Genomic DNA, 62,315 nt, shown 5'->3' with positions numbered 1-62,315 from the left:
TTCAAAGATGGACATTTCTGGTTTGCCCTCATTATTATCCCCTTTTGATCTCTCAGGTAGGCAGTGCTGGAGGGGTGAGAAGAAGTCTGAGGGCAATGAAGAAAGATTTCAGGGCCTTGGGACAACTGGTGAAGGCATTAGGAGCACAAGTTGTTTTCTCCTCTATCCCTCCAGTTGCAGGGAATCATGGAATCATGGAATGGTCTGGATTGGAAGGGACCTCCAAAGGTCATTAGTCCAACCCTCTCTGCAGTCAGCAGGGACATCCTCAACTAGATCAGGTTGCCCTGTAGAGAGTCACCTTGAATATCTCCAGGGAAGAGGCCTCAACTACCTCCCCAGACAACCTGTGCCAGTGTTCCACCACCCTCATAGTGAAGACCTTCTTCCTGATATCCAATCTAAATCTGCCAATCTAAATCTGCCCTTCTCTAGTTTGAAGCCATTGCCCCTTGTCCTGTCCCTGCAGGCCTTTGCAAATAGTCTCTCTCCATCCTTCCTGTAGCTCCCTTCAGGTACTGGCAGGCTGCTATCAGGTCTCCCCAGAGCCTCCTCTTCTCCAGACTGAACACCCACAGCTCCCTCAGCCTGTCCTTGAGGCAGAGCTGCTCCAACCCCCTCATCATTTTCATGGCCCTCCTCTGGACCTGCTCCATCAGGTCCATGTCCTTCCTGTATTGAGGGCACTAGACCTGCACGCAGTACTCCAGGTGAGGTGTCACCAGAGCAGAGCAAAGTGGCAGAATCCCCTCACTTGAATGCTGGGGTGTTAAACAGGAAGAGCCAGCAAGCCTGGCTTCAACCCTGGTGTTAGCAGAAGGAATGTGGGTTCTTTGGCCATGGACAGATTTACAAGACACCAAGCCTGCTGGTAATGGATGGGAAAATCTCCATAGGGGCAAGAGGGCTCTAGGACAAGAGTTAGCAGGGCTCATTGAGAGCACTTTAAACGGGATGTAACTAGGCTTACCAGAGAGGTGCTTGGGTGTACCAGCTTGGTACTTGTGGGGCGGTGTGCTGGTGTTTTTTGAGAACCAGGAGGTGTGCCACTCCTCAAAGGTGGAAACTGCACACAACTCCCTCCTGAAATGCTCATACACCAGTGCATGCAGCGTGGGCAACAACTGGGAGGAACTGGAGATCTGTGGACTCTCTGTTGGACTCTCTCCAGCAGATCCCTGTCCCTCTTGAACTGGGGAGCCCAGAACTGGATGCAGTGTTCCAGGCATGGCCTCACCAGGGCAGAGTAGAGGGGGAGGAGAACCTCCCTGGATCTGCGGGACACACTGTGCTGAATACACCCCAGGGTGCCATTGGCCTTCTTGGCCACAAGGGCACATTTCTGCCCCATGCAGAACTTTGGTCCTGTGTTTAAATCACGCTTCTCTTTCAAGTGGCTGCTTCCAGAACTGGTATCATTAAGGTTGGAAGAGACCTCAAAGATCGTTGAGTCCAACCTGTCACCACAGACCTCATGACTAGACCATGGCACCAAGTGCCACATCCAATCCCCTCTTGAACACCTCCAGGGACGGCAACTCCACCACCTCCCTGGGCAGCACATTCCAATGACGAACGACTCGCTCGGTGAAGAACTTTCTCCTCACCTCCAGCCTAAACTTCCCCTGGCGCAGCTTGAGACTGTGTCCTCTTGTTCTGGTGCTGGTTGCCTGGGAGAAGAGACCAACCCCTTCCTGGCTACAGCCACCTTTCAGGCAGTTGTAGAGAGCAAGAAGGTCTCCCCTGAGCCTCCTCTTCTCCAAGCTAAACAGCCTCAGCTCCCTCAGCCTCTCCTCACAGGGCTGTGCTCAAGGCCTCTCCCCAGCCTTGTTGCCCTTCTCTGGACACCTTCAAGTCTCTCAATGTCCTTCTTAAACTGAGGGGCCCAGAACTGGACACAGGACTCAATGCAGAGTACAGGGCACAATGACTTCCCTGCTTCTGCTGGCCACACTATTCCTAATGCAGGCCAGGATGCCATTGGCCTTCTTGGCCACCTGGGCACACTGCTGGCTCATGTTTAGGCAGCTGTCAATCAGTACCCCCAGGTCCCTCTCTGTTTGGCAGCTCTCAGCCACTCTGACCCCAGCCTGTAGCTCTGCATGGGGTTGCCGTGGCCAAAGTGCAGCCCCTGGCACTTGGACTTGTTCAATGCCATCCCATTGGACTCTGCCCATCTGTGCAGTCGGTCAAGGTCCCTCTGCAGAGCCCTTCTGCCCTCTAACTGACCAACATCTGCTCCCAGCTTGGTGTCATCTGCAAACTTGCTGATGAGTGACTCAACCCCCTCATCCATATCATCAATGAAGATGTTAAAGAGGATGGGGCCCAGCACTGATCCCTGCGGGATGCCACTGGTGCCTGGCTGCCAGGTGGCTGTGGCACCATTCACCACCACTCTCTGGGCTCAGCCTCCAGCCAGTTCCTAACCCAGCTCAGAGTGTTGCTGTCCAAGCCAGGGGCTGACAGCTTAGCCAGCAGTTTGCTGTGGGGGATGGTGTCAAAGGCCTTGCTGAAGTCCAGGCAGACCACATCCACAGGCCTCCCCACGTCCACCAGGCAGTCACCTGATCACAGAAGGAGATCAGGTTGGAGAGGCAGGACCTGCCCTTCCTAAATCCATGCTGGCTGGGCCTGAGCCCTTGGCCCTCCTTCAGGTGCGCAGTTATTGCCGCCAGAATGATCTGCTCCATCACTTTCCCTGGCACTGAGGTCAGTCATCAAACAACTCTTCAGTATCTCCAAGGGAAGAATCCGCTCCGGTGGGCGGTGTCCCTGGCCACGGCAGGTGGGGGCTTTCCGAGCCAAACCGTTCCCTGGTTGTGCTTTCCTCTGCTGTTAGGCAGCAGGCTGCGTTTCAGCCAGCAGGTGGCGCTGTCTGCAGCGGTTTGCCGCGGTCTCGCCTCCCGTGTGCCGTGCCGAGAGCTGCCGGGTTGCGCGCAGGGCCCCCACAGCTTGGCACAGCCCGTTCAGCTACCTCACACCAGCACTGGCTTCAATTTCTGGGCAAATTAGAACTCATTATGAGATAGCTTGCTGGCCGAATGCGAACAGTTAGTCCTTAGAAACAGGCAGATCCTCTCAGGCAACTCATCAGTGACTCCCATGGTCATTTTATTCCACAGAACTAATGAAAGCAAGACCCAAACTGGAAAACCCTCATCGCCTGGGGGCTTAAAGTCTCCAGGTCTGGAGAACAGCATACTTCTTTTTCTGCTGTTTCCCCAGATACAGACTTTTCTTCTTGCTGCAGCCTCTCCAAGGAACAGCAAGCAGGGCAGTGAAGTTTGCCACCAGAGCTGGATACCAGCATTTTGATCGTGGCCACCTCTGCCAGCATGGCAGTGAGATTGGGGATGCACTGCAAGTTTAGAGGTGGTTTGGATGTGGTACTTGGGGATATGGTTTAGGGGTGAACCTCCTCAATTTAAGGAGGACATTGAGACACTAGAACATGTCCAGAGAAGGACAACAAAGCTGGGGAGAGGTCTGGAGCACAGCCCTGTGAGGAGAGGCTGAGGGAGCTGGGATTGTTTAGCCTGGAGAAGAGGAGGCTCAGAGAAGCCTTACTGCTGTCTACAACTACCTGAAGGGAGGTTGTAGCCAGGTGGGGGTTGGTCTCTTCTCCCAGGCAACCAGCACCAGAACAAGAGGACACAGTCTCAAGCTGTACCAGGGAAAGTTTAGACTGGAGGTGAGGAGAAAGTTCTTCACAGAGAGAGTTGTTAGCCATTGGAATGTGCTGCCCAGGGAGGTGGTGGAGTCACCATCCCTGGACATGGCACTTGGTGCCATGGTTTAGTAGTCAGGAGGTGTTGGGTGATAGGTTGGACTGGATGATCCTTGAGTTCTTTTCCAACCATATTGATTCTAACCTATCACCCAACACCATCTAATCAGCTAAACCATGGCACCAAGTGCCTCATCCAGTCTCTTTTTAAACATCTCCAGGGATGGTGACTCCACCACCTCCCTGGGCAGCACATCCCAATAGCCAATCTCTCTTTCTGTGAAGAATTTCTACCTACCATCCAGCCTAACTCCCCCTGGCACAGCTTTAGACTGTGTCCTCTTGTTCTGTTGGTGTTTGCCTGGGAGAAGAGCCCAACCCCCAGCTGGCTCCAACCTCCCTTCAGGGAGTTGTAGGCAGCAAGAAGGTCTCCCCTGAGCCTCCTCTTCTGCAGGCTAAGCAACCCCAGCTCCCTCAGCCTCTCCTCACAGGGCTGTGCTCCAGACCCCTCCCCAGCCTCGTTGCCCTTTCTGTGATACTGTGAATAATCAAGGAGAGGGTTGTGAGGCAAAAGAACTTTTTTCTTGTCAGTAAGGAGTGTCCTTGGATAACTTGTCTCATGTGAGGCCATCTCTGGAGAAGACTGACAAGGTCACAACCTACAAAGTGCCAGGGGATGAAGCTGGTCTAGGAATTAACTCCTCTCTGTCAGGGCAAAGTGTTTCTCAGATGGAGGGAAGGAAGAGGTCAGCTCTTAGATTAAAAAAAAAGGGGGGGAAAAGAAGAAAAGAAGGGGAAAAAAGTGAAAAAATAAAAAGGTCTTGATTTAAGAGGGATTTTTTTATAGTCCATATCCATTGTCAGCCATGGAGACAGGAACTGAGGCCGTGCTCTCAGTTGCCTCTGGGACAGGAAGCAGAGCTATTGTATTCGTGGTCACTCCTGCTGAGCTGCCGGCCTGAGCCTGCTAACTCCTCTGTGTTGTGTTTTGTTTTGTTTTTTCCCTCAGCAACAATGGTAGGAAAAATAAAGTAACTTCTATCTGCTGGAAGCTGGCAGGTCGATTTTCACAAGTTTGGCTTTTTTTCCCTTCATTAATTGTTGTGTGAAGTGTTGGAGATTTAGAGAATCTCATTCTCTGCTATTTGTGACTCAACTTGTGGTCTTAAGCTCTCTTTTTGTGCTGATAGGCAGGAAGGGAACCGTGTCCTGCAGATGGAAATGGCATGATCATTCCCAGTGATGCAGATTCTCTGGATACATGGGAGGTATGTGGACGGAATCACAGAAACATTCAGGTTGGAAAAGAGCCTCGGGACCACCAAGTCCAACCCAGAGCCCTACTCTACAAGGCTCACCCCTAAACCATAGCCCCAAGCACCACATCCAAAACACCTTGAAACACAGCCAGGCTTGGGGACTCCACCACCTCCCTGGGCAGCACATTCCAATGCCTGACCACTCTGCATGGGAAAATATCTTTCTAAACCTACCCAGCTGTAGCTTGAGGCCATTCCCTCTTGTTCTGTCACTAATTACCTGTGAGAAGAGACCAGCACCAACCTCTCCACAATGTCCTTTCAGGTAGTTGTAGACAGCAGTGAGGTCTTCCTGCAGCCTCCTCATTTCCAAACTGAGCAGCCCCAGCTCCTTCAGTCACTCTGCATAGGATTTATTCTCCACTGTTCATTGACAGGCCAAAACAATTTTTGACTGGTTTGAAATAACAGCCTGAAAACGGTGAGGTTTCCACTTTAGGAATCATTCAGAGTGTCCAATCTGAAGTGTTCCTGACTTGTTTCAAAATGGAGGTATTTTTGTCTGCTGCTTAATAAACTGGCCGAGTGGGCATGGCAAAAGGAAATCTGACTCTGTGTGTACCCTGCAGCTGCCATGTGCTGTTGCTTCAGGCCCCACAACACTCTTTGGGCACTTACCAGTGGCATTGGCTGTAAGCCATGATCAGCCTTAGTTGCATGTGAGCTGTCCAGACCTCAGGAAAGCCAATGTGCTTGTGCCAGTGAACATTCAAATTTGTCCCTCTGGAAAGCACTGGAGGTTGCCCCAAGTCCTTTGCTAAAGCAGTGTGTGCAACATAAAGGTGAGCACTGGCTGCCTATGAGACGGGACTTGGGCATTTCTCCCTGGGTGATGGCTTGGGGTTCCTTTCCCTTCCACCACCCCCCTGTGCAAAGCATGAGTCAAAAGAAGACAAGAGGCTCACCAGAGTCAGAAGTATTCATTGAGGCTTTCCCCTCTTCTGTTAGATGGAGAATAAAGTCCATTTTTGTTACTCATTTGAAGGAGAAAAGGTCAGGAAAGGACATTTCAGGCAGCTGCTTATGACAGCAACTTCAAATCAAAATGATTTCTGCTTTGTCAAAGCTCTTTTTGCTCTAAAGGCTGCTAGCAGATTGTTTTCTCATGTTTCTTTTCTGCTGGAGGTGCCAATCTAGCTCTAAGGCACTCTAGCTGATTTATTGTTTGCTAGTGTGAAACAAAATAGGTGGTGGTGGTAGGAAGACAGCACTGCCACTGCTAAATGGTACATCTGCCTTGGGAAAACAATCAGCATTGATGGCCAAGTATCCTGCTCTAGGCTCTTCCAGAGCAGACCCTTGTCAAGCTGCTCTGTTCCAAATGACAGGCTTTCCAATACTGGAGAATCATTGGGTTAGTTGAGTAATTATCCTAAAAGATCTTCTTCCATCTGTGAGCAGAAGGACTACCTGGGGATAATATTTATTCTACTGAAATACTAATACAGCAAAGTACAGCCATTAGTCCACCATTCATAAATTGGGATCAGGTGTTGATCTGTTAGAGAGTAGAAGGGCTCTCCAGAGGGACCTTGACAGGCTGGACAGATGGGCAGAGTCCAACAGGATGGCATTCAACAAGTCCAAGGGCCAAGTGCTGCATTTTGGCCACAACAACCCCAAGCAGTGCTACAGGCTGGGGTCAGAGTGGCTGGAGAGCAGCCACGCAGAGAGGGACCTGGGGGTACAGGTTGATAGTAGGCTGAACATGAGCCAGCAGTGTGCCCAGGTGGCCAAGAAGGCCAAGGGCATCCTGGCCTGCATCAGGAACAGTGTGGCCAGCAGGAGCAGGGAAGTCATTCTGCCCCTGTACACTGCACTGGTTAGGCCGCACCTTGAGTCCTGTGTCCAGTTCTGGGCTCCTCAATTTAAGAAGGACATTGAGAGACTTGAAGGTGTCCAGAGAAGGGCAACAAGGCTGGGGAGAGGCCTTGAGCACAGCCCTGTGAGGAGAGGCTGAGGGAGCTGGGGTTGCTTAGCCTGGAGAAGAGGAGGCTCAGGGGAGACCTTCTTGCTCTCTGCAACTCCCTGAAGGGAGGTTGTAGCCAGGTGGGGGTTGGTCTCTTTTCCTAGGCAAGCAGCACCAGAACAAGAGGACACAGTATCAAGCTGTGACAGGGGAAGTTTAGGCTGGAGGTGAGGATAAAGTTCTTCACAGAGAGAGTTGTTGGCCATTGGGATGTGCTGCCCAGGGAGGTGGTGGAGTCACCATCCCTGGAGGTGTTCAGGAGGGGATTGGATGTGGCGCTTGGGGCCATAGTTCAGTAGTCAGGAGGTGCTGGGTGACAGGTTGGACTTGATGATCTCTGAGGTCTCTTCCAACTTTATTGATTCTATGATTCTATGAAAATACCAATATAGCAAAATACTAATACAACAAACCAGTTGTATTCTACTGAAGTACTAATAATGTATTACTAGTTAATCTTGAATGATGCTGTTACTGATTTATGTGGTGATACATGATGTGAGAGTCTGAGTCCTTGAGCAGGGTCCCATCATTCAGTGTGCTGTACAGATCAGAAGAGGATCCCAGCCATGATGATTTTTACCACTGTCATCTTTTCACAGGCATTTCTTTTTATTCATATGAAGAATAAAAAGTAGAAAAGAAAAGAAGATCTTAGTTCAATAGGAAGTCTGATTCTATAATGTTTCTAGGCTGTGGAAGAGCTGGTGGACATGGGAATGGTGAAGGCCATTGGAGTCTCTAACTTCTACCACAAAACAAGATAGATCCTGAGCAAACCAGGCTTAAGACACAAATCTGCAAGTAATTATAGAATCAAAGAATCATAGAATTGTTAGGGTTGGAAGGGGCCTCAAAGATCATCCAGTTCCAACCCCCCTGCCATGGCCAGGGACACCTCACACTACATCAGGTTGCTCAGAGCCACATCCAGCCTGGCCTTAAAAACACCAGGGATGAGGCTTCCACCACCTCCCTGGGCAACCTGTGCCAGTCTCTCACCACCCTCATGACAAACAACTTCTTCCTAACATCCAATCTGAATCTACCAATTTCTAGGTTTTTTTTCCCATCCCCCCCAGTCCTATCACTCCCTGATACCCTAAAAAGTCCCTCCCCAGCTTTCTTGTAGCCCCCTTCAGGTACTGGAAGGCCAGAGTTAGTCTCCTCAGAGCCTTCTCTTCCAAAATGAACAGCCCCAACTCCCTCAGTCTGTCTTCATAGGAGAGGAGCTCCACCCCCGCTAATCATCCTCCTGGCCTCTCTGGACACCTTCCAGCACCTCCGGATCCTTCCTGTAATAGAGGCTCCAGAACTTGACACAGTGCCCAGGTGGGATCTCACCAGAGGGATGTAGAGGGGGAGAATCACCTTCCTCGACCTGCTGGCTGTGCTTCTCTTGCTGCAGCCCAGGCTCTGGTTGGCTCTCTGGGCTGCAAGTGCTCACTGCTGGCTCCTGTTGAGCTTCTCATCTACCAGCACCCCCAAGTACTTTTCTTCAGGGCTGCTCTCAAGCCAATCTCTGCCCAGTCTATATGAAGCTTGGGCCATGTTGGAGACACATCTGGGAAGGAAGGGAAATGATTTTAAACAGTAGCTGAGCCTTAGAAACTCCATAGCTGCAAAAAGAATGACTAATTCAAAGCTGATGGAGGGCTTAAGTCAACGCAGCAATGCTAATCCTCAAAGTACCTTCTACTTCTGAAGGAACCTGAGGGTTTTTGTTAGATTGAGAGCCACCTCTACCCTCTCAGGAAGAGCTGATTAAGTTTGACCCATCCAAAGGGATCCTTGTCACTGCATTTTGTCCCGTTGGAGTGCCCAACTGGCCATGGTAAGAATGCTTTGTGAGACTTCTTTCTTAGACATAAACTGGGGCCAATGGAGCAAACCTGTCTTAGGATGTGTGTAAACTTCACAGAGTAATACTGATGTAATTAGAAAAGTGTTTACTAATGGGTTAAAAATGACACAGACAGGGAAATCTCTCTCACATTTGTTGTGCTATTTAGCGCACTGATGCATTCCTGTGCTGTTCCTGCATCGCCATACTTAGGGGGGAAAAAAGGATCAACTGGTTGGTGAAAGTAGTGAGGATAGTTCTTAAATGAGCTTAGTTGAGGTTACTAAACCTTTATGAGATCTTCTGAACTAAAACCAAACCCCAACCAAATACCAAAGCACCCCATGCTTATGAAAACAGCAGCTTTGCAGTCCTGCTGAGACAAAGAGAAGAGGTTTTTAAACAGATGACTTGAAGAGATTTGGCTTCTTCTGAAGTCGTCATGGCTTTCTCTGACCTGGGACAAGGCCTTTACAGAGCAGCTGTGCTTGTGAAGGACATGACAGCTGCCCCTTCTGGAGATGAAATGTTTGGGATCTGGACCAGAGAAATTCCTGGCCTGATCCCAGGCTGGACGGAAATGTGTTACAGTTGTACTGGAAATTACAGGCTCGCTTCTCGTGTGCCAGCTTGAGATGGGCAAGGACTGGAGCCACAAGATGGTGAATTGAAGTGTGAAAGATGCTGATTTTTTTATGCTTTAAATAATATTCTTACACTGCAGTGCTGGAGGGAGCAGAGAGTGAGCCATACAGCTGCAGAAGGTTGCTTTTTATTTTCACGGGGCCAAGCCTGAGCATAATTCCCTTTCTGAGGATCCTCAAATAAAGGAAATTGTACTCAAGTTCAACAAGCCCCCACCTTAGGTGAATTCTGGTCACAGTATTTTCCCTGGTGATGTGCATTTCTCTTGTGATAAAGTAGCTATTTACAGAGGTATCATGGAAAGCTGACTTCGAGCTGTGTCTCACACACATTGTAAAGCTTTAGCAAATATTTTCTCTGACAGAAGTTTTCATGACAGAATGACCTTGGACTTGAATTGGCACACCAGCTGCTTCAACACACAGCATCCCTTGGCCAGTCCTGAACTCTTGTTCAATGCACTCCCATGCTGTCATCAGAACCTCAGAGACAAACAATGATTAAATGAGCTCATGTCAGAGCTAGGAAAGGTTTACTACAGTGCTTTACCTATGTGAGCTCCCTCTGATCGGGTTGGTTAGCCAGGAGAAGAGGAGGCTCAGGGGAGACCTTATTGCTCTCCACAACTACCTGAAAGGAAGTTGTAGCCAGGTGGGGGTTGGTCTCTTCTCCCAGGCAACCAACACCAGAACAAGAGGACACAGCCTCAAGTTGCACCAGGGGAGGTTTAGGCTGGATGGTAGGTAGAAATTCTTCACAGAGAGAGAGATTGGCCATTGGAATGTGCTGCCCAGGGAGGTGGTGGAGTCTCCATCACCAGAAGTGTTTAAGAAGAGACTGGATGGGGCACCTGGTGCCATGGTCTAGTTGATTAGATGGTGTTGAGTAATAGGACTTGATGATCTCAAAGTTCTTTTCCAACCTGGTCGATTCTGTGATTATCAGCAGAGCTGTTCTGTGGAACCATATAGGCACATGTAGTTTCTGGCTCTCAGAAGACAGGCAGAGCTTCTCAGCTGTAGTTCTTCATCTGCTCCTGCAGGTGTTTATCCAGCTCCAGATTCAAAGTGAGTGTAATTCCCATGTCTGTCACTCCACTCTGTACTGAGGAAAATTTTAAGGCAAGAGGGTACCTTACAAAATTACTAACCTTACACAGGGGAATAAAGTGCCCCCTTCACACTGAGAACTGGCAAAGCCTTTTGCCTTTCAGGTACCATTGAGGTTATTTCTTTATGGTTACTGTAAAAGGAAGGAGCCAAGTCCCCTTCATTAGAACACATCAAGTGAGAGAGATTAATGCTTGCAACATGTCACCATAAATAGGATGCAGTTAGGACCTACTAGCACTGTAATGTTATGACATTCATCCTTCACCACCGATGTGCCTCGGTTGCACACTTGCTGGTGCTTCAGCAGAGACAATGCATTTCTGCTGCTGGTTTTGACATTCCTTCTGCACGGGAACTTACACTTGTCCTTTTGCAAACTAAAGGAACCCAGCTCTTGGGGACCTTTATTTAGGTGTTTGAGTTTGACTTGGCTAAAGAGGAGTTGGAAACCTTCCCTGCTTTCAAGCAGTGGTTTCACATCTGTGCCCTGAGCGAGCACCTCCTCCTCTGTGCTTTATCAAGATTGGATTGTCATTGGAGATCCTTGTAACAGACAGTATTTGATGGCCCCACTTCAAAATAAAAGGAGAGAGAACGTCAGCCAACACCTGGGGACATCTCTCTCTGCTGGATTCCAGCACTTAGGGTTTATTAGGGCACTGCCCACCTGGTACAGGTTGGAAGTACTGAGATATTTGCAGAAATGCTGTGTGATATCTTCCACTGGATGCACACCAAACAGCTGTCTGAAAACCCAAACCAGCTGGAAACCTCAAAATAAAGAGGCAGCTTTGCTTTCTTCTTTTTTTTTTCCTCCCCTCCCCCCATTTTCTTTTCTGTTTGCTTTGGCTCCTTTATCTGAGAGCCACTCAGTGTAAATAAACTCCATTTTAAGAATGAGAGTTGTAAAGGGTTTTGAACTGAAAAGCTGTGTCTATGGATTTATGCCCAGGCAGCACCTAGAGAATAGTACTGTTAGATGCAGACTTAGTGAGATCTGCAATTTTCTCTTTTCCCAGGTTACCTACTCAGCTAACAGCGTCCTGCAGACTTGGGAGTTGGCAAGAGAGCAGTTTAGCACTGCAGGGAAGTTTGGAGATTTCAGCTGAGCTCTCTTCTTGTGGACAAGCACTGCTGCGTGTGAAGGTTACAGAGCCTTAACTTCACTGCTCTGGGTAAACTAAGCAGATGTTGGTGCTTGCACTGCAGCTCAGTTTTAGTTGTGTGAAGCTTTTGTCAGGGGGAAAATCACAAGGCTGTGAGCATCATCTTCAGTTCTTCAGAAGAAAAGATTATCAGGAATGGTCGGCATGGATTCACCAAGGGGAAAGCTTGGGTGAGCAATCCAATAGCCTTCTATGCTACTGTGACCAGTTGGGCAGATGGAGAGCAGTGCATGCTGTCTACCTCTGCTTCAGCAAGGCTTTTCCCACCATCTCCCATAACATCCTCCTAGGGAAGCTTAGAGTGTAGGTTGGATGAATCAGCAGTGAGGTGGATTGAGAACTTGCTGAATGAGAGAGCTCAGAGGGTTGTGATCAATGGTGCAGGGTCTAGTTGGAGGCCTGTGGCTCCTGGTGCTCCCCAGGGGTCAGTACTGGGTCCAGTCTTGTTCAACACCTTCATCAGTGAGCTGGGGGAAGGCACAGAGAGTGCTCTCAGCACCTCTGCTGGTGACACAAAGCTGGGAGGAGAGGCTGACACCCCCTCAGGCTGGGGGGTGTCACAGTGAGACCTGCACAGGCTGGGGAGTTGGCCAGAGGGGAGCCTCTTGAAGTTCAACAAGGGCAAGTGTAGAGTCCTGCACCTGGGGAGGTGTAACCCCAGGCACCAGCACAGGGTAGCAGCTGACCTGCTGGAAAGCAGCTCTGAGGAGAAGGAGCTTGGAGTGCTGGTGGCCAAGTTCACCATGAGCCAACAATGTGTCCTTGTGGCCAAGAAGGCCAATGGTGTTCTGGGGTGCGTTACAAAGAGTGTGGTCAGCAGGCTGAGGGATGTTCACCTCCCCCTCTGCCCTGGTGAGGCCACACCTGGAGTATTGTGTCCAGTTCTGGGCTCAGGTTCGAAGGACAGAGAACTACTGGAGGGCCAAAGCTGATTACAGGACTGGAGCATCTCTCTTACAAGGAGAGACCTAGGGCTCTTTAGCCTGGAAAAGAGAAGACTGAGAGAGGAGTTTATAAAAGGATAGAAATGCCCAGAGAAGGGCAGCGAGGCTGGGGAGAGGTCTCAAGCACAAGCCCTATAGGAGAGGCTGAAGGAGCTGGGGTTGTTTAGCCTGGAGGAGACTCAGGGGAGACCACCTTGCTGTCTACAACTACCTGAAGGGAGGTTGTAGCCAGGTGGGGGTTGGTCTCTTCTCCTAGGCAACCAGTGGCAGAACAAGAGGACACAGTCTCAAGCTGTGCCAGGGGAAGTTTAGGCTGGAGGTGAGGAGAAAGTTCTTCCCAAAAAGAGTTATTGGCCATTGGGATGTGCTGCCCAGGGAGGTGGTGGAGTCACCATCACTGGAGGTGTTCTAAAAAGGCTTGGATGTGGCACTTGGAGCCATGGTTTAGTTGTCAGGATGTGTTAGGCATTAGGTAATAGGTTGGACTTGATGATCTCTGAGGTCTTTTCCAACCTGGCTGATTCTACGATTCTATGAAATATCCAAAGGGTGGAGGTCATGAGGATGGGGCTGGGCTCCTCTCAATGGTGCCCAGTGGTAGGCCAAGGGGTAATGGGTACAAACTAGAATACATCTATTACAGTGTAATTCATGTGGAATCTCTATTACAGCATAAGAGAAGGCAGTGCACAGGCATCCTGCAGAGTCATCTTTCAGCTCACGTTTGCTTCCCTTAGTATCAGCCGCAGGTATCAATCCTGTTATCTCCTTGCTTTGCTCTTGTTGTAGCATCATTTAGTAATGATAAAGAAGTTAAGTTTAATGAAGCTGAATCTTTGAGATTTGTGAAAAGCAGCATCTGCCCTAAACATAAATCCTGACACATTTTAGAGAGACCTGGATTCTCCCAGTGGTAGCACTTTTGCACAAGAAGTCACAAGAGACAGGATCTTTTACTTGCTAATAGAAGTCACTCCCTTCCACATCACCAGATCCTTATGAGATTAGGCAATATGCTGCTTGAGAGCCCCAGCTCAGTCCCTTCAGCACAACAGACTGGAAGCTCTTCAGAGGACACTGCTGAGTGATGTTTCAGGAGCTGTTTTCTTAATGAGGTTTCCTATTTATGAACTGCTAAAAACGAATAAACCGGTAGGAGATTTGTATGTTTGGTTTATCACACCTAGAGGAGTGTATAAGGACTGCTTTTATCAGGAGAAGGGCTGCAGTGAAGACTGTGACTCTCTCCAGCAAACCCAAAGTCTGAGAACAGGAGACAGAAAGGAATTATTTTGTTTGGCAGCTGCCTTATTTTAACAAGCAAGAGAAGCTGGGCAACTTCATAAGATGCCAACAGTAGATTTTTGCTCTTGTGCTGCTCCCCAGGTATTGTCTGTTTGTGTTTTGACTCAAAGGATGTCACTGCATGGTGTAAAAAACCCAAAACCCTAAAGCCATGCACCTGCTGGAGCTTTAATGAGGTGTCTGTTAATTGAGATTCTTGCTCTTGAACTCAAGAACTGCAATTGCTTTAGGCTCTTCCAGGGCAGTAGGAGAACAATGCAGAGAGGAAGGATGGTTGTGTAATTGAGGTTCAGGGCTAGGATACACACTTCATGGACATCCTTTCCCAACTGATCTTCTTTGTAGTTCAGGTTTTTAAGTCCATAAAGGAAGTGATGACATATCTTTGAGCTACTTCAGACTTGGTGAGAGGCTTGAACAACAGGTGCCCAGAAAACAGCAAAGCACTTTGTCCAACTGGGGTAGCCACAGCAACTCTTCTAAAGAAAGAGGTCTGAAAAGCCCAGCAACAAATGACAGTGCAGCTGTATGGACAGGAAGGTGTCTGCAGCAGGTACTCTCTTTCCTCACCCCTGAAAAGGTCAGTTACAGGCTATCACCATAGCCACTGTTACAAAATGAGATGCAGGGGAGGTGCTCTGCTTCCAGGCATTCAGACTGTGGTCAGGCTGTGTCATCCCCCAGCAGCAGGAGCAAGACCCACTGAGGGCTGTGGCTTACAGCCTATCTTGACATATTCTCTCCTGGGTAGGAATTTTGTAACAACATTCCAATTTAATCACAGCTATCAGACTTGAAGTTATTTACAGGATGTTTATAGACTGTGTTAGGCAGGAAGTCAGACTGGATGAGCACAGTGGCCATATAAGAGTAAAAAATTCAAAACAACTCAGAAGCCAGAGATTGTGCATTTGTTTTAGAGACAATAGATCTTTTCCAGCTGCAAAGAGTTCAGCAGAGGGAAAGAGAAGAATCTTGAGTGATATCAGCTACTGGGGAATAAAACACCTTCCACCTTGCAGCTGGTCTGCAGATGTAGGACTTACAGCAGCCTATGATGGCAGTAAGCCTGCAGCACACTTCTTATCTTCCCCACTCTGCCACAAGGGCACTGCTCTAATTGCATTTACTATCTGTAGAGATGAAACTGTAAAGCATGACCCCCAAAATCTTCCAGCCTCTCGTTGTGAGTTCAGGTTTGGCTTTACACAGAACTGAAGAAAATTAGAATTGCCATGATTTTCTAAGGTGGAGGTAAGGGCTTGTTTGGCTGATATTGTAAATGCAGTTGAGTTGTTTTTCTGTCAGATCACTGCAGGAGAAGAGTAGAAGGGACCAGCTACAGCTGTCTTCTAAACAGTATTATTTGTCCTGTCAGTGCAGAGACCTGCAATGGAAATATTGCCACACACTGACACGTGCCAGAAACCTTCTAGTCTCCATCTTAAGATTCAGCTGCATGCTGCTGTCTAGGTAGCCTCAAGGAACCTACAGTGACAGTCTGTTCCTGCATACTTTTCAGTGGTCCATGCAGCATTTCTTAGTTATCAAGCCCCAAGCTGGATCAACTTTCAACCAGAGGAGCAGTTCTGTAAGAGGCCACAGGTTTAGCACTCAGAATGTTAGGGGATGGAGAGGACCTCAAAAGCTCATCCAGTTCAACCCCCCTGCCAGAGCAGAAGCACCTAGAGTAGATCACAGAAGAAGACAGCCCAGTGGGTTTTGAGTATCTCCAGAGAAGGAGACTCCACAACCCACCCTGAGCAGCCTGTTCCAGTGCTCTGTCACCCTCATAGTGAAAATTTTTTTCCTCCTGTTTCCATGGAACTTCCTCTGCCTCAGCTTCTGCCATTGCCTCTTGAGCTTGCATTGGGCATCCCCCAGCAGAGCCTGGCTCCAGCCTCTGGGCACTCACCCTGCACATATTTACAAACATGAATGAGGTCACCCTCAGGCTCCTCCTCTCCAAGCTACAGAGCCCTCAGCCCCCTCAGGCTCTCCTCATAAGGAAGATGTTCCACTCCATCATCTTTGTGGCTCTGGACTGGACTCTTTCAAGCAGTTCCCTGAGGTCCTTCTTGAACTGAGGGGCCCAGAACTGGACACAATATTCCAGATGTGGCCTCAGCAGGGCAGAGTAGAGTGGGAGGAGAACCTCTCTCGACCTACTAACCACAGCCCTTCTCATCCACCCCAGGATGCCATTGGCCTTCTTGGCCACCAGTGCACATTGCTGGCTCATGGCCAACCTCCCATCCACCAGGAGCCCCAGGTCCTTTTCCCCTTCACTGCTCTCCCACAGGTCAGTCCCCAGAGATCTGAAAATGCCAAGCTGTTGTAGGAAATGCTGACAGAATGACTTTGCCATTTCTAGGCCCTGTGATACTTACAGCCAGGAGAGAATAGGTCATGCTAGCAAAAAATGCTTCAGGAGAAGAACACTGAGGGTTCTCCCAGAGTCAGATTGTCCTGCTTCCAGCTGGGAGAGAGTTAATTTTTATCTTGGGAGCTGGTAGAGTGCTGTTTTTACCTTGTGAGAATAAGGTTGGTAACATGCTGATGTTGTAACTGTTGCTAAGTAGCACTTAAGGATTCTTCAGTTTCCCATGCTCTGCCAGGGTGCAGTCGCACAAGAAGCCAGGAGAGCTGACCTGAACTAGCCAAAGAGATAGTCCCTTCCAGAGGGCATTATGCTCAGCATATAAACTGGGGGGAGATCACTGCTGGGGCACTGGGTGGTGTGCAATTGTGTCGTGCATCACTTCTCTCTTGGGTTTGATTTCTTTTTCCATTATATTCAATTACTATTACTGTAATACTGTACCATTGTATTTTAGTTATCAAACTGCTCTTATCTAATAGAGAGGTTTTAACTTCCCCTCCCCATCCCACTGCAAAAGGGAAAGACTAAACAAACAGCTTCATGGGGTTAAACCATGATACAGATCCAGCATGGCGAGCTTGAGTCACTGTGACTCTAGGGAGGGGAGTAAGGTTCTTAAGGACTAGCAGCTTCCCTTTCCATGTGCCTGCCTCCTCAGGAGCATAATCATCAGCTTTCTGTTGGAACAACAGCAAGAGGTTCTTCTTATCCCCAGATAATTTTCAGTTTCCAACAGCTACCTAACAGTGCTCCTAGACCAAACCTGCAGCTACATCTTTCCTAGTCAGCAGCGAGATTATCTGTGCCACTGGACTGAACCCAGCAAACACCTTAGCTTAGCATTTTGCCTTTGTATCACAACATGCTGTCCCATGACTTGAGCTTTTATTCTGCAGTTCAGCCAGTCTGGTATAGTAGAGCCTTCATTAAAAGTTCCAGAGGGGCTGGGTGATAAAAAAAAGAGAAAACATTTATGTTTTAGAGGGGAAAAGAGGATAATGCAAGCAATGAGCAACAGGCAAAATGCAACTCTCTGCTGATCACTGATGCTCAGGTTTTCCATCTATTACAACTCCAAGCTCTGTCAGTATCATAATGAGGAAGAAAAAGAAGCAAGAAGAGAGACCCATTCCATTGAGTTTTTGCATTCAAAGCTGCACAAAAAGTTCTGGACCTGGCCTTCTTCTATAGCTTACAAAAGGACATCTAGCAGACTGACTGGGATAATCAATGGCCAAGCAGTCATTTGTACAGATGACAACTAAGTCATGAGGGTGGGGAGACACTGGCACAGGTTGCCCAGGGAGGTGGTGGAAGCCTCCTCCCTGGAGGTTTTTAAGGCCAGGCTGAATGTGGCTGTGAGCAACCTGAGGTAGCATGAGGTGTCCCTGCCCATGGCAGGGAGGTCAGAACTGGATGGTCCTTGAGGTCCCTTCCAACCCTAACAATTCTATGATTCTAAGTGGACTAAGACTTTCCTTGACCTAACACTAGTGCAGGGACCTATGCCAGAATTTTACCCTATCTGGGGCAGCTTGTAAAGTGTGAGTGGAAACAGGCTGACTGCTCTCTCCTCCAGTGTATGAAAACTGGCTGCATCGGATGAATCCAGCAGAAGCCAAGCCCACAACAAGTGAGAGACAGCAATTCTTCACAAGATGTGTGGGGATGAAGAGCCATCCCCTTGGAACACAACAGACTGACTGCATAACTGAACCAGAAAGTTAACTGACAGCTCTGAAACACTAAAGATCTTAAACTGCTGTCAGAATATTTAAAGACTGCCACTGCAGCTAAGGTGTTTTGGCCGCAGCTGGAGCAGGATGCTGCAGTAAATAGCTTCAGCCTGATTTGGTTCAGCTGTTCTTATGAGCAGCTATCAAGCAGCTTGTGAGCCTTTCAGTTCAGAAAAACCTAGGTTGCATACTCAACTATCTTCTTTCTTCCCCCTCCTCAGTTTAGAAGAAAGGTGTAGTTTTGCAGATGCTTGTACTAGTGGACCTGTACCACGCACTTCAAGTTAAAATGCAAGAGTAACATGGCCTATGAAAAGCTTTTGAGTTGCCTCTCATCTTAAATGAGCAAGGTCCTACCAGAATAAAGGCATGGCTCTGGATTTAAGTGACAAGGACAAGGCAGAGGAAAGGATGACAAACTACTTAAAGAACTTACAGATGAAAAACTAGGGGAGTATAAAGCATTAAGATGCTAAACCCTTTTGTTCTGAGTCAGCTGTTTTCTGCTCCAACCAAGCAAAGGCTCCAGATTTCTAGTCCTATCTTCACCACAGTGAATAGTCACTGAAACCAAAAAATCCAAACACAGGACTTTCTTTTCCTGTTTAGAATAATGCAGTTTCCTGTGCCCCAGGTTTCACAACTCTGCACAAGTGTTGCAGCATGTACTTGTGTCAGTCTGTGTGAGAGATTCCACCTCCCCTTTCCCAGAGAGAGACAGAGCATTGCATAAAAACAGCGACTCCAGCCAGGCAGGTTTGTATATTTATGGTCCAATATTAGAAGCAAATCCATTTTCTCTCAAAGGAACATCAACTGCAGCCTGAAACACTATGCCTGTAAGATTATCTCTAGTGTCCTACCTCTAAGCAAGATGCCAATTTCAAGCTGCTTCTTGTATTCTCCTCTCCAGAGAGCCCTGAGAAAGCCCAGTAAGAGAGGCCAACAAGGTGGAGCTGAACTACAAGTTCCTATACTAAAAACAAACCAAGAAACAACTTCTCCTTGGAAGAGCCACCAGAGTGTATTTGTCCTTAAAAATTTCTTTGATCAGAAACCCAGAGATCTGTCAAATCACAAAACAAAAACAAATGCTGTGAACAGCTACAGCAGGAAGAGCTCACTTAGCAGGAATGCTAGGCTCCGGATATCTAATTCTTTGATCTTTCCACTTTACCTTGTAGGAGATGAAAGGAAATCTCTACCCTTGCAGGCAGAGAGCAGCACCAGTATGGGGGTACAACAGCCATTTATTTTACTGTAACAATCTACAGATCAACCTGGATTAAACAGACCTGGCTGCAGCCTAGAAGATTGGTTCTTCCTCTGTCTTCACCATATTCAATTCTATCTGGCCTTGAAGCAGCAATCCAAGCTATGGCTGACAGTTTTCCATCCCTGCCTTCCCACTTCTCATCCTTCCAGGCAACTATCTGCTTTCTGTTCAAGCCTATGGATCATTGTGCCTTCACTCAGACGCTTCTGTTTTTCTCTGTTTCCACTCTTGTATTTCTCCAAGCATCCAAGCTCTCTGCCAGAGTCGAGTGCAGCACTGTGTCCTGGGCTGACCCTTTCCAAATTCTTTCCTACTAAGTCATCCCACAAAACACAGAGAGAGCCTGTTACAATGCCCCTCCACCCCGAGTACTAGCTCCTCTTCCATACCTTCTGCTGTGGAGCAGTCTGAAAGCCTTCTCCAGTAAAATTCCTACTCCTGAGAGTGGAAAATTTTAGGCACAGACTTTTCATGAATTTACAGCAAAGTGAAAAGAGATGAACAGAACCTGCTGTACTATTTTGGAAACACTTACCTTCTAAATGTAACTTTCTGCCAGAACACAGTTGTCACAGAGATCTCATTTCCAAGGAAGTAAAATTTGCCCCAAACAGTCTTCTGTCACACCTCAGACTAATCTAAGAACATTAACTTGCCTGCTCTTTTAGATGCCTCTGGGCTTTTCATTTATCACATTACAGACAAAAAACCAAACCCCACACACTTGCAGAGCTGAAGCTTTGTGTATTTGCTTTTAAGACCAGAACTGAAAGTTTAGAAGAGAAGAGAATTAACCAGGTTGGAAAAGACCTTTCAGATCAAGTCCAACCTAACACCCAACACCATCTAATCAACTAAACCATGGCACCAAGTGCCTCATCCAGGCTCTTCCTAAACACCTCCAGTGATGGTGACTCCACCACCTCCCTGGGCAGCGCATTCCAGTGGCCAAACTTCTTTCTGTGAAGAACTTCTTCCTAACATCCAGCCTAAACCTCCCCTGGTGCAGCTTGAGACTGTGTCCTCTTGTTCTGGTGCTGGGTGCCTGGGAGAAGAGACCAACCCCCACCTGGCTACAGCCTCCCTTCAGGTAGTTGTAGACAGCAAGAAGGTCTCCCCTGAGCCTCCTTCAGGCTAAGCAACCCCAGCTCCCTCAGGCTCTCCTCACAGGGCTTGTATTATAATCAATCTGTTAGGAGAACAAAGAAGAATACTTCTAAGAGTCAGACATTGGTTCTCTCCTCCCTCCTCGTGTTTTTTCACTCAATCTTGTCTGGTCAGCCTACTGCAAGTTACTCTGACAAAAAAATAGATTTAAGAGAAGCATTTGATGATAAAACTCTGTTTCCTCAATATAATGCTTAGCATTTATCAGACAGGAGGCAATAAAAAAATAATCTTTGTTTGTCAGTACCTTTTTATCTGTACCAGGAAACAAACCACCTGCTTTGCAAGTAGTACAAGAACAGCTGCACTCATGGTTCATTGCACCCTGGCTCAGCTCCCTTTAAGGTATGCTTTGCTATGCAGCTGTGGGCTCAGAATCCCACCTTACGCTTACACTTCTGCTGTCTCCCTACTGTCACTTGTTCAGAAAGAGCCCCCTTTTCCCCAGGCTTACACAGCCTCCTGCAGAGGACATTTCCCACTCAACATCTACTCAGACCTTGGGAAAAAATAATTACAAGAACACACATGAAGAGTCACCCAACCAACAGCTCTAAGGCAAGTGCTGTGAAAACTATACCCCCCCCGCCAAAGGGATAAACACATCCCATGTGTCAGAATTTAGGTATAAGCTCATTTTTCTGTCCTCCCAGGCTAAGTAGCAAGTTTGTGATCTTCTCATGACAGGGTTTTTCTTGGAAACCCTTTTTTCTGATGTTTATTTGTCCAAGCACAGATTTCCTTCCTGCATCACGTGCTGCCTCTCCAGAAAGGGCAAGTTTTCTGTTTTAGTGAGCAGCAATCTCATAGGATGCTCTGTAGGCCTCATGTCTTCAGGGGAATGAGCTTTCTGCTAACCAAAGTACACCATTAGTGGCAAGAGAGACTGGTTTAAACACCAGCCCGTTAGCTGTCAAGACAAACTCCTCTGTTTAAAGAGAGACTCAAGCTCCGTGGGCACAGGGATGTTGCAGTGCACATCCATGGCCACAGGCCAGCACACTCAGGTGTGCACTAGCATGAGAACAGCAAATAGCTAGCAGGCCACACACAAGAAGCTAACATCAACAGCAGATGATTTTTTTGGGGGGGCAGTACTTTTCCTTGCTTTTGTGTAACCTGCAGAGACAGCCAACACCATGCAGCTACTGCTCCAGCTTTACTACCATTAGAGCACTGCTGAAATAACCATCTCATTACACACAGTACTGAAACTATTTTATTGTAAGCAAACCCAGTTTTCATAAGGCCAAGAAACCAGGACCTATACACTTTTTCAAAGAGCTACCCAAGTAGAAACTGCTGTACTTGGAAATCAACTTGCACTTCCAATTAGAGGGAAGGTGGGGCAAAAAAAAAAGGCAAGCATGGAGTGTTACAAAAAGAAGCCAAACCAAACAGTAATCAGAAAAAAGCAGACCTCATGAACCAGGTGAAATCTGCCAATACCCTGGGCCTTCCAGACAACAGTCACTAGCTCCAACTCATAGTATTGCAAAGTAAAAGTGACTGCTTGTTCAAACTTCCTCAGTGCTCTCTGCTTACCAATTCCAGACATGCTGTTTGGCAAAGACAATCTGCTAGTCCTCACAGCGTGCTCTTCAGAACCATTTTTGCATTTCTTCTTCCAAAAACATAAGAAAAAGAAAACACAAACCAATGGAGTACATATACTGCATCTCTCTTAGGGAAAAAGAAGGAAAAAAGGGGCAGGATGGGCATGGGCTGTGCCTGATGCAATGAGAAAGCTATGCAGACAACTCCTAGGCAACAGCATATCTGAGAAGGCTGGAGGAAGGCAGGCAACCATCTTCAGTACTCTGCATCGAAAGGGTATTCCTTGAGAGTTTTCCACCTGAAGGAAACCAAAGAGGAAAGATTACCTTGTGCCTGAAGGACAATGTATGAAGAAAGCCACCAAGGAGGGAGCTGAACTGTGTGATAGCAGAGTCTGTTTTCCTTGGTGACATGAAGAAATTCTCAAGTGCCTTCTGTTGGTTGGGCTCTGACCACTCCAGGCAGTATGACCTAGGTGCTTTGTAGGTGATCCATTCAAGGTTTCCTGGTTCACTGCCAGGAAAGCCTGATTTGCAGCCTTCCAACAAAGATTTCATATCTTGCTTGACACTTTCACGTTGCCAATCCTCCTGCTACTTTTTGGCCACTTGCCCAACTGCTCCTGAAGAACATGGTCAGTTTTTATAACGCTCAGAGGGTCACAGCACAAAGAAAATCCCACAAGCCAAGCTGAGCATTGACACAAACTCCAATTCTTGACTTCTCCAACTCAGAGAAGACCGAGTAAGCAGCCTCCTGCTGCAGTTCCAGCTACAGCACGTTTCTTGGAGGCTGACCTGGACGTGATGTTTGCTTTATGCTCATTATGATTTGGTTCACAAATTCTTACTCTGGAAAGGTATTTTGAGTATGACCCTATGGAAGGGGACTTTGCATATCCTGGAAGGTCAATCAAGCCTGATATCTGTCATTTTATACTGAACTATGACATACTGATAACTTAATAGCTTGGAAAAAAATAACCACTGCTACTTACGAGGACAAGTCACAGGCTCTCCAGTTTCTGTTAAAGCTGAAAATAGTTGCCATCTCCTCTTTAGTCAACTCAAAGTCAAATATCTAACAAGAGAAAGAGCTGGAAATCAATCCTTTGAACAAATCAGATTGTAAGCAACAATCACAACAGCAACTAAAGAACCAACCCACAACAGCCAACCAACCAACACCCCCCAAAACCAACCAAGCAAAACAAAGACAAAAATCCCCTCCCAAACACACCAGCCAAAAACAACGACCCCAAACACACATCAAATCACAAAATGCAAGAGCAAGTCCACAGGGCAGGTGTGCTTGTCTGGAGAAATGGCTGCTTTATGAAGGAGAGGCAAAAAGTAATCAGAAGACAGCTGTGGATTTCTGAGATCCCACTAGCTGAAGGTGGGGGGGAAAGGAAGTGGTAGGAAGAGGAAGGAATTAAACTACATTGAGTTGCAGTCATGTGTGCCAGCTGTTTAAAGAAGTTTGGAAAACACTTAGCAGAGCAGAACGCCTCCAGCCTCCATTTGTGAGAGATGCAGATCTCTGTTCTCTTCCTAAGCAACTCCTACAAAGCTTTCACATTCCACCCACAAATAAGCATCTTCCAAATACCCTAATACTGGTTTTAATCAGAACCACTGAATCAAGAGCAGCAACACAGTTTCTGCACACCAGGACTCTTAATGCTTGCTCTGTGTTGGTCTTCTGTGGTGTGCTGCTGCACCTAGGCCCCAAGCATGCTGTTAGGTGACTCAACCACTTGACAGAACCCAACTGCTAAGATTATCAGCACAGTGTTTCCTAAAGCTTTGTTGCCTCCATCACCTTAAGTGCAGACAAACATACAGAGGATAAAAGCTCAGACCTCTTGCCTGAGGACTTCAGAAGGGTGAGGCAGGATGTCTGCTTGCTCTTCAGGGGAAAGCCCTGCCACCCCTGAGCATGCCATAGAGCCAAGGTTGCTCCTGAGGACTCACCTGGAAGTTCTCCACAATGCGCTGCGGTGTGACAGACTTGGGAATCACAATCACATTTCTCTGGATCTGGAAGCGAAGCAGAACCTGCAAGCAGCAGATCACTGAATGAGAGAATGTGACAGTTTCAGGCTGTGCCTTTAAAAGTTAGCTGCAGATTTTCAAGCAGAAGAGTGGAGAAATATAAACAAATCCCCAGCTGAGTGTAAAAAGGAAAACAAAAGATTATTCCAAACGAATTTCAATGGCCAGATGTGCAAAAGGAGGCCCTTAGCAGTCTCATTTCCCACATTCACCCCTTTCTTCCTTCACTGGCATGCTGCTTTCTGCTTCTCTTTCAGCTGGGAGGGTTTATTGCTACCAGCTGACCTTGCAGATAAGGCTAACTAACATGCCTTTTCTCCTAATTAAACAGAGGGAAGGGTGGAGGGAAGGTTAGGGGGTAAGTGGGACAGGTTTCCCCTGTTTAGAGGGGTTTCCATGCTGATTTCTCCCTGTAAATACCTGTATAATATTGTAAATACTGTATATTTGTACATATTCACTGCATTCCATTGTGGAGTGTAGTTTTGCTTGTAAATATACCTTCCAGTTGCTTAAAGGCAGTGTCTTTTCCTTAAAGGCACAGCCTAAAACTGTCACATCCCCCGACTGAGTTGAGCTGAGTTTTTGTTCATGCTGGTGGGCCAAAGCATCACAGAGAAGATGGCTTTGGTTGCTTCCAATGCTTGTCTGCTGTAAGCTGTACAATTCAGCAGAATTAACTCACTTCTGCAGAGCTACATTTCAAATCACACCTGAAATCCCAGCAGCTGCTTCTGGAGTGCAGAGAAGGGGAGACCTACATAGGCAGCCTCCTGTTTCCCTTCCTATCCAGTTCACTGACACTCAGGTCCTTCCCCATCTAGACTTTTAGTAGGCTACCCAAGGGTTTACTTCTCTGCAACAGGCCTTGAGATGGGAAGACTGAAACATCACAGCACCCAAAGATGCATCAAGGCAGGGTTTGCTGTTGATAGTCAACCACCTTGCAAGCATGCATTAGGGGCCATGGGGTGGGGAGGGAGGAAAGTGTTCCTATTGAATGTAGAAGAGCACCACAGATGACAGGGAATGAAGAGCTAGCTTGTCCTTGACACTGTCACTAGTACCTGCTGTACTGCCCCTACCCACCTGTGCTGTGGTTTTGTTGTGCTTGGTTGCAATCTCTTTGATCTTGGGGTCATCCAGAAGGGAAGGATCCTCTGGCTTAGCCCTGCACAGACAAAAGATCAATGGCAAGAAGCTTCCCATAGATACAACCTAGAAAAGATCTGTATTTGGATAAATAATTGCTGGCACATCTGCAGCCCCAGTTTCAAGCATGGCAGCTCCCCTGCAAAGCACAAAGCCACCTTACCATGGCCTGTCAGGAGAGCCAAGTGGACTGTAGGCTGTCACAGCAATCCCTTTGGACTGACAGTACTTGACCAGCTTCTCCTGGGTAAGGTATGGATGACACTCAAACTGCCAACACAAGAATAGAGATTGTACTATGAACTTTAATATGTTTCAGAGATTACTTCTTAATCAAATGCTGATTTTTCACAGAATCACAGAAACATTCAGGCTGGAGAAGACCCTCAGGATCACCAAGTCCAACCCAGAATCTCTACAAGGGTCACCCCTAAACCATAGCCCCAAGCACCACATCCAAACCACCTTTAAACACATCCAGGCTTGGGGACTCCACCACCTCCCTGGGCAGCACATTCCAAGGCCTGACCACTCTTGATAGGAACAAATTTTTCCTCATGTCCAGTCTAAACTTATCCTGCTGCAGCTTGAGGCTGTTCCCTCTTGTTCTATCACTAATCACCTGTGAGAAGAGACCAGCACCAACCTCTCCACAATGTCCTTTCAGGTAGATGTAAAGAGTGGAAAGATTTCCTCTCAGCCTCCTCTGTTTCACACTAACCATCCCCAGCTCCTTCAGTCACTCTCCATAAGGTTTATTCTCCAGGCTCATCACAGCTTCCTTGCCCTGCTCTGCCCTGGCTCCAGCACCTCCACATCTCACTCGCATTGAGGTGCCAAAAACTGCACACAACCCTCGAGGTGTGGCCTCAGAGCTGAGTACAAGGAGACAATCCTCTCCCTGCTCCTGCTGGACACAGCATTTCCACATTATCCCACAGAGCCTCACTTTCTGTAGGACCCTTACCCCCATTCTGCTAGTTACAGTAGTTCCCTCCTTTCAGTGAAGGGTCCAAGGACTGCAACACCACTCCTTAGAACTTTGTTGAGACACAATCTCCAGCATATGACCAGCCACAAAACTGCTTGAATGAGACAGTTCAGTAAAATGCACACAAGAGGACTGTAAGATCCTAATGACAGGACAGCAGACCAGCAAGTACAAAGTTCTCCTGTCAGCTGTATTTAAATATACCATAAGGGTACCTGAAGGGAGGTTGTAGCCAGGTGGGTGTTGGTCTCTTCTCCCAGGCAACCAGCACCAGAACAAGAGGACACAGCTGTGCCAGGGGAAGTTTAGGCTGGAGGTGAGGAGAAAGCTCTTCCCAGAGAGAGCTGTTAGCCATTGGGATGTCCTGCCCAGGGAGGTGGTGGAATCACCACCCCTGGAGGTGTTCAAGAGGGGACTGGACGTGGCACTTGGAGCCATGGTTTAGTAGTCATGAAGTCTTGGGTGACAGGTTGGACTTGATGATCTTTGAGGTCTTTTCCAACCTTATTGAATCTATGATTCTATAATGCAAGGGGTTTGTTTGTTTTTTTTAATACAAATACCAGAGGATTTGTTTCAGTCCTTTGCTTGCTTGGTGTCAATATTCATCCTGAACACCTCCTGTCTGCAAACATTAAGAATGGGTAGCTGCTACAGGTTACAAACCTTCAGCTTACTGTTCATTATAGACTTGATAAACCAGAAGATTATCTACCCAACAGGAAAAAAAGGCTCCTGAAGAGTGGCTCTGTATTCTGGCAAGACCTGCAGCAAGGGACAGGCCTTTTTTGTGTGTTAGGAAGCAGTGAATGAATACAAGGATTTGATACTTTGCATAGTGGCATCTTTCAGGCTAGTTCCCTACCAGGAAGCACTTTTCTTTCAGCAGGCAACATCAAGAACCCTTTTGATTGCACTGTCATTTGAGCCTTCTGCAGTCTGCTGCTGCATTCAGAGGGAAGGCCCTGGACCCTGGCAGGTGGAGCAAGAGAGTGCAAAACATGGGATTGGTTTGCAGCCTCGAGTGCATTATTTGTGGTTGTAGCTGCTTGATGTTATCACAAGCCTGCATGGTTGTTACCGTTCTGGGGCACACTGGAACATTAGACAGCAGGAACTGTCACACTCAGGGTTTTGGGACACATTATACACTGATTTTGCTCCATAAACACAGATACTCAAGATAACAGAGCATCTGGTTATTTGTTCAGCTATCCAATAGGTAGAATTTATGCAAAGTAGGTGAAACAAAGTCATTCTTACCTGTCCACTGGCACTCAAACTGGAAAAGAAAAAACTTCTGAGCTGCATGATCTAGCCTTTCTTATGGAATGGTCCAGGGCAGAAGGGACCCTCAAAGGTCATCCAGTCCAACCCCCCCCACAGTCAGCAAGGACATCCCCAAACAGATCAGGTTGCCCAGGGCCCTGTCAAACCTCACCTTGAATATCTCCAGGGAAGGAGCTTCAACCACCTCCCTGGGCAACCTGTGCCAGTGTTCCACCACCCTCATAGTGAAGAGCTTCTTCCTGATATCCAATCTAAATCTGCCCTTCTCTAGTTTGAAGCCACCACCCCTTGTCCTGTCACCACAGGCCCTTGCAAACAGTCTCTCTCCATCCTTCTTGTAGCCTCCTTCAGGTACTGGAAGGCTGCTATTAGGTTTCCCTGGAGCCTTCTCTTCTCCAGGCTGAACACCCCCAGCTCCCTCAGCCTGTCCTCACAGAATTAGTGCTCCAACCCCCTGATCATTTTCATGGTCCTCCTCTGTATCCTCTCTATAAGGTCCATGTCCTTTCCATATCATATTTGGGCCAAGATGAAAAGCCTGTTGCATCTCAAGCTACTGCAATCCACGCTGTGATGGGCACAGAGAGAGTTTGCAGTCACTTCCCCTCCCAACTGCTAAGTGTTAGTGACAGACAAGCTTTCACTCTTGCAAGCAGGCTTTGAGGCACAGGAGCCAAAGACCCCACTGCTCCAAGCTTAACTTGATTATAGCAATCAGAGAACATTTTGCAACTGAGAGAGAGGTCAGTGACTTCTGTGCAAGAGACAAGGGTAATTATCAACTGCAGTGAGGTGTGGCAGATGCTGAAAGGTACCATAAGACTACCAAGTATCCTAGAAGCCCACTGGGACAGAAAATGAAAACACACAGAGAATGAGGAATTCTGCACTTCTCAGAATGTTTCAGTGTTATGTTGAACAGACTTCCAGAGAACAATCCTACTGGCTTTCTCAGAAGAAAAAAAGAAGAGAAGTGTTCAAATTCTCTCAGTAGATATGCTCCAGCTACCACAATAAACTAACCAATCTTCTAATAAGGTATCAGTTGCTATGGCTGCAGTCCTTCAAATGCCAGGGCAACAAAGGACAAAGCTAGATAAACCCACAAGGTGCCATCTGGGGACCTGATTTCTTCAGCAGTTTGCACCAGGCTCTAAGCATGTCAGGTTTGCAGGTGATGCCAAGCTGAAAGAGGACCAGCCAATGTACTCGAGGCAGGGCTGCCACTTCAGAGGGATCCACTGAAGCAGGAAGAACAAACCAACAAACCTTATCAAAGTCAGTAAGGCTGCACACAAAGCCCTGCACCTGGGATGGAAAAGCCCCTGGCAGTAACACAGGCTGCAGCCTGACTACCTACAGAGGAACTATGCTAGAAACCATTCATGGGCCATAGTAGGATGAGCTGAACATGACCCAGTAGTGAGCCCTGGCAGCAGACACAGCCAGTAAACTGTGGGAAGTGATCACCTGTCTCTACTCACCACATGTCAGACCACCTTTATAATACTGTGTCTAGTTTTTCCTTTTCTATATGTCATGAATGTAGTACAGGGCCACCAGGATGGCTGGGGGAGGGAGACCCTGCTGTACAGGGAAAGGCTGAGGGAGCTGGGCTTATCCAGTCTGGAAAAGGGAAGGCTTCAGGTTGTAGCTTTCCAATACCTGAAAGGAGGTCATCCAAACATAAGGCACCCTCTTCAGTGGTCCACAGTGGGAGGTCGAGAGACAACAGGCATAAAGTGAGACTGAATATAAGAAAAGTCTCTCTCTCATATACCCAAGGCAAGGGGTCAGGCAGAGGAGCAGACTATCTAAAGAGGCTTCATCCCTGCAGGTACTCAAGCTGTGTAAAGCTGTGTTCAACAGCTGAAGCTGCTCTGGGCCAATGACTAACTTGGGCTAAAATCTAAAGATTTTAAGATTTTAAAGATTTTAGTCAAGTGCTCTCCATGTACCTGGACATTCAAACTCTACAGCCTATCTTGCAACTCCATTTCTTCATTCTTCCTAACCCTCATTAAGCCTGTATGGCAGTTCATAAAGCATGCTCCTGTTCACTTCTCTCAGTCATAAGCAACAGGCCTCACCCACAGAAGAGTTGTAAAAAGGTCATCCAATTCTATTAGGTCCTTGTATACACAGAGTGAGGTTTAGTCTCCTTTCAGAAAGCTCTTTAAGCTCACCCAAGCATCCCCTGCCTACCACAGCTCCCCCCTCCAAAAACAGGGAATTCTGGAGCTACTCCTTGCCAGATTCCCCAGCAGTAGCACAGAAAGTCCATAAAAAAACCCATCACCTTGCACATCCAGAAGTAGTTGAAGGATGAAACAGAACATGCTGTGTCTACTCACTGTCTCTTTTTATAACCTTGTTTAACAGTAAGATTTTAGTAAGTCTTTAAAAAATTAAAAAGGCAAATCCAGCACCACCCAAGCATCCTCCTGCAGTCACTTAGCAGTTTACCTGGTTAGTTACAGGCTTGTACTTCAGTCCTGGCTTGTTCAGGATTCTTTCAATCTGCTCATGGTTAAAGTTAGAGATTCCAATGGCTTTTACCAGGCCAGCATCCACCAGCTCTTCCATGGCCTAACAAGAAGGAGCACAAAATCAGCGTGGAGTGCACATGCCAGAGCCTGCAGAAAATGTTCTTCCCTGACATGGTTTATTTCCTACATGAAACCCCCCAAAAATGGTATTTAGATTTTCAGAGTTCAAGTCAGAGGGGAAAAACAGAGAGCATTTGTGCATTTGTGCCATGTCTCTCGCTCCAAAGCTCCAAGACTCACTCTTTGAGACTGTGGAAATTCACAGCAAGTTATAAGTGGACAGTAATGATACTAAATCTACTGTTTTACCAGTTAGTCCTTCCAAGTAGCTTTACACACATGAGACAATTTAGACTTCTGGAGGTAATGAAAACAAGAGGCTGCCAAAACCAAACCTCCCAATTCTCCTGCTGCTTACCTCCCATGTCTGTAGAAGATCTGTGTTGCTGGGTATAATGAGGCCTTTGTCATCTGTGGGAAACAGCTCCTCTCCTGCCTGACAGTGACAAAGAAAATGCTTGAAACACTCTCTGGTGGGAAGTTAGGTTAACACCAGCTGAAGACCATGACATTGCAAGCTCCTACTGCAGGGCATGCCAATACTCTTCAGTCTTTTCTTTTGCTTTCACGTGAGATTATGAGACTTCTGCCCACAGCCACCCCCATAAGGACAGATACTCCTGCTGGATACAATGTCCTCTGGCTCATGAAAACAAATAGGGTAAAACATAACTCTCCACTTACAGAATTACAGCCAGTTTGCAAGTTTACTTTCTGGATCACTAAAACACAGTTATTACACTTCATTATGTCCATGTAAGAAGTAGCCACTTAGGACCTGGAACACTTTTGATCCATATTGGACCGGATCTGCTGACAGGCCTTTCATGAGGAGATTCATTGTCTAAGCTGCTGGCCTAGGGAGTGTTCAAACAGCCCATGTCCCAGTCAGACTACATGCCAGGTATCAACCTCACTCAGAACAGCTGTTTTCTACTGATATGTTATTACACAACACATTTTCACTTTGATAGGTCTGTCCACATAAAACTAATGCTAAAAATATGGCTGCTATAAACCAGTTATCTCAGAAGGAACAAGCAGAAAGGAGATTTTGATCAGGCTCCAACAGAAGCCCTAAGCTTAGAAATACTCAGAGACATCAGCTCTTTAGCATGCAAGTCAGTTGAGGACTTAGGAACTACAAAGTGTCACCTTCTGAAACCCAGGGTCTGAGGAACACTAAGGCTCCTCCAGAAAGGGTCAATTCAGTCTGTTCTGTATTAAAGGATTCGGTGATTAAAGACAGAAATGGAAGTCAGAAACATTCTCTTGTTCTGTGATTCTGTAACACTCAGAGGAAAGAATTTGTTTGGCAACAAAAGCATAGCCCTCCTTCCCACAGAGGGAACCATATCACTATCAGTTGAGCATGCTTTGTAGAAGACAGCACGTGGGCAGTCATCAAAAGGAGAGCAATATAACTTAGGTCTGCAGCACAGGAACCTGCTTGCGGTTCAAAGCCTTCCTTTGCACAGTCAAAGAGGCAGAGGATGCTGTACAAGCAAGAATTTACAGACTGGCTCACATGGCCAGAATGAAGCTGAGCATCAGAGCAATAGTAGTACACAAAAGACTCATGATGATCTCTATCAGTTGGAGCAATTACTGGGCTGTAAAGCCATAGGGCTCTTCAAAACTGCCAGTCACGAAAGACAAAGCCAAAGGGATTGCTATTACTGTACCTTAAACCCAAAAGGCCAGTGGATGAGGTAGACATCCAAGTAATCCAGTTTCAGGTCAGCGAGAGTTTTCTGGCAGGCTCCTTTCACCAGATGCTTTTCATGAAATGTGCACCACAGCTAGAGACAAAACAGTCAAGGCACACCATGACTTCCTAGGTTAAACCCCTTTTGTCCTGCTCAGGAGAACGCCTGTTCCCTTTGGAAGGTGATGGGGAACTAGGTCATTCTACTGATTTTCAAACAGGGCTTGCTCTGTGAGCACAACCAGCCTGTGATGCTGAGGGCACTATGTGCAGAGGCAGCACAAGTGGCAGTGGCAAGGCAGATAGCACAAGTAGTTTGGTTTTGCTAAGCCTTAATTCAAAAACCACCTTGTAGAAGGTCAGCAACTGCATAAGCATAACTTAACACCAGGAAAGGTTTAAAACATCACCTGATACACACTTTGCATAATTCTCCATACAAGTGAGACAAGTGTCTCAGGAGTGACAAGTAAGATCTACATTGTTCCATGCTGCACCAGAGTAGGAAACTAAGGAATGTGGGGTGTACTATAAAAAACCCAACATATTGAACAAGAGGACACAGTCTCAAACTGCACCAGGGGAAGTTTAGACTGGAGGTGAGGAGAAAGGTCTTCCCAGAGAGAGCTGTTAGCTGTTGGAATGTGCTGCCCAGGGAGGTGGGGGAGTCACTGACCCTGGAGGTGTTCTATAGGGGACTGGATGAGGCACTTGGTGCCATGGTTTAGCAGTCATGAGGTGTTGGGTGGCAGGTTGGACTTGATGACCTTTGAGGTCTTTTCCAACCTTACTGATTCTATGAGTCTATATCCTGGCATCCTAGCCACCAGCTCCTTACCTTACTGACAATGAACAGGTCCTCTCGTTTCACGACACCTTCCTTGATTTTCTGCTGGATCCCTTCCCCGACTTCATTTTCGTTCTGATAAACGTAGGCACAGTCGAAGTGGCGGTACCCAGCGTCGATGGCAGCCGTCACTGCAGCTGTCACTTTCCCCGGTGGAGACTGAAAAAATAACGTTCAAGAAACTATAATTCAATGTATGCTTTTCTTGTGAGAGAGAATTAAGAAAAATGACCCTCCTAAAGCCACCCCCCAATTAAAATCAAGCAAAACACCCAACTCATTAACAGTAGGAAAAAGACACCCAGTCTTCCTTGCAGCATTCTTGACTCTGTATACATCTTGAACGCAGCTTCCAGACATCCCGCTGTCACCCCAATCCCTGGCTGGGCTCAGCCCAACAGCTTTGCAGAACTGTGACTCCAACAACAGGGCAGAGCTCCGGAGCCAGCCTAAAGCCTCCTCGTTTCCTCGCATGGCTTCTAAGAGCGGAAGTCCTCAGCAGCTTCCAGCACAGGGAGTTCAGGCCAGCTACGGGGCCCGGGCTACGCGCGTCCCTGAGCTGAGCCCCGAGGAGGACCTGCAAGGGGGCAGGGACGATCCTGGGTGCCAGAGGCCGCAGACAGCAGCCCCATTGCGAGAGGGTAGCCGCGGACAGGGTATCAGCGGCGCCGGCAGCGCTGCGCCGGGGCCCGGGGTGTCGAGAAGGACGCGCCCCAAGCCTGTCTGTGTTCCCACACCAGCGGACACAGCTCCGCCTCTAGGGCCCCGGCAGCCCCCAGCCGCACTGCCTGCCTCTCGCCCCAATGCCAGGCAGAGAAAGGGCACCCGTCCCGCACAGACAAGGACAGGACCAGGGCCGGGCCCAGGCACAGTCGGCTGCAGTCACTCTCCTGCCACCAGCCCCGTTACCTTCCATGTGCCTAGCCCCAGGAGAGGCATCTTGGCGCCGGTGCTCAGCTGCACGTAAGTCGCCATAGCTCCAAACACCGCACGGGAACACGACCGAGCGCGGCTCTGGCTGATGCAGCGCCTTTAATAGCGGCCAGGCCTGCCCCGCCCCGCCCCGCCCCGGCGCGAGGGGATGGGGGGGCGGCGCCGTACGGCCGAGGGGAGCTGCGCGGCCGCGTTCCGTGCTGCTTACGGTGGTAAAGCGAGGGTCGTGTCGAGCTCTGGCTTGTGTGGGATGGTGCGTAAATCAAGGCTGGGCCAGCTTTACAAGAGACGTTTAGTGTGCACTGCTCGGCTGTGCCTCCCTACCTGGCTGCAAGCCGCCCCCGGAGCACCTCTGTTCCTTGACCTCAGCCGTATCTGGGATGAGGATGACAGAGGTGTCGCCCGGCGCCCTAAGAGATGTTTGCAGCCCCTGTGCTTCAGGCCAAGGAAAGGCTGAGCCCTTGGCTGGAGCAGCATCACTCCACGGCAGGGGTGGTGTCCTGGAAAGCTCCCCCTTGTAGGACCCTTCTGACCCTATGTGCTGTTACAGCGAGGTGCTTTGGTCTGGCTTGCTTGTGAGTGGGGAGAACCCATTCCCTGCACCGGATAGCAGTAACGCAGCTTCCCCTTCACAGGAAATTGAGCTGTGGCGTAGGAGTAATTGAGACTGAAGTGAGGTGGTGTTTTTTTTAAATAAATATTTGGATGTTGGGAGGAGTTTTTTATTTAAGTGTTTTGGAAGTTGCAGAAGAGGAGCAGTGACCTTTTAATGAGTACCATAATGATGTAAGTGTCCCTCTGTCTTCAGGGAGGTGCTGAGGGCATTTTGGAATGAAATGCATGATTGTAAATGTATTTTTTTTTAGGTGGCCAGTAACCTCCCCCCAGAGACTGGGTTTGAAATTTTCTGCAGACAAGTGTGTGCTGTTCTCCTGAGAAGGTTGCAGTGCAGTGGAAAAAACCCAGGCTTGCCCGGGAGGCTTTGCTGCTTACTCACATGTGGCGAAGTTTCCTCAGGTGTGAGTGTTTGCTCTGGGTGCCTCCCGTGCAAGAGGCCCCTGCTCTCTGCAGCTGGGTGTTTTTCCCCCCCCCTCTCCATTTAACTAAGGGAGGCCAAGGTAATTAGTTTTCCTCTTTAATGTGCCTCCTGTCTTGTGTCAGTGCCATCAGCCATCCCCAAGGATGCGATGTGCTTTCACGTGGCTCCTGAGACTGTTATGTAACTCTGTGCTTCCGTTTAGGTTTCCCTGGCAGTCACTTGTCAGACAGATGTCTCCATTTCATCACAAGAGGCTTCATGGAGAAGTTCTGTGTTTTGGTTTTGCTGTTTGTTCTTGTGAGTGGGAGACTTTCCCCTCACAGCCATGAGGCAATCTGGCTTTCTGCTGTTTAGAATCATAGAATTGTTAGGATTGGAAGGGACCTCAAGGATCATCCAGTTCCACCCCCCCTGCCATGGGCAGGGACACTTCACACTACAGCAGGTTGCTCACAGCCACATCCAGCCTGGCCTTAAAAACCTCCAGTGATGGGGCTTCTACCATCTCCCTGGTGGTACCTCTCCTGAAGGTCCTGTGGGGGCCATCACATTGGTGGCAGGGCCTTGGAGGAAGAAGCAGCACTGTCTGTGTCACAGGGTGACAGCCAGCCTGGTGTAATCTTGTGTGCTGTGTCCTTGATAAACGTGGCCAGCTGCTTATTTGCAGTGACTGCTGGTGATGAGGAACTGTGTGTGGGAGGAGGGTTTTTTGGTGGTGGGTTTTTTGTTTTTGTTGTTTAACTTGATCCATGTGCAAGGTTTTGCACTGAAACAGGATGTGTAGTATCATGAGGGGTTTTTTTGGCTTTGTTTTGCTGACATTTAGTAACTAATTTCATCACAAGCTGTGCCTTTGGAGAGCAGCAGTGTTTGGTAGCTGAGAAGAACTAGGGCTAAAATAATGGAAGTGGACCTCTGTGGAGGCAAGTCTTTACTAGCAAAGACCCCGTGGCCTGCCAAAAAAAGTATGAAGTATGGAGGTGACAGAGTTGTGAAGTGGGATCCCCTCTTGTAAGGGGTTGAGCTGCAGGGGTCTATGGCTTTAGGGCTACCAACAGATACATAGTTTTGAGGTGAAGACATGAAGGTTTTGAGCCTGAATCCCTGGGAAGGGCAGTGGGAATTCCTGCCCTGCTTGGAACCTTTGAAAAGGGGGGTTTATTTTGCTCAGTGGGATGCTCCAGTTCAACCTCTGGGTGCTAGGAGACAGATCTGAGGGTCGTTACCTGACTGTAAAAGACCTTGGCCTCTTTTTTCACTCTGAGCTCAAAACAAGCCAGGAGCATGTCTTGGTGGTTCTCCCATCTTATCAGAGTTGGTGAGGGGTTTTATCTTCACACTGGTGCTTGTCTATTAATTCTATCTGCTTAAAAATCCACCTCTGGGTATGGCCAAGTGCCAAGAAGGGGCTCCCACTGCTGGGTGGGAAGGGCAGGTTTATGCTGGCAAGGGAGATGTGGGCAGGTGGAAACTACAAACTGCTCCAGGCTGGTTGGAACCAGATCCAGATGGCTCTGAAACCAGTGCTGCCACCTGGGGCATTGGAGCTCCAGCAGGTGGGAAGAACCTGCATGGCCCTCCCACTCCCCCAGCCAGGGAAGAGGGAAGGCAGCCTGGAAGGGGCTGGCTGATGAGGGGCATGGGCCACTCCCAGCCCTGGGGACAGCAGCCCACCCACCTGGGAGCACTAATAACTGGGACTGAATGGTGAAGGGAAGGATCAGGCACCAAGCTCCATGCTCAGGGGAGGGATTGGGATGGAGTAATCTGTGGTGAAAATGGAGGAAGCAGAACTGAGGACAGGGAGGGGCTTGGTGTTTGAAGTAGACGGAAGCTGGGGGGGGAAAAGACATTTGCTGTTCTGTTCTTCTGTGTTCTTTCCTGCGCCTTCAGTACCTGAATTGGTAAAGTGAAGTTTGTGTTAACTGCTGATAAATCAGTTTATGTTGCCCTGTGACGAGACTGCTTTGCCTGGGAAGCTGTTAGAGAGTATTTGTGACACCCAGCCCTGTCATGGCCCAGAACTGAGTAATGGGCAGGACTGTGGCAAGAGCCATGAACCTGGTCCTGACAACACATGGTGGTGGAAGTGACACAGCCAGTGCACGTCCAAGGGTGACTGTAGGCAGAACAATTGGAGAAAGGAGGGACCTGGGGAGACCATTGCTGTGTGGGAAGGTGGTTGGGAAGAGGTAGACAGGGGCCTCCTCCAAGCCTGTTGTGCCAGTGCCCTGCTGTAGTGCTGTCTCTGCATGTAGGATCCAGAAGCAGTGTCTGGGAAGCCACAGAGGGGTTGGCTGTGAAACATGGGGAGAGAGGTGGGCTACTGTGATGCAGCTGTGTGCTGGAGCTTGCCACATGCTGCAGATGGGGCTGCAGAGAGACTAGGACCACTTGGCAGAGCAGGGGAGTCAGGCTGATGGTATTTGTTGGAGTAACGTGCATTAACAAGTGCTGAGGATGGAGGGGAGGCTCTTGGTCAGAAGTGAGCAGTAGTGCTGAATTGTCTGGCTGGAGAGCTGTGTGTCAGGGAGGCCAGGCTGCAGCTGCAGGAGCAGCAAATGGCCTCAAAGTGATTGCCTCAGAGGGAGACCCTGACATCTCTGAGGGAAAACAGGACTGATGGCAATGTGAAAACAAAGCCCTCCAGGCAGCCTGAGTTGCAAGGTTAAGCAGACCTGTGATGAGAGTGCTGTTCCTCAAAGTGGGGGCACTCTCATGACAGTCCTTTGATCAAAATGAAATTACAGAAATGCTTAGCACTTGCAGCAGCAGCAGCTAGTGTCCCTGCAGTGGCTGTGACAGTGCTGGGAAGCTGGAGCAAATGGGATATGGCTTTTTGTCTTGGAAGAGCAGAGTTCTGGGCGGTTTGGGCTCTCTGCTACTTGCAAGCACTGCCCTGCACAAGGGAGGAAGACTTTTAGGATCTGCTAGTGAAGGGTTGTGTGGAGCAATGCCCCAATTCTGCTGATCTCACAGAGGAGACACCCCACAGAGGGACTGGGAAGAAGGAGGTAATCAACTGCAGTTACTTGGACTGCAGCATTGTGTTTACAGGCAAAGGGGAAGGGACCCTGAAAAAGAGTGATCACTGTGCTGTGGCCCAAGAGCTCCAAGGTCTGAGTGCAGTTATTGCCACACCGCTGGTATTGTCTGATAAGCTGCTGGGATGTCAAGGAGTGACTTGTATGTATTGTTCTGGAGTAAGAATGCCAGAAGATGGAGAGGAGATTAGCAGCAACATTAGCAAGGATCATGTTGGGCATCAAGCAGTATGGTTGACTTTTGAAAGGCGAAAAGAATGTGAAGGTTGTTGTGGTGTTGATCCTTGATAACTTTGCCTGCTGGGGAAGGGGGAGCTTTGTCATGTGTGTTATGTTGATACTGGTGAAATGTTAATTAAACTAGTCTGGTGTGCCAGGGACAAGGGATGGAGTTTTCATTAGCATTGTGATGATATTACAGGTGGAATTTATCTATCAAAAATGTCTTAATGTATCTTTCAGTGAGGTGAAGGGTGGAAGGTAGAGGACATAAATTGCAGGGATAGCAATGCTGACTTCTCTGGAGACCATGAACTGCTTGGTGTCAGTCAGTTACCTCTGACACTGATGTTAACACCCTGTCTCCTGCCACAATTTAAGCCCCCAGTGCCATGGGTAACCTATGATGGATAAGGTGTACCACTGAAAAGGGTGGTTTAAACCTTTGTCTCTCCCTGTACTGTAGCAAATGCTGTACCTTTGCTGTCCAGTGAAAATGTACATCTGTCTCAGCAGAGCTGTCTCACCTCAGTCTGGGCATTGCTGAGGGACTTAGAGACTGCTTCTTTCAGAAAGCTGTGAAACAAATGGTCTTGGATTACAAGGTTGTAAATGAAAGTGGAAGTTATGGAAAGGAAGTCCTAAGGTGCCTCATTTCATGAACAAAGGTTTGACTATTTTCCCATGAAACCCAATGCACAACTTTATGATTATGTGTTTGGTCACCTGCCCAGTAGGAGGAAACAAAGGTGACACAGCCGCAAAAGCAAATGCTGCCTCCTCATCTAGCCTGCTGGTGTTAAAGGAACTTGGTTTTGATGTCAGCTTGAGCTTGAGTGTTGTGTGAAAAGGATGTTTGGAGGTCTGTTCTTTGAGCCCCACTCTGCACATGTGCCCTGTGCCAGCTGTGCTCCAGAGTGGGTGTTTGTCAGGGTAGCAGGAGCGTGGGGATCGCAGGTGCCCAGCTCTGCTGTCACTGGGCTGCTGGAACTTGTGTCTGCACCGTGCACTTCGAGACTGGGATCTGCCAGAGGCAGAGAGGCTAAAGGGGTCGGTGGGCTTAGGCCTTTCCACTCTGCTGTTGGGGTGAGCAAGCTGTGGGAGGGCTTGGGGCCCCCAGCTGCAGCCCTGGGGCTGTGGGTCCAGGGCACTGGTGGGAGTGTGGATCTGTCAGTAGAGACGGTCGACCTGTGTTCCCAGGCAAATTGGCGCCCTAGGCCAGCGGTTTGGGCTCGGCACTGAGGGGCTGAGCTTCCCTTGCAGGCGGTGGGGTTGTGTGGGGTTTGAAATGCCCCTAGAACAGCTGCGGGCTGGCGTTCCTGGGCTGGCGGGCAGGGGGCAGAGGGCTCCTGTGAGGGCTGGCTGCCCCCTGGTGGCTGCCGGGGAAGTGCCGAGCAGCTCTGTTGTCCCAGGGAGCATCCGTGTCCCCCCCAGGAGCAGCTGACTGCAGGCCGCACCCTTGCTCGCGGAGCCGAAGCAGAGCGAGATAGAGCTGAACCAAGGGCAGCTCCCACGTGGACGCATGGATTGTGCTGAAGGCTGCTGTCTCGTTAGGTCTGTGAGAAAAGAACTCACTGCTGAAATTTATAACCAGTTTATTACAAAACAAAGGCAACACAGCGCTGGGCGCAGAGTGAGTTTGCTAGAGGCGCGCCCTAACGACACGAGTTGAACTGACAGAGACGGCAAACAGACATAGTCATATATTAAAACGTACCTATTCATAGATTCCCCAGCACGCTCCCACCCCTCTCCAGCAGGACTGAGACAAAACCTGCACTTTTGACCTGGCCAGTCTTTAGACCTGTTGGCGCCTCACCTTTCTCTCCCAGTACCCCACACAATACAGACCATAACCAACCAATCAGCCCAGTAATTCCCCTTGCAAAAGCCAAATATTCAAAACAATTTCTCACAGGTCAAATCTCTTTCGGCTGTGACTGGAGCTTAGGAGCTGGCTATGACTGAGTACAGAATCACAGGATTAGGGAAACATTCAGGTTGGAAAAGACCCTCAGGATCACCAAGTCCAACCCAGAACCCTACTCTACAAGGGTCACCCCTAAACCATAGCCCCAAGCACCACAGCCAAAACACCTTCAAACACATCCAGGCTTGGGGACTCCACCACCTCCCTGGCCAGCACATTCCAATGCCTGACCACTCTGCATGGGAAAAAAAGTTTCCTAATGTCCACTCTAACCCTGCCCTGCTGCAGCTTGAGGCTGTTCCCTCTTGTTCTATCACTAATTACCTAGGAGAAGAGACCAGCACCAAGCTCTCCACAACCTCCTTTCAGGTAGTTGTAGAGAGCCAGGAGGTCTCCCCTCAGCCTCCTCTGTTTCACACTAACCATCCCCAGCTCCTTCAGTCACTCTCCATCAGATTTATTCTCCAGGCCCTTCACAGCTTCCTTGACCTGCTCTGCCCTGGCTCCAGCACCTCCACATCTCTCTTGTACTGAGGTGCCCAAAACTCCTGGCTGCACCAGGCTGCGCCAGGGGAGGTTTAGGTTGGATGTTAGGAAGAAGTTCTACACAGAGAGTGATTGCCCATTGGAATGGGCTGCCCAGGGAGGTGGTGGAGTCGCTGTCATTGGAGGTGTTCAGGAGGAGACTTGATGGGGTGCTTGGTGCCATGGGTTAGTTGTTTGGGTGGTGTTGGATTGGTTGATGGGTTGGACGCGATGATCTTGAAGGTTTCTTCCAACCTGGTTTATTCTATTCTAAAACTGGACAGAGCCCCCGAGGTGTGGCCTCACCAGAGCTGAGTACAAGAGGGCAATCCCCTCCCTGCTCCTGCTGGACTAAGCATTGCTGATCCCAGCCAGGTTGCCATTGGCTTTCTTGGCTGCCTGGGCACACTGCTGGCTCCAATTCAATTACTTGTCAATTAGAACCCCTGGGTCCCTTTCAGCCAGCAGCTTTCCAGCCACACTGCCCTAAGCCTGTAGTGTTGCTTGGGGTTGTTGTGACCCAAGTGTAGGCCCTGGCACTTGGCCTTGTTGAAGCTCATCTTGTTAACCTTGGCCATGGATCCAATCTCTCCAAGTCCCTCTGGAGAGCCTCCCTACCCTTGTGCAGATCAGCACTCCCACAGGGAAGATAATTCCCTAGCAGAAAGGCTTTAGCAGCTGTGACTTAGAAGCAAAAGCCAAGGACAGCTGTGCAGGGTGTCTGAAATACAAAGCACATCTTTAACACAGAACAGCAAGTGAATTGTCCTTTTGTTTGGCTGCAGTAGCCTAACATCTGTTTCTGTACAGAAGCACTAAAGATACTTCTGTTATATCCCTCTGCTACATTTTGTTCCTGTCCCAGGGGGTACATTACATTCCCTTGGAAGTTTTAGTCTGAAAAAAATTCAGAGTTTTATCTGCAAGAAGCAGAATACTTAACTCAAAAATACTAGACTTAGTGAAGAACAAACTCAGTTCGTAATGTCAAATGGTGTTGGGGATCCAGCATCCTGCCTCACATCTCTGTGAGGTCTAGGCAGGACCATAAACACTTTCAAAGAAAAAGATTTTTCTGCTAAGGCAAGAAACTTTTATTTCACAGAATCACAGAGCATATCTGGTTGGAAGAGACCTCAAAGCTCACCCAGTCCAGCCTTTGACCCAGCACTGGAGGGTCAGCAGTAAACTGTGTCCCTAAGTTCCAGGTCTACACACTGCTTGAACATCTCCAGGGCTGGTGACTCCACCACTGCCCTGGGCAGACCATTCCAATGTCCGAGAACCCTCTCTGTGAAGGAATATTTCCTGAGATCCATCCTGAACTTGAAACCATTTCCTCTGGTCCTGTTGCTTGCCATCAAATAGAGGCTACCCCCTCCTTGCTCCAGCCTCCCTTCAGGGAGCTGTAGAGAGCAATGAGGTCTCCCCTCAGCCTTCTCCAGACTGAACACCCCCAGCTCCCTCAGATGTTCCTTGTAGCCCGGGTGCTCCTGGCCCTTCTCCAGCCTCATTGCCCTTCTCTGCATATGCTCCAGAACCTCGATATCCTTCCTGTAGTGAGGGGCCCTGAACTGAACACAGCACTCAGGGGATGACCACCTCCTGCCCTTGCTGGCCACAGTGTTTCTGATCCAGGCCAGGATGCCATTGGCTTTCTTGGCCACCTGGGCACTGCTGACTCATATTTAGTCAACTTTATCAACCATTACTCCCCTCCTCAAGTTGCAGCTTTCTAACCCCACATTCCCAGATCTGTAGTTTGCCATGGGGTTGTTGTGACCCAGGTGCAGGAGCTGGCACTTGAGCTTTTAAAATGTCATACAGTTAGCTTTGGCCCATGGGTCTTGCCTGTCCAGGTCCTGCTGCAAAGCCTTCCTTCCCTCTAGCAGATCAACATAGCCACCCAGCTTGGTATCATCTGCAGACTTACTGAGGGTGCACTCAGTCCCTGCATCCAGATCATTACTAAAGATATTAAAGAGGTGTAATGGGTTGGGACAGGTCCCCTCCCCACCACAGGCAGAAATAACGACTCAGGCAAACGGATTGCAAAAGTGATGAAAGTTTAAATAGAAAGCAGTGAATGTTACACAAAACCCAAAGCGCAGTGACAAAGAAAGATCCCATCCCCACCTGAGGGTGCATGCAAAACCCCCAGGGCTCCTTCTTCCCCCTCCCTCTGCTGGGCTAGTCTCAGCTGGCCAGGCCTGAGACTGCCCATCCCCCTGTGGCCTTGGGCCTAATCAGGCCCATGGCCGGGAGATCTCTCCCCCAGTTACCAAGTCTCGGAGAGGGAAGGAAAGAGAGAAGTGCCAGACTCCGCACTGGATCTTATAGTGGTGCAAAGAATTATGGTAGGAAATACACAATTTCCTGTGTCCATCCCTCTGGGCTGGACTTCTGGACACAGGAAGTGAATGCACCAGGGGGGCACCCAGCTCAAACTACAACAAGAGGGCAGGCCCCAGTCCTGAGCTCTGGGGAGCACCACTAGTGACTGGACGCCAGCCAGATTTAATTCCATTCACCACCACTCTTTTGCCCATCCATCCAGCCAGGTTTTTAGCCAAACCTTGTGCCATGAGTTCATGAAATGGAATCCATGGGAGACCATGTAAAAGGCTTTAGTAGAGTCCAGGTAGACAAGGTCCACAGCCCTTCCCTCCTCCATGAGGTGGGTCACCTTACTGTAGAAGGAGATGAAGTTAATCAGACAGGACCTGCCTTCCATAAACCCATGCTTCACTGTTGCATTTTAAAGACTTCTCTTCTCAAATATGCATGAAGTTGCAGGTGTAAGGTAGCAGGTAGCATTGTTTTTTACTCTTATGTGGAGTAAAGAAAAATGTTGCAGTGAGCAATAATCTGAAGCGTGTGGTGAAACCGCACTGTGCCCCAACGCCCCCGTCCTGCTGTTGTAGTCTGAGAGACAGGAGAGAGCCTGTGTGGCAGTCCTGCCCAGCATGCCCCTCTGGGCTTCCTACACAGGGACTTTTTATTTTAAGAAGGGGGTTGAGCAGTAAAAAAAGCCCTCTCTCAGTTATGGAGAGGGGAAGCTGTGGTAATGGTTGCAATAAGCAGTGTGAGCAATCTGGCAGTGTAGGCCTAGAGCCTGCCATGGTGGTAGGCTGTGTCCAGCATGGGTGCAGAAGTAGCTAGCAGCACAGCAGAATAGTGCTGTGCCGGCACCGTGTAACCAAAGCAGGACACTGGTAGCTATAAACACAGAGAGTTATCTCAGAATAACAGGACACACATGTGCATCAACAATCTTGCCTGTTATTACTGGTTAACCAATAATCTATAGGAATAGTGTGTGGTCACTCCTGAGGGGCCAATGAAGCCATGCCAGCAGTGCCCTCCGAGTTGATATAAGTTCTAAGGGTTTTCCTACTGTGCACTTTCCTCCATGCTTTTCTTACTAGCCTGTCAGCTCTACTGTCTGCTCTGTACCATGCTTTCACCATAGGCCTGAGCCATGGGCCTGCAATACTGAAGCAATAAAGGACAATACTAGATCATATTGATCAGATGTATTGACTCCATTCTCTGTCGTTGCTAAAGGAAACTCCAGGTTATCTCACACCTCCTAAGGAAGTTAATCTTTAGTTCACATTTCTCAGTTTGGTTCCCCCCCCCCCCCCTACTGCTCACAGCTGCTGCCTATCCTCCTTAGCCTGCTGTGTTGATGCAAGATAGTAGGAATGTCAATGTGTAGTTCAGAGTCTTTTTCATTCTGTATTTTGGCAGAGAATTATTACAGTGATGGAAGGTTCCACCTCAGCATGAGAAGAAACTTCTTTACAGTGAGGGTGATGGAGGCCTGGAGCAGGCTGCCCAGAGAGGTTGTGGAGTCTCCTTCTCTGGAGACTTTCAAAACCTACCTGGCTGCATTCCTGTGTGGACTACCCTGGGTCATCCTGGTTCCTCCTATCTCTGGAGGTCCCTTCCAACCTCTAACGTTCTGTGAATATTTAACTTAAATCAGCATACAGTTCACATTTTATTAGTTAGAATCATTTTACTGTAACCTTCTTTCAGATAAGAAACAACAAGAAAAAAATATATTACTGAATACATATCTTGTGACTTCACTGGCTGCAGGAGGAGATATACAAGAGAGCTAGACAAATTGATAAGAAGAATATCAGACCAAGCAGTAGATGATGAGGGCATGGTGTGACTGTCTTCAGTATTCTGCGTTGAAAGGGTACTCTTTGTGAGTTTTGCACCTGAAGGGAATAAAAGACTTGAGGTCAGACATCATCTTTAAGATGTATCAAGCTCTAGTGGGTGCTTAGAGTAGCTGCCAAGCCAGGATCAGAAGCATATAATTGTAGAATGGATTTGTTCCCTATTTGTTTTCTTGGATAGTGTGTGCTGTTAATACACTGGCAACAGGCAAGTCAATTTATCCTTCAGGCTCTCAGCATTCTAGGCAGTGTTAAAATACAAACCCTCCATGTATCCAGCATTCATATCTTGAGGGTTTGGAAAAGAAAAAAACCCAAACCCCATTTCTATGTTTGGAACAAAACTAGCAATGGGTAGATTCAGACTGGATGTTAGGAAGAAGTTCTTCCCCATGAGGGTGGTGAGACACTGGCACAGGTTGCCCAGGGAGGTAGTGGAAGCCTCATCCCTGAAGATGTTGAAAGCCAGGCTGGAGGTGGCTGTGAGCAACCTGCTGTAGTGTGAGGTGTCCCTGGCCATGGCAGGGGGGTTGGAACTGGATGATCCTTGAGGTCCCTTCCAACCCTAACAGTTCTGTGATTCTGTGAAAACACTGAATGCTACCACTTACGTTTTCATTGTAAAGGCTCTCCAGTTTCTGTTGAAGCTGAAAATAGTTGCCATCTCCTCTTCAGTCAGTTTGAAGTCAAACAGCTGACAAGAGAAACAGCTGGAAATTACCTCTGAACAAAGCAGAGGTTATAAGCAAATCCACAAAAGGAAAGGACAAGGCTACAAGGGAGGGGAGCTGGTTGGAAAGAATGACTGCACCATGGAGGAGGGAAAGGCATCTGGCTGTATTTTCAAGAATTCACTGACAGGAAGATAATACCCAAAGCTGCCAGCTTTCAGAAGATGCTTGTCAAGACATTAATGTTGCACTTGCCACTTATGGAGGATGCATCTTTCTGTCCTGTTCCAAAGGAGCATCTGCAAGATTTTTCACATTTCACTTAACCCAGTTGTGTCTTTTGAGATCCCAGTGACCAGTTTCAGTCAAGGGTCCCTGAACTAACAATTGAGCAACGTGGCTTATAGACACCAGGACTATTTTCTGAACAGAGCTTGCTCTACACAAGTCTGTTGTGGTGTGCCACCACACTTGACTACCAGCCAAATGCCATATGCCAATTCATCTGCAGAATAGGAGGCACCACGTAAAGCAACTGCTGAGATGAACAGCACGCCATTTCCAAAAGCTCTACTCACTCCTGCTCTCCAGCTGGAACCTTTTGTTAAACCCTTAGTAGAGCACAGGTAAACAGGTTGGGCTTGATGATCTCTGAGGTCTTTTCCAACCTTATTGATTCTATGATTCTATTTAGCCTGAAGAAGAGGAGGCTCAGGGGAGACCTTATTGCTCTCTACAACTACCTGAAGGGAGGTTGTAGCCAGGAGGGGGTTGGTCTCTTCTCCCAGGCAAGCAGCACCAGAACAAGAGGACACAGTCTGAAGCTGTACCAGGGGAAGTTTAGGCTGGAGGCGAGGAAGAAGTTCTTCACAGAGAGAGTTGTTGGCCATTGGAATGTGCTGCCCAGGGAGGTGGTGGAGTCACCGTCCCTGGAAGTGTTCAAGAGGGGATTGGATGTGGCACTTGAAGCCATGGTTTAATTAGTCAGGAGGTGTTGGGTGACAGGTTGGACTTGATGATTTCTGAGGTCTTTTCCAACCTCATTGATTCTATGATTCTAAACAGAGAGAAAAAGCCCAGCCCTCTTGCATGAGGAGGACTTGGGAAAGGTGAGAAAGGATTACTGCCTGCTCTGCAGGGAAAAGGCACAGCATGCCTGAAGGGCAGCACCCAGGTCACTCCTGAGGACTCACCTGGAAGTTCTCCACAATGCGCTGTGGTGTGACAGACTTGGGAATCACAATCACATTTCTCTGGATCTGGAAGCGAAGCAGAACCTGCAGGAACAGACAACTGAGTCATTTCTCCTGCTCTGGAGGAAGCAGAGCCTGTTCCAGCAGCTGCTTTCCCTGAGCCATGCCCACTTCTGCAGAGCTGCACTTCAAATATTTTCTGCCCCTCTGGCCCAAGTAGCACTTCCAAAAGAAAAAAGAGAAGTGGTGGACCTTCACATGGAAGACCTCCTTTCCCATCCTTCCCACCTGGACTTTTATCAAGGTTTCATTCTATCCTCTGCAATAGGACTAGAACGTGACAGCATTTGAAGATGAGCCAAGAAAATGTTTCTCATAGCTGGACAGAGCCATTGCAAGCATTTGTTGCAGGTTCACACAGTAAACAAACCTGCATTGCTTCTTAACACCACAGAAGAGTGCCTTAGGTGACAGGGGATGAAGAGCCAGCCTGGCCTCCATGTTGTCATTAGCTGTCCTGTGTTATAGGAAAGAGTCTGTCTGGCTCACTGTCTGGCACCTACGTACTTGTGCTGTGGTTTTGTTGTGCTTGGTTGCAATCTCTTTGATCCTGGGGTCATCCATAATGGAGGGATCCTCTGGCGTAGCCCTACAGAGGAAAGACAGCAACAGACATCAGCATTTAGGTGACTGATTAATGGTGCCCTTACTGTCTCAGTTCTGCCAGCCTAATCCAGGCCAGCCTCTCACAAACTGCAGGGCTGCCTTACCATGGCCTGTCAGGAGAGCCAAGTGGACTGTAGGCTGTCACAGCAATCCCTTTGGACTGACAGTACTTGACCAGCTTCTCCTGGGTAAGGTATGGATTACATTCAACCTGCCAACACAAGAGTACAGAGGCTGGTGGTGATTTAACTGCTGTAACTCACTCCAGGGATGCTCTCTAATGCGCTTAAAGGTAATGTCTTGTCCTTATGTGTCCTTTTACAGTAAGGCTTCTCTGGCTCTTTGCTGTGAGAAGGGAGCATTTCAGAAGGCTCCTCTTTGGGTTCTTTGGCCCTGAGAAGGCATGTTCTGAGGTGATTCTTGGAGGTTTTTAAGCAGTAGTTTGTCAAATTCTGAGAAGTCCAGTGGTGTTTGTATTCAGTCCTAATGTGGAGTGGCACTAGTAGTGTTACAGAATAATTACAGAATAAACCAGGTTGGAAAAGACCTTGGAGATCATTGACTCCAACCTATCACCCAACACCATCTAATCAACTAAACCATGGCACCAAGTGCCTCATCCAGGCTCTTCCTAAACACTTCCAGGGATGGTGACTCCACCACCTCCCTGGGCAGCACATCCCAAGGCCAATCTCTCCTTCTGGGATGAATTTCCTCCTAGCATGCAGCCTAAACCTCCCCTGGCATAGCTTGAGACTGTGTCCTCTTGTTCTGGTGCTGGTTGCCTGGGAGAAGAGGCCAACCCCCTCCTGGCTACAACCTCCCTTCAGGTAGCTATAGAGAGCAAGAAGGTCTCCCCTGAGCCTCCTCTTCTGCAGGCTAAGCAACCCCAGCTCCCTCAGCCTCTCCTCACAGGGCTGTGCTCCAGACCCCTCCCCAGCTTTGTTGCATCTGCTCTGTTCTCCCTTCCCCTCTGTTCTTGTCACAGAAGCTCCTCTCTTGTGACTTTGCATGCAAGGGTTTGATAGATGGCTGTAGTTTTGGACAGATACCTTTTTCTTTTAGCTTGCTCTTTGGTAGGGAAAGTACTAAAATATTGTTAGGACTGATAAGCTCTGGTGATTAGTGCTCTTGGTGAGCCTGCAAGAATGACTGAATTCAGAACTGTAAGGGATGGCTGAATCTGTACAAGACTTGGAGAAATAAGCATTCATAGCAGGTTATGTAGCTGCTGTCTACCAGAGGGCAGGTGCTGCTACATGCAGACAACAACTAGGTGTTTTTTATGGGTTTTGGTGGGGTTTTTTTGTATGCATGCATGTATACATACATTTTTGTGGTGGGCTGAAGTTTCCCCCCAGCACTAACTTTGCAGGACCAACTCAATTAGAAGCAAATGAAGCTGTATTTACAAGCAAGAACTACACTCTACAATGGAATGCAATGAACACATTTATTTACTACAATTGTGCCTCATTTGCTGCAATGGCAGTTGCAAATGCTCAGTTTTTGTATGACCTGACTGGAGTCACACCTGACAGAAGAACTGGAGCAACCCTCAGCTTATCTACAAAGTCAGACACTTGTCTTGTATCTGGAAAAGTTTGTTTACAGTAGTATAGGCTAGAAGGTGTTCTCAGTGCTGTAAATCAAATGCTAGGACACGAAACACTATCGTGACATGTAGTGTTACACTTCATATTGCACAATTTTACTGGGGTTACTGCCTGCTTCAGCATGAGCCAGCAGTTGTTTCTGATGCATGCCAGGATGCCATTGGCCTTCTTGGCCACACTGCTGGCTCATGTCCAGCAGGCTGCTGAACTGCTGGCTCATGATGAAGTAGGCAATAAACCCCAGTAAAATTGTGGGGCAGTGTGGCTGGAGAGCTGCTGGCAGAAAGGGACAAGCAACTGAATATGAGCCAGCAGTGTTCCCAGGTGGCCAAAAAAGCCAATGGCATCCTCCTGGGGTTGGAAATGCCATATCCAGCAAGAGCAGGGAGGGAATTGTCCTCTTGTACTCAGCTCTAGTGAGGCCACATCTTGACTGTTGTGTGCAGTTTTGGGTACTTCAGGAGAGATGTGGAGGTGCTGGAGGCAGGGCAGAGGAGGGCAAGGAAGCTGCGAAGGGCCTGGAGAATAAATCTTATGGAGAGTGACTGAAGGAGCTGGGGATGGTTAGTGTGAAACAGAGGAGGCTGGGGGCAGACCTCATGGCTGTCTGAAAGGAGGTTGTGGAGAGGTTTGTGCTGGTCTCTTATCACAGGTAATTAGTGAGGGAGTGAGGGAATGGCCTCTTGCTGCACTAAGGCAGGATTAGACTAGACATTAGGAAGAATTTGTTCCCATGCAGAGTGGTCAGGCATTGGAATGTGCTGCCCAGGGAGGTGGTGGAGTCCCCAAGCCTGGATGTGTTTGAAGGTGTTTTGGCTGTGGTGCTTGGGGCTATGGTTTAGGGGTGATCCTTGTAGAGTAGGGTTCTGGGTTGGACTTGGTGATCCTGAGGGTCTTTTCCAACCTGAATGTTTCTGTGACTCTGAGCTTCTGTCCTCATGTGTAGCCAGAAATCATCATAGGATGTTAACCTGTTACCTACTTTGTTCTCCCTTTCTCCATCTCCTTACTCAGCTGTAATCAGATCTCTATAATCCCTGACAGCTATTCACCTGCAGTCACCTAGCAGCTCACCTGGTTATTTGCAGGCTTGTACTTCAGTCCTGGCTTGTTCAGGATTCTTTCAATCTGCTCATGGTTAAAGTTGGAGACACCAATGGCTTTTACCAGGCCAGCATCCACCAGCTCTTCCATGGCCTAACAGAAAGTGGAGCAAAGTCATCACACAGTGCAGAAGATATGGCCTCAATACATTCTTCCTGGTATGCTTTTCTTCACAGAAAGGGAAAGAGCTGTTTGGTGTGTTGAAGTTTGTCTCCTGGAGGAAAGGTGCACACTGGTGTAATTGTGGGGTGTGTTCCATCTTCAGATGGCAGAAGTCCACAGAGTTATTTACACATGGAAAATAATCAACCTTCTGTTGATCCAACACTGGAGGGCTGTACTCCAGGCTGTAGGCAAGAACACAGCCTAATATACCTTCATTCTTCCAAAGTGTATTAGAACAGTTCAGAAAGTGTAGTGAAGACAGTTCTGTGGTTGCTACAGTCAACCTGGTCTGCAGCTCCACTGCTTGATGAAGCATTTATGTTTTGAAGAGCTACATCATTTACTATGCCATGAATCTGCAAGAATTGGGACTGCTGAAGGTGGTAAAAGCATGAAAAAGGCTGCCAAGGACAGACTACTCTCCTCCCCCCACCGTGGCTGAACTTACCTCCCATGTCTGTAGAAGATCTGTGTTGCTGGTTATTGACATTCCTTTATCATCCATGGGAAACAGCTCCTCTCCTGCCTGCCAGTGACAGAAAACACTTTTGAAACACTCTTTGGTGGGAAGTTAATACTGTGACAACTGAGGGCTATGATAGCCTTAAGTTCTAGTACAGAAAGAACTAATAATTCATAGAACGGCTTGGGCTGAAGGGATCATCTAGTTAGAATACATAGAATACACCAGGTTGGAAGAGACCTCCAAGATCATCGCGTCCAACCCATCAACCAATCCAACACCACCCAAACAACTAACCCATGGCACCAAGCACCCCATCAAGTCTTCTCCTGAAAACCTCCAGTGATGGCGACTCCACCACCTCCCCAGGCAGCCCATTCCAATGGGCAATCACTCTTTCTGTATAGAACTTTTTCCTAACATCTAGCCTGAACCTCCCCTGGCGCAGCCTGAGACTGTGTCCTCTTGTTCTGGTACTGGCCGCCTGGGAGAAGAGACCAACATCCGTCTGTCTACAACCTCCCTTCAGGTAGTTGTAGAGAGCAATAAGGTCACCCCTGAGTCTCCTCTTCTCCAGGCTAAGCAACCCCAGCTCCCTCAGCCTCTCCTCGTAGGGCTTGTGTTCCAAACCCCTCACCAACTTTGTTGCTCTTCTATGGACTCGTTCCAGCAAGTCAACCTCCTTCCTAAACTGAGGGGCCCAGAACTGGACACAGTACTTGAGGTGCGGCCTAACCAGTGCAGTGTACAGGGGCAGAATGACCTCCCTGCTCCTGCTGGCCACACTGTTCCGATGCAGGCCAGGATGCCATTGGCCCTCTTAGCTGCCTGGGCACACTGCATCAGCCATCAGCAGGGGCACTTCCCTGTGCAGCTTCCCTGTAGGCAACCTTCAGGCACTGAAAGGCCACTATAAGGTCTCACTGGAGCCTTGTCTTCTCCAGGCTGAAGAGACTCAATTTCCTCAGCCTGCCTTCATAGCTCTCTGGTCATCTTTGTGGCCCTCTCCAACAGAGCCACATGGTCCTTATGTTGGGGGCTCCAGAGCTGGACACAGTACTCCATGTGGGGTCTCAAAGGAGCAGACTAGAGGGGCAGAATCACTTCCTTTGACCTGCTGGCCACTTATCTTTTGATACTGCCCAAGGCTCCTGCAACCAAGGTCAGCTCAATTGGTAGTATATTAAGGACTATATAAAGACAGAAATGGAAGCCAGGAGCATTTTCTTTTGCTTTGCTATTCTGTAACATGCAGAGGAAAGAAGTTCTATCAGGCAGCAAAGTACAGCCCTCCTGCCCACAAAATAAGAGGCTAAGTCATTGGCAGACAATGCATAGCCAAAAGTAAAGCAGCACAACTCAAGCTTGCAGCCAGGAGGCCTGATCTTAGTGCTAGGTCTGCATCTCCCCCTATCACAAGGGCAGAGGACACTGTACAGGCAGTGATCTCAGGCGCAGAGATCAAGAGTCTGTCTCACGTGGCCAGAGTCAAGCTGAATGAGCAGCTCTGGAGCAGTGTGGTACACACAGTGGACACGTGGTCTTTCTGGACTGGAGCAGCACTACTGCTGCAGTTGTTATTGGCAGGGAAAGCCAAGGGCATTGCTGTTACTGTACCTTGAACCCAATAGGCCAGTGCATGAGGTAGAGATCCAGGTAATCCAGCTTCAGGTTAGCAAGAGTCTTCTGACAGCCTTCCTTCACCAGAGGCTTTTCATAAAATGTGCACCAGAGCTAGAGGCAAAAAGCCAAAGCACACTGTGACCTCCTGGGTTAAAGCTCTTGGAACCCTTCTGTCCTGTTGTTGATAGGGGAGTGACTGGGAGTGTTATTCTATTCTAGTGCTCTTCAGATAGGGCTTGCACTGTGAGCAGGACTGGCTGATGGCTACTAATACCGAGGGCATTATGTGCCGTGGTGGCATATGTGATCAAACAGGAAACTGATTCTGTTCCATTAGTCAAGACATAAAAGCCTTTATTACAGCCAGATAAGGGCTAAAGAGCTCTTTTAAAGTTGATCATTTCAGTGGTGAGCTAAATACAAGGTTTCCTGCCAAAGCACAGTAAAAGAACAGCACCCTTTCTGGAACCATTTGAGCTTAGTATATTCTTTGAACAGTTCTAGAAAAATCATAGAATGGTCTGGGTTGATAGGGACCTCCAAAGCTCATCCAGTCCATCCCCCTCTGCAATCAGCAGGGACACCCTCCACTAGATCAGGTCGCTCAGAGCCTTGTCAAGCCTGACCTTGAATATTGCCAGGGATGGGGCTCAACTACCTCCCCTGAGCAACCTGTTCCAGTGGTCTACCACCCTCATGGTGCAGAACTTGTTCTTAACATCCAATCTAAATCTGCTCTTCTCTAGCCTGAAGCCATTGCCCCTCGTTCTATCACTACAGACCTCTGTAAACAGTCTCTCTCCATCCTTCTTGTAGCCTCCTTCAGGTACTGGAAGGCTGCTATTAGGTATCCCTGGAGCCTTCTCTTCTGCAGGCTGAACACACCCAGCTCCCTCAGCCTGTCCTCATAGCAGAGGTGCTCCAACCCCCGATCATTTTTGTGGCCCTCCTCTGCACCCTCTCCATCAGCTCCAGAAGATGCAGAGTAGATGTTAGATAACTCTCTACAAGGTGACAAAAAGAAGCTTCCATCACCATTGACCTATGCTATGCTCTGAATTACTCCATGCTCTAGCAGACAGCTTTTTGCTACTGCTCTTAATGTCCCCCTATGAACATGTTCAAGGCAGGCTGCCCCCCCTTTATCCTAGGTCACCAGGTCCTTACCTTACTGACAACGAAGAGGTCTTCTCGTTTCACAACACCTTCCTTGATTTTCTGCTGGATCCCTTCTCCAATTTCACTCTCATTCTGGTACACGTAGGCACAGTCGAAGTGGCGGTACCCAGCGTCAATGGCAGCCATCACTGCAGCTCTCACTTGCCCAGCTGAGGACTGGAAAAAAAAAAGTATCTTAAGATCCCAAATTAAAGCATACAGCTCATTTCCTAAAGAGTCACATACAAAGGGATTTTAAGAAGAGTTATCCCATCCAGTGTTCTTGAAGCTACATTCATCTCACAAACAGCTCCAGAGCCTGAGGCCAGCATCTGGCCATTTATTCATAGCCCTACTCCCACACAAGTTCAGCCCAACAGCCAGGTGGAGCGGAGGCTGGTGTCCCAACACCAGGACAGTGCTCCAGGGCTGCACAAGGGGCAATCACATTTTGTGTCAGGGAGCTCTGCAATCCCTCCTGCTCGGCACTCCTCGCTTCCCAGTGCTGGGACAGAGAGAAGCAGCAACCACTCATCTGGAAGAATTTTAGTTTGATGGAGAGGGCATAGTCTGCACTTGACCATCCACAGCCCATACCATGCCCAGCTCCTCTCCTCAGTACATTGCACCTGTAAATTCAAAGGTGACATCAGAGATGGATGCCTTCAGAGATGGAAGAGGCGTGCATTTCTAGGCGTTTCTAAACCCTGAAAGGACACCTAAGCTGTGCACAAAGACATGTTGGCATATCTTGTTCACACAAGTCCAGTAATGTTTGCTTTCAGACGAAGTACAGGTGGTGCTTTTGTAGCCATCGTAAGGGTGGTGCAAAACTCTTTGTCAGAACTTGCTTGAAACGCACGAATGGTCTTTTAAAGCCGCATCTTGTTACCAAAGGATTCCAGGTAACCTCACCCCGGGTTTAAGTTACTCATCCCAGAACAGCAAGAGAGCCAGGAGCCCCTCTGTAGCTGCAGGCGAGCAGGGAGGGAGGGCACCGGGAGCTCTCCGGAGCCCGGCAGGGCAGCTGCCGCGAGGGAGGAAAGGAGCCACTTCCCACGGCCCCGGGACTCTCGAGGGACGGTGGGGAAGGCGGCGGCAAGAAGGACAGCAAGCTGGGGAGATAAATAGCTGAAAAGCAGCGCGGGGCGCCGCCCGCGGGCACTGCCGGACCGAGAGGGCAATCCCGGCGAGGCGCGACCGGGATGTCGGTGGCACCGGCAGCACTGCGCTCGGGCCCGCGTCCCCGAGCCAGGCGGGGCTGCCCCTACCCACACCGCTCTGGAAGCCCCCAGGTGGAGCTGGGACCCGGTGCGGATCCAGCTCCTGCCGGGAACGAGGGGCCGGGGACGACACCGGCGTGCCCATTACCTTCCATGTGCCCAGCCCCACGAGAGGCATTTTGGCCCCGGTATTCAGCTGCACGCAGGTCGCCATGTCCCCGTACGAAAATGCTGCTGAGCGGCACTCACGGCGGAGCCCCTTTAATAGCTGACCGGTCGTCCCCGCCCCGGAACCCGCCCGGGGACAGCCACCGCCTTCCCAGCGGCTCTGCTCGGTTACACCGGGCTGCGCTGGCTTGGTGCCGCTTGTCTCCGGGTCCGCTTTCTCTGCGGCTAGGTCTTGTGAGCCCTTGGGCGCAAGCAGGGTGTCCCCGCGGCCAGGCTCTTGCGGAGGTCCTGTGGGGCGAGTGGTCGATGTGAATTTGGGAGTTTTCAGCCTCCAGTGCCCCTCTGAAGGTGGGACAGGTGCAGCATATGCTTGTGTTAATAGAGGGAAAGAGAGCTGTTTGGTGAGACTAATGTAGAAGGATATTATTTTACAAGGTTTCTTCAGGGTTTTCTGAAAGTTGCAGAAGAACAGTGAGTTGTTAGTGAACATCATGCTAGGGCTCCTCTCCTATGGAGACAAAGAGTTGAGGCTATTCAGTCTGGAGAAGAGAAGGCTCTGAGGAGACCTTACTGTGGCCTTCCAGTATCTGAAGGGGGCCTACAGGAAAGCTGGGGAGGGACTTTTTAGGGTGTCAGGGAGTGATAGGACTGGGGGGAATGGAGCAAAACTAGAAATGGGTAGATTCAGACTGGGTGTTAGGAAGAAGTTCTTTTACATGAGGGTGGTGAGACACTGGCACAGGTTGCCCATCCCTGGAGGTGTTGAACCCCCAGGGATCAGTGCTGGGCCCCATCCTCTTTAACATCTTCATTGATGATATGGATGAGGGGGTTGAGTCAGTCATCAGCAAGTTTGCAGATGACACCAGGTTGGGAAAGGATGTTAGTCAGTTAGAGGGAAGAAGGGCTCTGCAGAGGGACCTCGACCGACTGGACAGCTGGGCAGAGTCCAACAGGATGGCATTCAACAAGTCCAAGTGCCAGGGGCTGCACTTTGGCCACGGCAGCCCCATGCAGAGCTACCGGCTGGGGTCAGAGTGGCTGAGAGCTGCCAAACAGAGAGGGACCTGGGGGTGATGATTGACACCCGCCTAAACATGAGCCAGCAGTGTGCCCAGGTGGCCAAGAGGGCCAATGGCATCCTGGCCTGTATTAGGAATAGTGTGGCCAGCAGGAGCAGGGAGGTCATTGTGCCCTGTACTCTGCATTGGTTAGGCCACACCTTGAGTCCTGTGACCAGTTCTGGGCCCCTCAGTTTAGGAAGGACATCGAGACACTTGAACGTGTCCAGAGAAGGGCAACAAGGCTGGGGAGAGGCCTTGAGCACAGCCCTGTGAGGAGAGGCTGAGGGAGCTGGGGTTGTTTAGCCTGGAGAAGAGGAGGCTCAGGGGAGACCTCATTGCCCTCTACAACTACTTGAAAGGTGGTTGTAGACAGGAAGGGGTTGGTCTCTTCTCCCAGGCAACTAGCACCAGAACAAGGGGACACAGTCTCAAGCTGTGCCAGGGGAGGTTTAGACTCGAGGTGAGGAAAAAGTTCTTCACTGAGCGAGTCGTTCGTCATTGGGATGTGCTGCCCAGGGAGGTGGTGGAGTTGCCGTCCCTGGAGGTGTTCAAGAGGGGATTGGACGTGGCACTTGGTGCCATGGTCTAGTTGTGAGGTCTGTTGGGACAGGTTGGACTTGATGATCCTTGGGGTCTCTTCCAACCTTGGTTATACTGTGATACTGTGAAAGCCAGGCTGGATGTGGCTGTGAGCAACCTGCTGTAGTGTGAGGTGTCCCTGGCCATGGCAGGGGGGTTGGAACTGGATGACCCTTGAGGTCCCTTCCAACCCTGACAATTCTATGATGATCACATTGTCCCTCTATCTTCAGGAAAGCACAGGCCATATTTCAGAATAAAATACAGAAGTGTAGAAATAAATGGTAGGTGGTCTGAAGCTGCCACAGCACCATGGGTAAAAAAAAGAAAAAGTACTACCTGCAGGATACAAGAGGTGGTCCAGGGTGTTCTGTTACAGCCACCTGAGAAACTTCACTGCTTGCTTGTGTGTGATTCAAGTGCATGCATTAACTGGAAGTGTAATAGTTAATTTTTTTTCTGTGTGCCTTTCCAACACCAAATGCTCAGCTGATTTGTGTCCACCTTGAGTACTGTGTCCAGTTCTGGGCTCCTCAATGTAAGAAGGACATTGAGACACTTGAAGGTGTCCAGAGAAGGGCAACAGAGCTGGTTGAGGGGGTTGGAGCACAGCCCTGTGAGGAGAGGCTGAGGGAGCTGGGGTTGCTTAGCCTGCAGAAGAGGAGGCTCAGGGGACACCTTCTTGCTGTCTACAACTACCTGAAGGGAGGTTGTAGCCAGGTGGGAGTTGGTCTCATCTCCCAGGCAAGCAGCACCAGAACAAGAGGACACAGTCTCAAGCTGTGCCAGGGGAGGTTTAAGCTGGATGTTAGGAAGAAATTCTTCCCAGAAAGAGAGATTGGCCATTGGAATGAGCTGCCCAGGGAGGAGGTGGAGTCACCATCCCTGGAGGTGTTCAAGAGGGGATTGGACATGGCACTTGGTGCCATGGTTTAGTTGATTAGATGGTGTTGGGTGATAGGTTGGACTTGATGATCTCCAAGGTCTTTTCCAACCTGGTTTATTCTGTAATATTCCTATTCCTTATTCCTATCCTATCCTATCCTAATCTTTGTGCTTCTGGCTCCACTTACCTGGGACAGACAAGGCAATTGGTTGTTCCTAATCTTCTTCCTACATTTTGTCAGCACCATCCTCAGCAGGATGTGATGTTTCAGTTACATCATGAAACAGCTATACAATGCAGTGTTTGCCTGCCTGTTAGAAGCTGCTTGCACATGCTGCCTGCTGCCATCCCATTGGAAGGGTTTCCACACTTTCTGTCTCAGTTCAGGGAAACAGAGAGCAGCCATGTGCACAGCTGTAGGAAAGTTTTCTGTGCTAGCCATGGCATTGTGTCTAGTGGGCATTCCTGCTGAGCAGTGCTAATGGTGAAAGAGGGACCAGAGCTCAGGTTACCCCAAGGTTCAGAGGCTGGTGTACAGAGTGAGGACTCTTGGGGAGATGGACTATATGGCGTTAGGTAGGCCCAAAGAGAACAGTTTCCCATGCCTGTCCTCTGTCTTGGCCTTATTAGCAGAAGTCATGTGGAGACATGTGCTGAAAATGGTTGTTTCCTGCCAGAGAAATCTCGGTGATGTATTGTGAAACATCAGTGTGATCACCTGCACTGTAGGTTGGCTCCCTTGTGATGAATGTCTCTACATGCTTTTTGCAATATGCACTTCACACATGGGTTTTTTCCCTTTTTTTCCCTCCAAATATGATGTTGAGCTATGCCTGTGATTTGTTTGTTCAAACAAGATCGAAGTGCCACTTTCCCTTTGCTCTCCTGTCTGCTTGAGCTAGTGCTGTTGTGCTGACAGTTCATTAATATCAGCAGTGTTGTGCTTTAACTCCAGCTTATATAAGCCAACACATAGGAGCTGTGAGGTGTTTCTCTGTCCCAAAGGCACAGATGGGGTTGTCACATGTTGGTAGGCCCTTAGTGAAAGAAGTACCACAAGGGTCAATGGATAATAACCAGGGAAACATTGCAAACCGTGTGCTTGATAAATTGCCCAAGGGTTCCTTTGCATGAGATAAGGATTTGTGTGTGTGAGGGTGTGAGCTGATCTGTGTGCAAAGGTTTGCACTAAAGCTGCATGCTTATTGTAGTGCCTTTCAGGTTTGTGGTATTTGATATTTGCAGTTTTGATATTTGCATGTAGTAATTCTGATTTACCAAAACCCATAGCTTCAAGATATGAGCTATATTAGGCATTTGAGAAGAGTAAGACTCTAAATGACCCAAGTGGGTAACTCCCAGTGGAATCAATTTTTACCACTAGAAAAGCTGCCTGGTTTGCTCCTGGCCTGCAATGATAGAAATTCAAACCTCTGATGCCTGTAGGGAAAAGCTCCATATAGTTTTATGGGTTGGAATTGTCCCAGGAAGGGTTCATGCCCATCAAGTGCAGGTGACTGCAGCTGACTTCACCTTTGTTCACAAGAGAAGGAGTGTGCTTTAGGCGTGGATGAACCTAAAGAGCAAGATGGGACAGAGCCAAAGGCAGCCCCAGCCCTAATGAATCACACTGAAAGCACCACCTGCCTTGCTTTGCCCAAACATCACTTGTCTGGAACTGGCACTTGGAGGTCAGCCCTAAAGGTGCCTGCTTGCACCTGCACTGTCAAAACCTGAAGTTAGGCAAGAAGAATTGCTCCCAGAAAAACTGCTGCATGTAACCCAGGAGTGCAAGACAAGTATGGAAATGGGTTTAGAAAAACCCACCCAAACACAACAAAAAGTCCAAAAGGGAAAGTGCTGCAAGCACCGTAGTAAATTCTCTTTTGTTTGCCTAGGACAAGTAATATTTCTCATTGATAGTTGTGTTCCAATACCTGCTTCTTTTGCTTTTTTCATCTTGAGGAAATATTTGGATGAGCTCCATCTGAAAATGTGTCCAGAGAAGAGCAACAAGGCTGGGGAGAGGCCTCGAGCACAAGCCCCATGAGAAGAGGCTGAGGGAGCTGGGGTTGTTTAGCCTGGAGGAGGCTCAGGGGAGACCTTCTTGATATCTACAACTACCTGAAGGGTGGTTGTAGCCAGAAGGGAGTTGCTCTCTTTTCCTAGGCAACCAGCACCAGAACAAGAGGACACAGTCTGAAGCTGTGCCAGGGGAAGTTTAGGCTTGAGGTGAGGAGAAAGTTCTTCTCAGAGAGAGTTGTTAGCCATTGGAATGTGCTGCCCAGAGAGGTGGTGGAGTTACCATCCCTGGAGGTGTTCAAAAAGGGATTGGATATGGCACTTCACAGTATCACAGTATCATCAAGGTTGGAAGAGACCTCAAAGACCATTGAGTCCAACCTGTCACCACAGACCTCATGACTAGACCATGGCACCAAGTGCCACATCCAATCCCCTCTTGAAGCCGTGGTTTAGTAGTCATGAGGTGTTGGGTGACAGGTTGGACTTGATGATCTCAGAGGTCTTTTCCAACCTCATATATATGTATAAGGCCTCATATCTATCTATCTATATCATGAAATGGCTTGAGTTGGAAAGCACCTTAAAGATCATCTAGTTCCACCCCCCCAGCATGGTCTAATCTATACATTAGAATACATTTTGTAGTCTCAGTATACTGAGATGAGTATTTGTGTGTGGTGTTGTTTCCCTGTTGGATTGCGTAAGTACTAAAACCACCTAATGCCGTAACGGAGCCGAGGTCCATGGGGCTCTCTCATCATGATAACACTCAAGTCAAAGTGCAAGTTTTGGTCACACCTTGTTTAAAAACAAAAGCTTCTTTTTTAAAACCATATAAAAATGCTAATAATGTTTTGCATTTGTCACGTGGTAAGGGAGCAGCAGGCTCCCTTATGATGGTGCTAAGCAGAATTCACCAAGCAGACCAAGGGAAGAAGAGCCTCTTCAGAGAGTGTTACATACAGTCACCAGTGGTGTCCCCCAGGGATCAGTGCTGGGCCCCATCCTGTGTAATATCTTCATTGATGATCTGGATGAGGGGATTGAGTCAGTCATCAGCAAATTTGCAGATGACACCAAGCTGGGAGCAGGTGTTGATCTGTTAGAGGGCAGAAGGGCTCTGCAGAGGGACCTTGACAGGCTGCACAGATGGGCAGAGTCCAACAGGATGGGATTTAACAAGTCCAAGTGCCAGGTGCTGCACTTTGGCCACAACAACCCCATGCAGAGCTACAGGCTGGAGAGCAGCCAGGCAGAAATGGACCTGGGGGTGCAGATTGACAGCTTCCTAAAAATGAGCCAGCAGTGTGCCCAGGTGGCCAAGAAGGCCAAGGGCATCCTGGCCTGCATTAGGAATAGTGTGGCCAGGAGGAGCAGGGAGGTCATTGTGCCCCTGGACTCTGCATTGGTTAGGCTGCACCTTGAGTCCTGTGTCCAGTTCTGGGCCCCTCAGTTTAGGAAGGACATCGAGACACTTGAACGTGTCCAGAGAAGGGCAACAAGGCTGGGGAGAGGCCTTGAGCACAAGCCCTACAAGGAGAGGCTGAGGGAGCTGGGGTTGTTTAGCCTGGAGAGGAGGCAGCTCAGGGCAGACCTTATTGCTGTCTACAAATACCTGAATTGTCTGATCCTTAAATTAAGAGGTAGAAAAAGCTTTCCTTTTCCTTGCTGCCTTGTGCGCTGAAATGTCTGGGACTGCTTTTCATGCCTCAGCTGACCATTGTCTCTCAGCAATGTGCCAAAACCTTGAAAACTACCTGAAAAGTGGTTGTAGACAGGAGGAGGTTGGTCTCTTCCCCCAGGCAACCAGCACCAGAACAAGAAGACACAGTCTCAAGCTGTGCCAGGGGAGGTTTAGGCTGGAGGTGAGGAGAAAGCTCTTCACAGAGAGAGTTATTAGCCATTGGGATGTGTTGCCCAGGGAGGTGGTGGAGTCACCATCCCTGGAGGTGTTCAAGAGGGGACTGGACGTGGCACTTGGTGCCATGAGGTCTGTGGTGACAGGTTGGACTCGATCTTTGAGGTCTCTTCCAATCTTGGTGATTCTGTGATATGTAAAGGAGTCTTGGTACATATGAGCTATGGATGTGAAAGGGAATACACCTTGTGAATAGTTCAAGGCATTGTTCCTTCTCTTCACAGTCACAGCCCTCATGTATCACAGTTCGTTGGCCATGGTTCTTTGTATCCACTTACTGTACACCCATTAAAGGCAAGATTTTGATGCTCCTCTGATGTTCAACATCTCTGACTTTGTCCTCTGTCAAACATCTTTCATGCATGCGCTTCCTTACAGAAGTGTTGATCTACAACAGGAGTAGTTCACATTTATAAGCATGCTCACTTGTTGGACACTAAATTTTAATACAAGTTAGTAAGGTACAAGCAGTAAGTTACATCAGGTACTAACACTATTCACTATTAACCTTTACAAAAGCACTTTTTTTGTTAACCATGTTGTTGTTCAGGAAGTTTTCAGACGACTTGGTAACTCAGGATACAACTCATGCTTTTGTTAGACCCTACAGCTAGATCTTGTGTGGATGTTCTAGAGCAGGATGCAGTAGTTCTAGTGTTGGTGCCCTGCATCTAGTAGCCCAAGGCACACTTATGGACTCCTGAGGAGCCATGCTGTTAGACTACCTTCTAGCTACCCTAGCACTACCCAGGCTTACCTGCATCCTCTACCATGAGGGATGGGCTTTGTTAAGGGAAAACTTAACTGTACAGACCAGTGGAAACCTGTTCCAGTCAGCACAGCTTGATGCTCTAGGCAGCAGCTCAGCATGAGCTGTTTCACCTGTTACCCTCTGCTTCTATGCAGGAGCAGATACTTGCTTAATGCATTCTCCCCTCTCCCCAGTCTCTATTACTCTGGGTTTTTTAATATCCAGGTGTCAGCACAAACTACCAGCCAAATCAGTCCACAGCTGATACCACTGTCCAGCACTTTTGGCTTGTGCTGCTTGTTGATCCACAGTCCAGACTAAGGCTTCACATAGCAGCATTGTTGTCAATC

At 48.6% G+C, this 62,315-nt stretch overlaps 3 protein-coding genes across 3 annotated transcripts in view; all 3 read right to left on the bottom strand.

The window, feature by feature from the left end:
* Positions 1-21,721: 21,721 nt before the first annotated feature.
* LOC104304695 (aldo-keto reductase family 1 member B1) lies at positions 21,722-33,813 on the bottom strand. Its single transcript, XM_054168166.1, has 10 exons — positions 33,716-33,813; positions 32,798-32,965; positions 31,937-32,053; positions 30,610-30,687; positions 30,109-30,231; positions 25,525-25,631; positions 25,299-25,380; positions 24,129-24,212; positions 23,150-23,232; positions 21,722-22,450 (listed from the first exon to the last, which is right to left on the bottom strand). The coding sequence occupies exons 1-10, from the start codon at positions 33,779-33,781 to the stop codon at positions 22,408-22,410; spliced, it is 951 nt and encodes a 316-aa protein (XP_054024141.1). The 5' UTR covers positions 33,782-33,813; the 3' UTR covers positions 21,722-22,407.
* An 11,563-nt stretch (positions 33,814-45,376) lies between these two features.
* On the bottom strand, positions 45,377-54,812 carry LOC104304685 (aldo-keto reductase family 1 member B1-like). Its single transcript, XM_054168167.1, has 9 exons — positions 54,723-54,812; positions 53,361-53,528; positions 52,188-52,304; positions 50,556-50,633; positions 49,913-50,035; positions 47,327-47,433; positions 47,124-47,205; positions 46,557-46,640; positions 45,377-45,464 (listed from the first exon to the last, which is right to left on the bottom strand). Exons 1-9 carry the CDS (start codon positions 54,786-54,788, stop codon positions 45,432-45,434), a joined length of 858 nt encoding a protein of 285 aa, XP_054024142.1. The 5' UTR covers positions 54,789-54,812; the 3' UTR covers positions 45,377-45,431.
* A 6,836-nt stretch (positions 54,813-61,648) lies between these two features.
* The window catches only part of LOC104304684 (aldo-keto reductase family 1 member B1), a 12,520-nt gene continuing 11,853 nt past the window's right edge, over positions 61,649-62,315 (bottom strand). Inside the window, exon 10 of the mRNA XM_009905450.2 lies at positions 61,649-62,315. This exon is cut by the window's right edge and continues 742 nt beyond it. The gene's annotated coding sequence lies outside the window, so the exon portion shown is untranslated.

Source organism: Dryobates pubescens, chromosome 15, assembly GCF_014839835.1.
Source record: "Dryobates pubescens isolate bDryPub1 chromosome 15, bDryPub1.pri, whole genome shotgun sequence".
Taxonomy (NCBI): Eukaryota; Metazoa; Chordata; class Aves; order Piciformes; family Picidae; genus Dryobates; species Dryobates pubescens.
Note: the sequence above shows the minus strand (reverse complement) of the source record. Positions and strands in the feature narration are given on the sequence as shown.

Bases quoted from the DNA above. Each gene is read 5' to 3' on its own strand.
- LOC104304695 (XM_054168166.1), bottom strand. From the start codon at position 33,781: ATGGCGACTTACGTGCAGCTGAGCACCGGCGCCAAGATGCCTCTCCTG. The intron at 32,966-33,715 runs GTAACGGGGCTG...TTATTTTTTCAG, and splicing joins TGGGGCTAGGCACATGGAAG to TCTCCACCGGGGAAAGTGAC. The intron at 30,688-31,936 runs GTACAGTAATAG...TGTCACTGTCAG, and splicing joins ACTGGCCTTTTGGGTTTAAG to GCAGGAGAGGAGCTGTTTCC.
- LOC104304685 (XM_054168167.1), bottom strand. From the start codon at position 54,788: ATGGCGACCTGCGTGCAGCTGAATACCGGGGCCAAAATGCCTCTCGTG. The intron at 50,036-50,555 runs GTAAGTTCAGCC...ACTTTCTGTTAG, and splicing joins ATCTTCTACAGACATGGGAG to GCCATGGAAGAGCTGGTGGA. The intron at 45,465-46,556 runs GTGAGTCCTCAG...CCTCCCTTGTAG, and splicing joins GCATTGTGGAGAACTTCCAG to CCTTGTCCTTTCCTTTTGTG.